Genomic DNA, 67,473 nt, shown 5'->3' on the forward strand with positions numbered 1-67,473 from the left:
TCTTGTTAGTTGCCAGTGTTGTAAATCTCCTTACTTTTCCCCGATATCTCATTTTTAGAAGGCAACTGAGATGAGATGTCAATCTTCCGAGATTAGTCAACAGGGTCAAATTTGGTCAAAACCACGATTTCTCGAATTCTCTTGCTCATTTCTCAGATTTTCTCGTAAAATCTCATAATTTCTCGTAATTTCTCACTCATTTTTCCGATTTTTCTATAAAATATCGTAATAATGTATATAAATATACATATATTGTATTTTTATTTTTATATCTAAATTTATACTAAAAGCACTAAAATGTCAACGTCCGATATCTCCCCGAGATTATTCCGAGATGCCGAGATGTCCCAAAAAATGTCTAAACGAGATCTCGAGATTCAAGTTCTCCAACCTTGTTAGTTGCATATACTATGTGTTTTAGATTACAGATTGGTTATAATGAAAAAATAAAAATGAGGGGAGCCAATGTGCTCGTTCATAGGAGCAGTGGTGGATTTAGGATTGATACTCACTGGTGTCACCGGTTAAAAAAAAAAAAAAAAAAAAAACTTCTACTCGATGGCTTATTTCAATGGTGTCACACAAAAAAATTTACACTATCCACTAGTATCACTAGTTAAAAACCCCCAAAATTTTCCACTATATCGTGTATTTGAGTGGTGTCCCGTGCAACCACTCCGAATAAAGTACATCCGCCCCTGCATAGAGGGGTTTCCTTGCTTACAAAAGAAAAATGAAAATGAATTATTATTATTATTATTATTATTATTATTATTATTATCTAACAGACAAAAATGGTGAATAGTAACTAGGGCATTTTCGTCCTTTCACCTTTTTTAGTTCTAATTCTAAGTAAATTTCGCTACACCAACAAAGACCCCCACACTTTTTTCAAATATTCAAATCGACCCCCAAACAGGGGGTAAAGTGTCAAATAACCGTTTTCATAAAAAATCTTAAATAAACTCCACCCAAATATTCAACGGGTCATATCTTCTCGCTCGCAACGAGATAAATTTTTCTGACACCATCGTTAAACTCGAAATAATTTTAGGAACACAATGTCACTAACTATACGCAAAACGGACGTTTTTAAAAAAACGCTAAATATTTGGGTTACTTTTCATACACGTTGATTTTGCGTTAAATTTTTAAAAGTTGATAATTACATAGCTAAACGCGGAGATGGACATATATTGTTAATTTAAAATAACATTTAAATCTTTCACGGGTTATACCTTTTAGTTCGACTCGAGTTGCGCTTCAACGACATCATTCTTTAGCAACGAAATAATTTTACAAACCAAATGCAATAAAATACATTGAAAATCGAACCCCCGGCGAGAAGCGAGGGTTAAACAACTAGTTATATTATAAATTATAAACATATACTAAAAGGGGTGAAGGTATTTTTCCCATCTGACCCCTATGAACAATAGCAAGTCCATGTTTGTTTAGAGAGTTATTTTGATCATCATTTTGTATACTTAAAAATAAATAAATTTGTTTAATGTTTATTAACACCTATTTTCCTTTCCCTTTTTACTTACTGGGGCAGGTTCAAACGAGAACAACAAAAAAGGTGAGAACTGCCAGAACTTTTTAATTTCATAGTTTTTATGCATTTGAATGCAACAAATTAAATGCAAATGTTATTTAATGCGCATATCATGAACAAACATATGTTCATTACCACAAATTACATGCTATATATTTGATTATATACGGAATATATACGTTTTTTCAAACTGTTTTATGTTCCTTCTTACTCTCCATCAACATTTAAGGTTGATTTCAATCTACTCGCATGTTAAAATCGTTGTAAATTAAAAGTTCTCGCAGTTCTCGCAGTTTTCGCCTTTTTTGTGGTTCTCGTTTGAACTTTTGACCTTACTTCATATCTTCTTTTTTCATTTATTTATTTTTAAACGTCCAATTACCCTATTGTTAATCGTTTTTGATATCGTTCAATTAACCGACTAATCGACTGTTAACCAATCAAAACTACCTCGCAGCGAAGCGCGAATTTTATATTATCTTCTTGTATCAATAGGCCCTTTGTAATTTGTATAATATATGCATGTCGGATTCGGCTCAATACTTTAACTAAAAGTTTGGGCCGAGTTGTATTAAAATATAATTCAACACCATCATTTTACCCTTTTTTGCTAATATAAAAGGCGAAGATCCGTGAATAAACATGGATTTAAGTTTTAACAATGTACTCTGGTTCCACATACAAGACCAACATAGTATTTGATAACTATTAACCTAATTGCACACTAAGACCCTCTTTACAGATAATGTTCCAGTTCCAAAACCTTTGTCACCTGATAAGAATAATACTTATATGTTATCATTTGTTTATAACAAGATTAAGAGGCACGCGCTTCGCTGCTAAGAATTGTCTACGATTGTTTTGATGGCTATTCATTATACACTCAGTTAAATGACAAAGTATTCTATGGTCAAAAAGGTACCATCATTTACTGCATCTACTCCGCGTTTTGGTTATTTGTGTCCGTATTTGTGTTTACAGTGTGCAACATGCAAAAGATACGATATGATCAAACAGTGATCATACAGATACTTATATACAATACAATAATGATCATACATTGCTCCTGAAGCGTTCATTGTGTCATCATAGGGTTACTACAAAAAATGTGATACTAAGTTGTTAAACTGCAAGCCAAAAAGGCTCTTAGTTTTTGATTGATTTTTCATACAAAAGTGATGAATATTCTTCTGGTGGAGACTGTCGTTGCTTCAAAACATATTATGTACAGAGCGGATTATCTTCATTTGATAGTCTTTTTCTCTTTTTGGTTGGGCTTCCTGTGTGTCACCTTTGTCTGTAATGTTTGTTAGTTTCTGTTGGTTTAACAATAAATTAAAAATGTCAGTTAGAGTGAAAGTAGGTAAGTCAAAAAGTAACAGTTATAGAAACTGAAAAGTATAAAACAGAAGGAATATTGATACCTTATCATAGAAAGCACTTAAGCAGCAGCAAAGTATCCTGATAATATGAACAATCAAATTAGAATATTAGCAAAGCACAATGCATAGAGCGCATGTGATTTCGGTACATACATATCTACCAACTGCATTGAAGCTAAATAGCGATCTAAGAACGCGAAACGTAAGTAGAAACAGGAGTTTCCGTGAAGACAAACTCGGAAACACGGTACTGACACCATAAACAACAGAAGAATCTCCGGGCCTAGTACCACTACGGTTGCCTATCCTCTGTTTCTTTCTACACGACATGACGATAGACAAAGCTAACTTTGCACAACACAATACATTAACCACCAAAATCAAAGATGCAACACAATACATTAACCACCAAAATCAAAGATGAAATCATAATCATACAATTCACAAAAGCAACAATTATAAAAACACTAACATAAGGCTGCAAATATTTGCAAATCATAATCATAATCATACAATTCACAAAAGCAACAATTACAATTCCGTTTAGTGGCTGCCATTTCAAAGACATCATCATTATGAGTACAATATTTTCGCATCAGAAGCGTGTAATCAGTCACCATGGCTGCAAATAATACGGAGGTGACCGGAAGCATACATATTTAACCATCACATCTTCAGTAAGCTGTGAAAATGCAACAACACAAAAAAATATCAGCATCTTTACACATACACCAACTTCAGAATGAAAGATTTTCAAGCATATACTCCAATGTTTACAGTATATTAATTTTGTTATTTCGAAGAACATATTACAGAATCTGTCATTTATGTGTTTGATTAATGTATAATGAAAGGGTAAATCTGAGTTTTTACATACACATCCTTTACTACTTTTAGTCTGGCATTTTATTACATTCAGCTGTTGAGGTAAGCTACAAAGTATATATACTAAAGGAAGTTACATGTTCGATATTAAGTCAGTTGGCATATATCAGAATAGCAATAGCAGTTAATGGCACTATCAGTTAAACAATTACAATCAAGATTATAAAAAGGAATCACCTTCCAAATCAGTAGATAAGCGTTCATGGCCACCTCCAGGAGCAAAGCTGCGAAGGAAGACAGAAATCGTGAGACAATCAAGACAATGATGACGAACCCTAATTTTTTTTGTGGGAGAAGGTTTGACGAACCCAAAGTTTGAGCGAAGAATTTTGGAAATATGAATTAAACCAGTGAAAACCCAAAGTTCATTAGGTTAAACCACTCACAGACTTGTCCGATTTTCTTAAGTGAGCCTGTAGAAAATGATAGCAAACAGAAGTAATTACTTATATTTGACCAATACTTTATGGCTCGCTACCACAGCTAGCTAACTGTTTACGATCTAAATATATTTGCCTTAGACTCGGGTGATTACTTTTGAAAAACAACTGCCTTATCAAACCAAATCCCTCTTTACAAAAGAATTTAAAAAACGAAGGCAATGAAGATTTATTTAGATAGAAAACAAAATGAGAAATGAGGTTCAAATCCTATATTGTCCTTTTTACAAAAGAAATCAAACAATATATATAGAGATAGAGATATGTGAATCTGTAAAGGGATGAAGGTTGTTTAATCTTGCAATCATGGCCTTTAGTAAAAAGGGGCAACCACCCTCTGTAACATCCCTATTTTATACAAACACACTTGCTATTAACAATAACAATTGTCATTGATACCAGTGCTGGTAAGTAGCAGTTGTTATTGATACAAATACACTAACTAGTAACAATATCAAAAGAAATGCAAACTTTATGAGGCTCAGATTAGTTAATAATCGATCAAAGCAAAGAGGATACAACCGCCATGGCTGCAAATATTGCCCCGCCAAGTTACGGGTAATCTCAAACTTTGCTGATTTACTCATACAACCCACCAGCAAAATTTCATCATCACCGCCTCCAATTATTACTATTACGGAGTACTATTATCATTATTAATTATTATTATTATCGTCTTTATTGCATCATTCGTCAACTCAAAAGTTGATTTTTAAAAAAGGGTTGTTGATTTTTAGGGGCAAACGGAGGACGGCAACCGCCCTTAAAAACCTCCCCTCCGATGCCTCATTTCTTGGTTGTATGAGTTTCTTTTACTTTGCCCCCAAACACTAGCTCAGTTAGTGTTTTGTGGAAGCCCTTCTACGTTCACTATCTGCTAACTGAGAGGCAAAGGGTGATTTAGTAATTCAATACATTTTACCATTTATTTAATTACTTATTAATTAATATTTTATTTTTATATAATAGACAGTATGGCCATGAGTTACATACTTTAAATTTAAATTTAAAAATAATAATGATATTCACTTAGAATATGAGTTGGATTATATAGTTCTTTAGGGTGTGTTTGAACGAAAGTAGCTGGAGCTAGAGCTTATAGCAGGAGCTGTAGCTGGAGCTTATTTTTTAAGGTGGTAGCTGGAGCTTATTATTTTTTATAAATATTTAGTAAACTAGCTGGAGCTTATTTTTCAGTTCATAAGCTCTACTTTTTTTCATAAGCTACTACAAGTAGCTTATTTTTTCAGAGCTTATGATTTTCATAAGCTCTACTTTTTTTGTCTACCAAACGAAGCTTATGACTTGGGGCTTATTAAAATCATAAGCTCAAGCTCTCATAAGCTTCCATAAGCTCCAATAAGCTACACGCCAAACACACCCTTAGGGTGTGTTTGGATAAAACTAGCTGGAGCTTATAGCTGGAGCTGGAGCTGGAGCTTATGGACTAGAGCTGGAGCTGAAGCTTATTTTTTTAGTTGGTAGCTGGAGCTTATTATTTTTTATAAGTGTTTGGTAAACTAGCTGGAGCTTATTTTCTAGTTCATAAGCTCTACTTTTTTTCATAAGCTATTAAAAGTAGCTTATTTTTCTAGAGCTTATGATTTTCATAAGCTATTACTTGAAACTTATTAAAATCATAAGCTCAAGCTCCTATAAGCTCTCATAAGCTCCCATAAACTTCTCTACCAAACACACCCTTAGTCATAGTTACAAATTTTAAAATTTCAATACAAAATTACACAATATTATCCATTTTACTATTAAAACATGTTATACGGAGTACCATCTTTCTAAGAATTTAAAGCTAATAAAAATTCAAAAAGTTCGTTAATAAACTCGCAATCTTGTTTAGTTGCTTTTTCTAAATTGTTTTCATAATATCAAGTAAAGATTTTCTTAAATTTAGTAGTTTATAGTTTATACTCGTAGTAAAGTTAGTATTAAATAAGATTTTATATTGTTGAATTAATCTAATGAAACTTTCTTCGAAACACTTTAAAGTAACATGAATTAATAGAAGCGTCAAAATTCAATAATTTGACATAAATTGAATCAACTCTATGTTATCAAAAAAAGGTACATGGCGACAAACATATACTACTATACTCCGTATGTCACTCCGTATTACCCTTGCATAGCACGAATTCCCTAACCATTTGATGGATAAAAGCCAAATGTTTGATCTTTTCCATAGCTATCAACATATGACTATATGAGCAAGTGGAAGCACAATGGATAGCACGAATTCTCTAACCATTATATCGACTCTGTCATTATGAACTATACATTCCAAAGTTCAAATACAATCTCACATGCCTCAATAACTAACCAAATCAAACAGAGACAATGGTTCAGTTCACTAAATACGTATTGTTTTCTCACCAGAGAGCAAAAACAAATCAGAAAAGTGAGGCAACAAATCAAATTTGACAGAACAAATCGATTATTTAGCGTTTGATCTGAAAGACTCGAGTACCGTCAACAGTGAGGTTGAGAAAATCAATTCAATCTAATAATTTGTAAGGTTAAGATTAAAACTAAATATAATAAATCATAAGTAAAATTTCTCTAATTTGTGTTCAAAAAATCAATCATGTATCAATGCATATAGAAACAGCAATGATAATGAACAGGCTCAGGTCTACAGAAGTATCAAAACAAAGGAATTAACTGCAATGGCTGCAAATTCTCGGCTGAATTAGTGTCGGAAAAAGACAAACAAATCGAATTCAACACAAGACAGCCAGAGAATCGCCCCCAAGATACAGTAGATCACTTTGCTCAATCTTCTCATAGATATTATAAACTGGTCATCACAGCCTCATTTATAAGGTGACAATTTTAAACCACATACTCAGAATGCATATATTATGTACACATGTTTAACACAAACTCGAATTTTCATACCACTAGACCAAATTACCTTCTTCAACACTTTAACTAGATTTTACTTAATTTGGGAAGATTAATCATAAGCAATTGCAAAAATGCAATCCCAAACACAGCCTAATATCGATAAAAAAGAATCTTATAGGTAAAAATGAATGAGGCTCAGATCTGTAAAAACAATCAGTCCAAATAGGATAGAACCGCCATGGCTGCAGAAATCACGGCGGCATCGAATGTATCGAGCCACCGGAAAGTTGCCCCGCCAAGATACGGTCATATCTCAAACGTTGACCAATTAACTCAGACAATTAGAAATAGAAATTCATCATCACAGCCTCCATATTATAGTTTAGTTGCATTTATTGCAAAATCGCTACCCTTCTGATAAAAGAAAAAGAAAAAATTACGCCGATAGTCCCTGTAGCTGTAGTTGTTGGTGGTGGTGGTGATGGTTGCTATGGTTGATCATATAAGCCTGTAAAGTTGAGAAGTATATGATCTATCGATCGCATACTAGATATAGATAGATAGATAAAGATATAAATATATACTCCGTATATATTATATATCTAGAGAAAAAAAGGGTTGTTAATGATTGGGGCAAAATGGAAAATCATAAGCTAGGGAGGGGGTCAACAACCCTCGAAAAACATCCATACCCTCCACTGCTTCATTTCTCTTAATTTGTCTGAGTTTTGTTTATTTGCCACAAACCCTAATTTGAAGAAGATGAACTGCTTTCATACCCGTATTCTCTAAATTTCCGGTATCATCCCTCGCGAAATTTTTAATGTGTCTGGTCAACTGGTCAAGGGAACAGAACCATGGATGTTCCGGTCTTTTTGGTTCCGTTTTTTTTTATATATTTAGACCATTTGTAGTTGGTAGTTCGTTTTGTGGGTTCGTGTTGTGCACTTTTTGTATTTTTTTGATAACTAGGACGTGTTGTATTGTTGAGTGGAGTAGTGGTAGTGTAGTGAGCTTGTGTTGTGTTAGTGGAATACTGATATGACATTTAATTTTGTATTTTATTTATTTATTTGTTTTATTTTATTTTTATTATTAATTATTAATATGATTATATTTATTATATTTATATTTTAAAAAAATTATTTAAATACAACGGCTATATTTTCAACCGTTTGATTTTTTTTTCCCAAACGACTATATTTTTTCTTATATAAACACCCACCCATCACAAACTATAGCACACACTTTATTTCTCCTAAAAATCTATATAATTTCTCTCAAATTTCAAAATGAGTCCGTTGAATGTTTACGTAAAAGTTCATTACGGAGGTGAATTTGATCGAGATTTGATGAATTATACACCTCACGAAACACGTGATTATTATATTAATGTACGTGAGTATCGTTATTTTTATAGTTTGCTTGAAGTTCTCCATCGAGAAATACCATACCCAGTCAGACAAGTATGGTATTTCAAAAAACCCGGAGTTCCCGCCACGGTACTTGAAGATGACCACGATTATTATGATTTGATTGGAAAAGCTTTGGTACGTAGGCAAGCAATTACGATTTATACCGAATTTAGGGATGAAAGCTACGCTCTTTCTGAATCGCCAAAAGAAGTTGCTTCATCTTTGAGTAGCGATGGCGGATTTCAGCAACATGATATCCGCGATTACTTAGATTGATGAAGGTGCTTGTTGAATATAGCCGTTAAGGAAATAATGAAATCATTTTAGGAACTAAGTTGTTTTTCAATTTTTAGGAAAATAATGTAATCGTATGTTTACGAATGAATGAAATAAACGGCTACTTTTTATTAATGAAAATTAAGTACATTAATTCCTAAAACAATACATCAATTTAAAATTCCTAAACGAAAAAATAAAATACATAACAGAATATTAATTATCAATATTAATATTAGCGCTACGAAAATAAGGTGATAAGTTCCAAACGTGCTCGGTTAAATCTGACTCCAACCGATTGTGAACTTGTTTATCTCTGATTTCCTTAATCCTGGGTAATACCCTCTCTCGTAGTGATGACCGTTTACATTAAACGGTGAAGGTGGAGCAGTGACCTCTTTTATAGTGTTAAACAACGGTAAATAATTTAAAACGTTAATGTCGTTGTTTGCACCAGCCATACCAAAGAATGCATGTCATATCCACAAATCTTGAGAAGCCACCGCTTCAAGCATAATAGATGGGCCTTTTTGATCACCTCGAGTATATTGTCCTTGCCAAGCAATTGGACAATTCTTTCATTGCCAATGCATACAATCAATACTACCGAGCATACCCGGTAGACCATGTTTTTGTTCGTGAAAATTATAAAGTCGGGCAATATCATCGGCGGTTGGTTTTCTCAAATACACGGGAGCAAACAAATGAAATACGCATCTACAAAAATTATCTAGACATAAAGCAGCCGTTTTCTCACCAATCTTTATGTATTCGTCAAACATATCTACTGTAGTTCCATACGCTATTTGACGTATGGTCGCGGTGTACTTTTGTAAGATCGTCAAACTTTGACAACCAACTGCATCTAGACGTTCCCTAAAATACAAAAAAATAATCGGAAATATTTGTACTATTAAAGTTAGATATACTGTGACGCCCCGTACAAAACCATCGTGTACGGATCATCGACAACAGGATCATTACAAGGTCAAACACTATATGCTGTTTGAAAACCAGTTTGCATTCGTAAAAAGATAGCGTTTTACAAAAGATGACTAGAAAACATTAACATGAGTACATGGTACAAAGGTCATTACAAAGCTATTGTTTTAAAATAACGTAAGTCACGAATGCAAAATAAAAGTTCCATGCTTGAGACATCTCTAAGTAATGCAGCGGAAAATCTAATACAGCAGGTCCATAACAGCAAGTCTATAACGGCAAGTCTAACAGCAAGTCTAACAGCGGAAACAACAACGTCTAAGCACCTGAGAAATACATGCTTAAAAAGTCAACACGAATGTTGGTGAGCTATAGTTTGTTTGTAATCAGTAATGTAATGTAGGCCACGAGATTTCAGTGCTTCAATCAAGCGTTTCAAATCAGTAATTCAAATCAGTATGATAAAGTATATGTATAACCGTGGGCACCCGCTAACTAGACTTAACGTTTATAACCCCTTGAAAGTACACTTGACGAGTGCGTATGTTCACGAAGTATTAAACACTCGTTAAATGCTAGCGCGACTAGCCCGAGTGGGGATGTCAAACCCTATGGATCCATATCTAAGATTCGCGTTCACCGGTTCAAAGACCAATGACTAAACGTTACCGTGCTAAAGGGAATGTTTATGCCGTTATATAACCCACACACATATAAAGTTTAAGTACTCGTGCCTAACACGTAAAACGTAAAAAGCGCATGTATTCTCAGTCCCAAAAATAGTAAAAGTGGTAAAAATGGATGCTATAACTCACAGTGATAAAAGCGGTAAAGTCGGTAATGAAAGTACGCAAGTAGTAAGTCGGTCCGAAAGGTCGTCAACCTAAATCAAATGTTACTAGGTCAGTAGGTTGTCTTTATAAATTCTAATAGTGCATAAAATAAGTGTAAGTGTCATCATCATCATCATTCATCATCATAAAAGCTAAGTAAGTTTGACGAGAATAGAGATCGAAACAATAGGCGGACTTCCGTCAGCTGCTACGACCTCTACGTAAATTGAAAAGACGCATAGTCAGTGGCTATGGATCTGTATGTGAGTCCCCTAACAGCTGACCAATTTTCAGAACCTAACTCGTCTTCGTTTGACCGTGGCGACGGTTTAAGTGCGAGTAGGTCAGAAATTTCAGCACAACGTTAATAGGGTGTAGTGACTCTCGGAGGGCCATAAATCCTAAACCGTAACTCGGATTAAGACGAGGCCTAAACAAAAAATCATCTACTCGAACCAAACTAACTGAAAATAAACTTTCCAGTATCCTAGGTGGCCTGATCAGATACAAAAATAGCAGGTAAGTGCTCCGGTGGGGTTCTTGGTGCTTGATGCTCATCACGGTTCTCATCCTTGATGCTTGTAGCTTCAAGTGTACAACTCGTTGATGGTTTAGCATCAATTTTGACCAAGATTCACCATCAATACACAATATGTTAAGACCAAGTAAGAACACAACTCATTCATGAGTCTTAGATGGATGATGAACCAAGGTTACATCATATCCTTGGTCTTAACACAATTTCAATTCACAATAACAACTAAAGTTACAAACTTTAAATTAATTCAACAAGTATAAGCACAATCCAAGTCAAAAGAGGTGATGGAACCCTAAGCTAGAGAGCTTGGATCCATTTCACACAAGTTACAAGGTTGCAAAGCTAGAAAGCTTGAACCTTTGATGTTCTTGAAGATCTTGAAGCATAAAGCTTGGATCTTTAAGATATATAAAGATAACAAACACAAGTTTGAATCTTTTTAACAAAATAACAAGATCAAAGCAAAAAGAACTTAGATCTAACAAAAAGATATGAAGATTCAAGCTAGAAAGCTTGCATCTTGTTTGTTCATGAAGATCTTGAAGCATAAAGCTTGGATCTTGAAGATGCATGAAGATTACAAATAAAAGTTTGAATCTTTATTACAAAATAGAAAGATTAAAGTATAAAAGAAGTAGATCTACAAAAGATATGAAGATTCAAGCTAGAAAGCTTGAATCTTTGTTGTTCTTGAAAGATTCATGCTTGAATCAACAAGATATAAGTAAGATCAAGCTAAAAGGAACTTGATCTCCATAGATAAATGATGATGATACACGAAAATATTGAAGGAAAAGAGGAAGAAAAAGAAATCTTACAAGTATGGAAAGAAAGAAAGAACAAGTGTGTGGAAAATCAAAATGATCAAGTGTTGGAATGAGAGACTAAAGGCTAGTATTTATAAGCATTAGAGATTCACATGGATTGATGAGGTGGCCATGAGGCCTCCTTGGTGGACGAAATTTTGAGGGAGGGGAGGGGGAGACAAAACTTTACTTTTTGGCTAATGGTGTCTAAAGTGTGTCCTTTTGCTAGAATCTCATGTGACAATTAGATAAACCTTATCCATTATGCTAGTATGACTCACTAATTAATTAATTTATTATTTATTTATTATTATGGGCCACTAGTAATTATGCTTGGGCTAATTAATTGGGTCACTAGCTAGAGTAGGGTGGGCTTGAGCCCAACAAGGTAGAAAGTCCAACAAGACTAACTATTGGGCTTTAGCAATTAAATAAATAAAATTAAGCATCCAAAGGCCCAAGTAATTATTATTATAAAATAATAATTAATATTTCGCAGTCCAAAAGTTCCGGTTCCGACAAAAGTCAAACGTGCGCGCAGTCCGCGGTTTATTCGTAACGGCAAGTAACGCTAACGGTTATAAAGCATCCGGTGGACAAGTTAAGCATTCTACATACACCAAGGCACGTTTTAAAGTATATATGAATATAAAACACGTATGCCAAGGTTCCGGAATAATAAAGTAACACAGTACGCACAAATACGCAGTTTCGCAAAAATACAAAGCATAAAAGCTAGTCGAAAAAGTCGGGTCGTTACATTACCCACCTGTTAATGGAAATTTCATCCCGAAATTTAAGGAGTGACTACAAATGGTACCATATTTAAATAAGAAGTAGCGTATCAAGGTTCCGTGAGACTCGTGGGCTCAGAAGTGAGTTATTTACCTCGAAAGGTACTTGGGCATATAAAAGTAAGAATAGGTATATGCCATTAAGTGAGTCTCTTGTCCTAAGAGATCAACAAGTTAATTTCGTTTCTTGCTAATATCTCATCCGAATATATATACCCCCAAAAGGAAATTTGATGTTTTTAGCCTTACAGACATTTTCAGTAAGCTGGATGCATGAAATGCATCATGAATGTTACCAAACTCATTTAAAACATCGAGCGTTTATGTCGCAATATAAAGTTGACAGGTGAAATGAAAAACATGGTGATCACAACTATGTGATTTGATGTATAGATAGTGTTGGCCGCGGATTTCACTAACCCCTAAATTTCGGAGGGAGACCATAGGCATAAAGAACCCGATATTTAAGAACGTTTCATTTGACTAAATGAATTGAAATTTTTAGCTGAAAGTGACTAATCGGACTTATTTGAAATGCAAGCCATAATTATCTATAGTGTCTTCAGGACGGTCTGAACGAACAATGAAGTATATCACCTTAGTTTACCATACTACAGGTGAACAGTTCCATAATGTAACTTTTTCCTTTCAGTTACATGTTGGGGTTAGGGTTAACATTAACTAGAACAACATATAGTTGCAACCGGCGAAGGAAGGAATGTGTGGAGTAACCATATCTGTGTTACAGACGTTTTAAGCAGTCCCTTCCAAGATGATAACAAGATTCATAGATTCTTAAGGTATCTTATGTTATATTTCCGAAAGAAAATCGCACGAAAGGTGTGGTCCTTGAACGAGAGTGAATTCTCTGAACAGTTCGTTCTGAATTTATCCTTATACTTAACGAGATGCGCGGATGAGAAGATACGTGAACTCCTGGTCATAAAGAATGATTTACTCCAAGTTAAGAGAATCTCCAACAATGATTTCTTGTACCTCAACATAATGAATCCTAGAGATGACGTTTACGAGGGTGTTTCGATTAGCCGTGAAATATTGAGAGTAGAAACCTAACTAGTTCCTTTCCTACAATCTGGTAAACACTGAGTGTACATCAGAAGACTGATTTATCGGCTCGCGTTTTTGCCAAGTCTAACTTTAAGAGGAACATTTCATGAGCGCAAAGACTTCTTAAAATTTTTTTATTTATTTATTTTTTTTTTTTTTTAAATCTGCCACCCAAAGTGGCTCAAGTGTTTTTAACAAGGATTTCAATAGTAAGCTTCATCCCTAACGGAGGGCGAGAAGAAGTGTGATCCATACATGGTGTAGCTTAATACGAAAACCTTTAAAATCAACCAAGGAAGTTTTGAAAAACCTTTAAACGTTTGATGTGACAACATAAACGGAACGAAGTTCTTAGTAAATTTAGAAATATGTATAACGTTTATCATTTTGCATAAAACTATTTGACTTAAGTTAAACAACTCATTAAAGGAGCGATTGTTAAATAATTTGAAGGTATAACTTAGTAGGTATTAACCAAAATAAGTAAGGGTAAATTTATTAACTTAATTATATATATACATATATGATTTTATAAATCGCGTAAGTGACCAAAAAATTTTATTACTTTCATTTGTCCATAATCTCGTGCGGACCTCACAAATAAGCAACACGTAAAATCAAAATATTTTGATAAATATAGTTTTTCGTATTTCAGAGGTTATGAGTTGAAAAAGGTCGAGTGAAAAATCTTTGAATCATCGGTTGACATGTTACTAGGTAATGAAAACTAATGACTTAAATGTAGTTTTGAAAATTATCAGGACCTAAGTCTTTGGCCCAAAAATGTTCACGTGCGAAGCCGTTGCTAAAAAGTGAGGTATGAAGGATAGAGCATGAGGATGAGAAGTTAATTGTTTCTTGACTTTGCAAAAATGCCAAACAGGTTATGGCCAATATTAAAGTCGGAGTACTGATGATGTTAATATCGCTAGATGAGAATCCCTTGGAATAAGTCAGGACTTTGAGTTGTGTAAGATAGAGCATCACTCGAACAGGTGTGAAGGATAAGATCCCTAGGGTAACGCAGTAATTTTGAATGGTTTAATGTTGATGAATGCCCGAAGGCTCTGCATGACGTGGTAGTAAGTGCCTTCATCACATACACACCCATGAATCTCTCGGTTTCGATGGTTGTAAAGTCTCCATGAAGACTTGGATACGAATAAGCAACGAAAAATTTTATATTGACAAGCAACGAAAATTTTATAAAAATCGTTTAAGGTGACAATGTAAGAAAATAAACGAAGTTCTTAGCAAACTAGGGTTATGTGCAACACGTACCATTTAAGGTAAAATATCTTTTGAATAAAAGCTTTGATTTGTAAAAGTGAAAGTAAAATTTCATGTGTACTAGTCAAAATAAGTAATTATTTAACATATACGGTTTCTAAAATTTGTACGAATGGCAATAAAATAAATTTTTATAAAACTTTGAGAGGATCGCACAGTAAAATAGTGTGTGTAAAATTTTGGCAAACAAATTTTCATATTTCGGAGATTACAAGTTGGGAAAAGATCGAGTAAAAGATTTTTGAAAATTTCGGGTGACATTTGAGGTAATAAAAACTATTGAATTTAAATGTGGTTGATGACTTTTAGTAGGACATAAGTCCTTTGACCAAAAATGCTTAAGTGTGAAGTTGTTGCTTATAAGTAAGATACGAGTGGTAGAGTATGAGGATGGGAATTAACTACCCATTGATTTTAGAAATTTCGAACTGGTACGACTAATATTGACGTAAGAAGGATGATGGTACGATTATCATCAAATAAGAAATCTCTCGGAGTAAGTTAGGATTTAGAGTCGCATAAGAATGAGTATCAAATAAGATTCCTGGCCAGTCCTTATGATAGAATTTGAATTGCCAAAGTGACGGGATACATTTTCCTTTATGTATCGTTGTGCAGATTTGTCCATTGTATCGGTTCCTTTCATGGCTAGAAAGTGAGCAGATTTGGTGAGGCGGTCAACGATAACCCAGATGGTGTCATAACTGCCTATTGTTTTTGGTAGTCTTCAGGATGAAATCCATCGTCATCCCTTCCCATTTCCATTGTGGGATCTCGGGTTGTTGAAGTAACCCAGATGGCTTCTGGCTCACCATTCTAGCGAGGTATACGAATAATATTCTTACGATAAATAACTTACGCTTTCATCCTTGAAAGCCAATCTATTCCAACTATTTCATCAAAGCTTCCTAACTTGATGAGTATTAGGTTAATCCTAGAGTCCATTCCAACTAAATCTTATTATACTATCGCGAAAAATTCCATCAACCTTCTCAAATAACATCTGCTTGTGCGTAGGTAACTAATCCTTTCCAACTACTACTATAAAACTTCCAAGTTTCGTCGGCATTGGGTCATCTCCAAATGACCCACCTGTTAATTATAAGATACTACCTTAAATCATTCCTCTATCTCTGCCAGATTACCATTACTTTGTCCTATAGAATACTTAACTCTTATGGTTGTTAATGGCTTACTAGTCATAACGCTAAAGTTCTTAGATGTAAAGTTTCTATCACTCTAGTATTAACATCTCAGAGACAATAAACGTTGTGAAGAAATGCACCCTAACTAAAATCAGGATCCATGCGAGTCTCCATAACTGAGATAACGATTGCTCTACCACAAGTAAGTCCAAAGTTGTTCCTATTTGAGAACTTTTTACTTAAGTGCCCAGGGTGTGTATATCTATAACAAATTTTCGGGTTATCAATTCTGCAATCCAGGCCCTTCTCTTACAGTACCTAGGCTAAGTGGTTATTCCTACCTTTATCTGACCATAATGCGTATACTCAAGTGGTTCCTACCAAAATTTCCTTTGAATCACTTCATATTCCTTATATAGTAATATTGGGATTTCTGCATGATTTACGTCAATATAATCACGCTGGCCTGGCGTCATTATATTGTACTAAATCGTACGTTCATTCCAATATCACTCCATATGGTCAATGTAACGTGTTCACTTCAAGTTCTACTCAATTCCACCTAACAGTGCCTTATCTATGCTATCTCAAAACAAAATCTACATAATTAATCTCACAGTTTCTCGGTGTGGGTGCGTAGATTCCGTAGGTCATGCATCTAAATGTCTCGAAACTTCTTCAAAATGTTCGGGTTCCGATAATGTCGTTAGGTTCCTTTCTAGAAATTCAATATGGGTCTCGTGTCGAGTTGTACGTGTAGCAAGTAGTAATACGATATGTTTCGAGGCGACTCCCAAGTCCTTGGGTATGGCTGAGCATCAGTAGAAGACACTATGACCTTGTGAAAGGAGATGCCTTCCCGACTTCTCCAATTCCTAAGAGTGTTGGGGACCTATGTCCAGAAGTGTCATTAGATCGTCGAGCAGTAGGGAAGAATGAAGGAGATAAGTGACGATCATGAAATCGTACGGGATACAGGTCATCTTGCGGGAAGTGAACAACCTTCTAATGTTCATACGTTGTACGTGGCTAATTTGAGTGAGCTCGGGGTGTGGTTATTCCGACAAGTCCTCACATATCTCCTCCTCCGAGGATCAACTTTAGTGGGCGTGTAATCTGAGGGGTACTCCTACTAGATTGCATGAAGTAATGTTTCGATCTCCGAAACGGTGGAACGGTATTAACAGGCGGATTACAATACTAATCCTTAGGGCTAGACGAGTGGGGAAAAGGGTTCAGAAAAACATCTGAACTAGGAAAGGTAAGTTTTCCAAGTCGGTATAGCGAATGGCAGACATGAAGCAAGCATGTAATCAGGCACTACAATAACCTAGGTTGTCTAAAACAGTACACAGCATGGCAATAATATCAACAGCGCTAAACAGAAGTAACATGTGAAAGCAGATAGTAATCATGCAATAGCGGAAATAAGCCTACAGCAAGTTCGCATGGCGGTAAAGATAAGCAATAGCATGCAGTAAGATCATACAACAATAAAAGTAAGCAGTAGCATGCAGTAGTAATAAGCAGTAACATGCAGTATTATAACACAGTAGTATGCAGAAGGTCCCGCAGAAACAAGTAAACAAGCAAGTTGTAGATTAGTCCTATTAGTGAATCCTACTTGGTCCGGTCTAGACTCACTAATGCAACCTAATTCCCTACAACCAATGCTCTGATACCAACTGTGACGCCCCGTACAAAACCATCGTGTACGGATCATCGACAACAGGATCATTACAAGGTCAAACACTATATGCTGTTTGAAAACCAGTTTGCATTCGTAAAAAGATAGCGTTTTACAAAAGATGACTAGAAAACATTAACATGAGTACATGGTACAAAGGTCATTACAAAGCTATTGTTTTAAAATAACGTAAGTCACGAATGCAAAATAAAAGTTCCATGCTTGAGACATCTCTAAGTAATGCAGCGGAAAATCTAATACAGCAGGTCCATAACAGCAAGTCTATAACGGCAAGTCTAACAGCAAGTCTAACAGCGGAAGCAACAACGTCTAAGCACCTGAGAAATACATGCTTAAAAAGTCAACACGAATGTTGGTGAGCTATAGTTTGTTTGTAATCAGTAATGTAATGTAGGCCACGAGATTTCAGTGCTTCAATCAAGCATTTCAAATCAGTATGATAAAGTATATGTATAACCGTGGGCATCCGGTAACTAGACTTAACGTTTATAACCTCCTAAAAGTACACTTGGCGAGTGCGTATGTTCACGAAGTATTAAACACCCGTTAAATGCTAGCGCGACTAGCCCCAGTGGGGATGTCAAACCCTATGGATCCATATCTAAGATTCGCGTTCACCGGTACAAAGACCAATGACTAAACGTTACCGTGCTAAAGGGAATGTTTATGTCGTTATATAACCCACACACATATAAAGTTTAAGTACTCGTGCCTAACACGTAAAATGTAAAAAGCGCATGTATTCTCAGTCCCAAAAATAGTAAAAGTGGTAAAAAGGGATGCTATAACTCACAGTGATAAAAGCGGTAAAGTCGATAATGAAAGTACGCAAGTAGTAAGTCGGTCAGAAAGGTCGTCAACCTAAATCAAATGTTACTAGGTCAGTAGGTTGTCTTTATAAATTCTAATAGTGCATAAAATAAGTTTAAGTGTTAATGTCATACTAGGTGTATATAAAATAGCTTTATATTTTACAAGGAAATACTATTAAATACGATACAATTTTACACAAGATATTTATTTATTTAGAGAATGGATATACTTAAACCTTGCTACAACACTTATAGGCAGTGTACCTATTCGTACAGTAGTGTAGTTTTTAGTAAGTCCGGTTCGTTCCACAGGGAAAATCTTTAAACAAAGCTTAACGCTATATTAGTTTACTTTTATAAAAATACAAATATATATATAAGTAATATTATTATTATAAAGGGGGGGTTTTACCGTTTAATGACCGGTTTGTCGATTTTAAAACTTTAGTCGCAGTTGAAACCAAATATAAAATAATAAATAAATACAAGACTTAATTTAAAGCGTAAAGTAAATAACGATAATGAAATTGCGAATAATAAAAGTGCGATAAAATAAACTTGTGATAATTAAAAAGTACGATAATTAAAAGTGCAATTAAATACAATAACAATAAAAATGCGATAATTAGAAGTGCAATTAAATATAAAATAAAGGAAATTAAATATTAAATAAAAGAATTATGCTTATTTAAACTTCCGTAACCATGATGTTTGACGTGTTGATTTTAGTTTTATGCCCATGGGTTAATTGTCCTTTGTCCTGGATTATTTAATATATCCATCTGGTTTTTATCCATAACAGTCCATCAGTCATAAATATAAAGTGCGAGTGTCCTCATCAAATTATCGTTATACCCGAAGTTAAATATTCCAACTAATTGGGGACTTAAACTGTAACAAGATTTTAATACTTTGTTTAATAATTACACCAGGATGTCGACTGAGTGTAACCCAAGGTTTTAATATTTTGTTATCAATTATACCAAGTGTCCTTGTACATAATTTCACCCATGTTTTAATTATTCTAGTGGCTATTAATCCATTCCCGTGTCCGGTTAAATGAACGATTATTCGTACATATAAATACCCCGCCCATCGTGTCCGATCGAGTGTATATGGTAATTTATAGGGATGCCCAATTGTAAATCTTTATATTAACATTAACAAACTATCATTTAGTTAAACAAATATAAAGCCCATTAATAGTCCATAGTCTAATTTCCACAAGTGTCGTTCTTTTGTCCAAACCCCAATTATGGTACAAAGCCCAATTACCCAATTTTAGTAATTAGCCCAACATCATGATTACTTCGGATTAAATAAGCATAATAATAACTTAGCTACGAGACATTAAATTAAAAAGGTTGAACATAACTTACAATGATTAAAAATAGCGTAGCGTTACACGGACAGAATTTCGACTTACACCCTTACAACATTCGCTAACATACCCTTATTATTAGGATTAAAATTAAAATTAAAATATAAATTATAAATATAAATTATAAATATAAATATTACGTATATAGATAGAGAGATTGATGAATATTGGATGATTTTTGCGATCAGAATTCGTTTGCTTTTATAGGGAGTTTTAGTTTTTGGGGCTCTGCGACTCGCGGCCCTTTTCTTCTTCAAACTCCGCGAGTCGCGGAGATCGTTTTCACAGCTCACCCACATTTGGCTCTTTGTTTGCCGACGATTTATTTTATAAATATAATATATATATAATTAATATAATTAATTATATATTATATTATATTTATATACATAGTTAACTTGTAATTTTTAGTCCGTTGCGTCGAGCGTTGAGAGTTGACTCTGGTCCCGGTTCCGGATTTTCGAACGTCCTTGCGTACAATTTAATATCTTGTACTTTGCGTTTTGAATCTTGTACTCTTGTAATTTCGAGACGTTTCTTATCAATAATTGAAACCTCTTTGATTGTATTTTGTACTTTTGAGCTTTTTGGTCGTTTGCGTCTTCACTTCGTCGAATCTGTCTTTTGTCTTCACCTTTTATTATTTAAACGAATATCACTTGTAAATAGAACAATTGCAACTAAAAGCTTGTCTTTCTTGAGGAATAATGCTATGAAATATATGTTCGTTTTTAGTATTATCAAATATTCCCACACTTGAGCGTTGCTTGTCCTCAAGCAATATCGTCTTGAAATACTAGAATCACTTCTTTATTCTTCACACTTTGTACATCAGTGATTTCTATACGGCGGTATAAACAATGGTAGTAACGATATGGTTTACAGTCCCACATGACTATAAAAATTTAGATCCATTAAGGAAATTGGATCTTAATGAAAACATTTGATCTTTTAAAAATTAAATCTAGTTTTTACCCTAGATAAGTTTTCCGGAATAACCCTTCACCGGTGTTTGCAAAATATTTTTGTGAGTTTGGTGGGTTTCAGATTTGAAAATTTTAGCTCAAAACTTATGGTTTTGTGTCACCCACTTGCTAACCTTGTATTTGGAAAGCAACACGTCCAGTTTACTTGTATCGTATATTACCTTTCGGTAAACTACCGTCCGGTTGTAAAGGAAAGCGTTGAACAAGCAACTGTTAAGGCAATGTCCCCTGACATGCTTTTAATTATGGTCTATAACGTGTCGGACGCAATTACTATCCTTGGTAGGAGCAATAGTAAAGCTCACCCTTATGATTTTTCGGTCTGGCACAAGGTCCTGTCTTTTAACCATGCTATGCAACCACCGTTCTTACGGTTGACACCCGATTTGGTTCAGATGACCTAATGAATTTCAGGTGAATTCCTAGGATTTTACGTTCAATGGTAATGAACGCATTGAAAATGGGTTTTTAGAAAACAAATCGGTTTGTAATTTTGATCAAAATATTTTCTCGTTCAGGCTCGAGTTTAGATATCATTGAATTCCATGAGTTTGTAATTGTCAATCTTTAAGGTCAATCTCAAGGATTGAGTAATATCAGGCTTAAAAGCTGATTTTTGATCTTTTAAGGAGATTATCCTTTCTGGGGATCTGATTTATTAGTCTTATCCAGCTAATTTGCATGGTGCCCCCCATTTTACGAGATAAATCCTTCTCATGGTTAGGATAAATCTGACCACTTGGTGACCCTGTTTAATGCTGAGGTCCGTGGATTTCCTGCTGATTTTAGAAATGACTTTTCTAGATTTTTCGTCAACCTACAGCTGGTCTGGACGACAACTTCTTGACCTAAATCAAGAAGCGCGTGTCTTTTTCGGAAGACTTTACTTCCTTTTAATGATGGAATTGATTCATCGTGTAGATCCATATTTCTTACAGTAAATCAGGTAAAAAAAATTTTAGTTTAGTCCAAAGCAAAAGTATTTTCAGTTATTTGTATAAAAATATGTGACATATGTTTTGAATAACTTGGAGAATTTTCCCACACTTGGCTTTTATTTTCCTTTTTATTGTCCTCTATTCCATTTTAAATGAATTTTAACATTTTGGTTTGTTTCTCAATTTATGTCCTTTTCGAGGTAACAATAATTTCGGTGTTAAAATCTAGTTTTATCGTTCATAAATATGTATAAACATGATTTTGAGTTCATTTAATTAAAAATTTTGAAAAATTTTACTAGAATTGGGTAGTCAGTATATAAGACTAGGGCTGTTCTTTATTATCAGAGAGCACTAGATTCTAATACAACTACTACTTTACTAGTATTTCTGATGGTAACCAAGTGTATAAAGTAAAAATTTTAAAATCCGAAAGAATTTAACCCCTTCCCACACTTAAGATCTTGCAATGTCCTCATTTGCAAGAAATCAGTAACAATTTAAATTATTGAGGGTGATTTGTGTGAAAATGATTAAATTTTACCAAAGTTTCCAAACATATTTGTGTTTGTTTGCTGAATGATAAATGGTGCACATCATTTGTTCATTCCGTCTTGTTGTTATTTCACATATATTTTGCATATTGTCGTCAAAATTAGTTGCTTTTGCTGAACTTAATGCCAGTCTTTGAAAATGCATTATTTTACCCTGTTGTGTACATAAGATAAACTGCATACATATATACATATTTTTGAAGTTTGGTATATTACCCCACATTCAAAAATTATTAAAATCTAAGAATAAAAGTTAGAAAATTATAAAAACTATTACAATATTAAATAAGTATTAAACGTATCAACATTACAAATTACAAAATAAATAAAACTAAGTAGACTAGGGATGATACTGATACCAGTAGGGGTTCCATGCATAACCATAGGTGCTATAAAATGCTTCGGATGGGTTATACGTAGGATACGGTGGTTGAATCTCTATAGACCAGGGAGGGAATATGGGCTTTGTAGTAGGAATATAGTTTCTACCTATATGTTGGCAATAAGCTATGATTTGGTTTTGATGAACTTGTCAATCTTCAAATGCTCTATGTCTAGCATTTTCGTACTCCTGTGAAGCTATAAACCTTTGCATTTCTTGCATTTCATTTCCCCCTCCTACATTACCTTGCTGTTGGTTTCTCTCAACCTGTGGATGTCTACCATGGTATTGTACTGCGGCGTTATTTCGCCTCTTCAAAACTTTCGCACCATGGTATACATTTAAACCTATTGTATCGCGGGGTTCTGGTTCTTCGACTAATAATCCCCCCCGACTTATATCCACACCGAGATATTCAGCAATCAAAGTAATAAATATACCACCTCCTATTATGCTATGCGGTCTCATCCCCCTAACCATAGCTGATAAATAATAACCCACACAATAAGGTATACTTACAGCGCTTTGTGGGTCTCGAATACACATATGGTAAAACAAATCCTGTTCATTTACCTTTTCCTTATTCTTACCTCTTTGTGTAATCGAATTAGCTAAAAACCTATGAATTACTCTTAATTCAGCTCTATCTATATCCAAATAAGAGTAATTTCCCCCTTTGAATCGGTGATGGCTAGTCATTTGACTCCATACGCCATGCGTATCAAAATTTTCGTCTATCTTCCTACCGTTCAATATCAACCCTCTACAATCGGCAGATGCTAACTCCTCAGGCGTATATATACGTAAAGCCTGAGCCATGTCTAGTAAAGACATGTGGCGCATCGAACCTCCTAACAAAAATCTAATAAAAGATCAATCGGTTAAACTAGCTACCCGATCATTTAATTCTATACTACACAACAATTCTTCACACCATACTTTATATATAGGTCTACGCATGGTGAATAAACGTACCCAGTCGTTAAAAGTAGAATTACCATACCTCTGTGCAAGTAATTCCCTAATTGGCCCGGCCAATTCTACAGCTTTTAATGGTCCTCATTCTATGACCCTAGGTACCTCAACAACTTTAGAATGAAGAGTATGCAAACCCCTTTGGTATTTTGGATAATCTATCCAAAGTCTGTCAAATCTCAGGTTCGGGTGCAAATCTTCCAAGTGCATATCAGAAAATGTCATGACTGGATGAGGTATATCTTGTTTGTAGTAGTTATCCACCTTGTGACGATCGCTCCAAATCCATATGGACGAACACGTCATTCATTGATTTCATTGCGAGGTATTTGACCTCTATGTGATACGTTTTGTAACATTGCATTCGTTTGAAAAGGTATTTCATAAATGAATATATAAATTCCAGGTTTTTAACATCTGATGATTTCTACGTATAGACAATCACCATTTAAATGGTTTACAATAATACATCTGTTGACAATACAGTCAAAATAAGATACATGGTAATGGATTGGTGAATGCAAGTTTCTTGTATATATCATGTATGACTCCAAGCACATATCTTGTATCACGTATAAGCAAACAGCGGAAGACTTCTAGAATCCTGAGAATAAACATGCTAACAAGTGTCAACACAAAGGTTGGTGAGTTCATAGTTTTAATATTACACATAATCCGTATATCAATGTGGATTACAAAAGTTCAGTTGTTTTATTTAAAACGTTTATCAATAGGTTTTACATAAAAGGTAGATCACAAGATTTCAGTTGTTTCATCCGAAACGTTTATCAATCGGTTCTACAAAATTGAGCACCCTGGTAACTAAACTTTAATGCTTATATAATTTGTACCCTTTGTATAATCATCTTAATAATACACGCAAACCAACGTGTACGCTTCTCAAATAGCATACGTCCGTTAAAAGGCTAGCGCTCTAGCTCGGACGGGGATATCAAGCCCTATGGATCCATATACTACTACTCGCGCCCACCAGTTCTTATAACTGGCAGTTAACAGTTACCAAAGCTAAGGGATTTTCGGTTCAAACTCAGTGTAGAATTTAGTATGTACTTGTATCCATTGCGTTTAAAATAAAGTGCATGTATTCTCAGCCCAAAAATATATTGAGTAAAAGGGATCATATGAAACTCACACAAAATCAGTTTTAGTATTTGTATCCATTTAGTAAAACAGTTTATAAAACTGCGCATGTATTCTCAGCCCAAAAATATATGTAAAAAGGGATCAAATGAACTCACTGTTTAATATTGATATAAAATATTGTAGGAAAGCATGTAGACGCATCGGAGATAATAAACACGAGGTTTGATTCACAAAAATACCCCCGAACATTACCCATAACCTCCTTGGCAATAACCCATATTTTCCTTAGCTCTAGCTCGCTCGGAAACTCGTTTTGAAAATTACTTGGACAGTACTCCGTCGTAATATTTTATGTACATTATTATTTTTGTATCGCAAAAATAATAATACTAATAATAAGATTAATAATAATCTTAATAATAATAATAATAATAATAATAATAATAATAATAATAATAATAATAATAATAATAATAATAATAAATATTATACGGAGTAATATATATTTGTGTATGTGTGTTTGATTTTTCATTCGAGCGAAACACCTGAATTTATAGTACCTGGCCTGGAATCTGGAGTCATGCGACTCGCATGGAAATGGCCTTCTGGCCATGCGACTCGCATGAGGACCAGGGACAGCTCACATTGTTTTGGCTCCTAGCTTGTCGACATAATATAAAATAAATATAAATATAATATATATAATTTAAATTAATTAATTATATATTATATTAAATTCACGTGCATAGTTGACTTGTAATTTTTATTCCGATAAGTCGTACGTTGTCACTCGACTTATGTCCCGGTTCCGGTTTTTCGAACGCCCTTTCGTACGCTGAGAAAACTTGTACTTTATGTTTCGTGAATCGTACCTTTGTCAAAATATAGTCTTAAATCATCCATAAAATATACCACTGTAGCAAAGTTACTGTAGTAATTCACTGTAGCAAAGTCAATTTTTATCTTAAATCATCAATTTTTACTGTAGCAAAGTTATCTTAAATCATCAATTTTTACTGTAGCAATTCACTGTAGCAAAGTCAATTTCACTGTAGCAAATAGTGATTTTCAAAAACACTGTAGCATTTTGGGTACCGTAGCAATTTGAAATGTTACTATCGTTTACTAAATAACTTGAAATTATATATATGTATATATCTTTTTAATATATATAAATCAGTTTTTTTTTAAATACACATTGGAAGTTATTTATAAATAAATTTTAATAATAAGTATTTCAACTTATCATGTATATTCAAATAGATATTTAAACCAATAAGTTTAATGTACGGTATCAAACAATTAATACATTGTTAACTTTTCAAGTTATAGTATATATGTATCTATTTACATATAATTGTTCGCGAATCGTCGAAAACAACCGAAGGGTATTTAAATATATAAAAGTAGTTCAAAAATTTTGAGATTCAGTTTTACAGACTTTGCTTATCGTGTCGGAAATGTTAATCATACAAAAATTAAGTTTAAATTTGGTCAGAAATTTCCGGGTCATCACACACCTCCTGTTGTTCCGCATTCTCAGCAGGAGCATTGCGAGCTTGGGATGAAGATTCACCCCTTTCAGTCTGCAAAACACATCAAACACAATTTTTGTGCATCCAAATATGCATTAGTGTCAGCAAAATCATCAATCAAAATAATTACAATGACATGATCAATTTATATCAAACTTAAGCTCATTTTCATATTTTCATCAAATCTACACTTTTTCAAATAAGCATATACGAAAATGTTCGTCAAGTTCATAAGCATTCAACTCAAATAACATGTCAAAATAATCATTACTAGCAATTAAACAAGTTTCAAATGGCATTATCTCTCAAAAATCAAGTTCATGAATTTTAGACTTGAAAAAGTCCACTTTAATTCTCAAAATCATGTTTAGGCTCAAAGTTTGGATCATTTAACTACCTAAACATGTTACACTACTTAATTTAGCAACAATTCATGACAAAAATTGGCCATAACCTGTTTATATCAAAAAGCCCCAAATTGCTCAAGAACACAAACCCTAGATTACTCAAAATTTGAAGTTTAAGGCTTCTAATCATGTTAAATATCATCAATCTAGGTTATACAAGCATAATACATAAGCAATTTAAGCATAATTACACTAAAAAGCATCAAAATCGAATTGGGTATAAAATTGCTCAAGAACACTAATTTTCGGATTAAATGGTGTTTAGGTGTAGAAATTTACCGTTTTTCTTGAGTAATTCCTTGATAGCATCCTTCTCAACATGATTTTAGTAAAAGATTTGATGATTAATGGTGAAAAAATTCGATTTTTGTGTGATATTTTCAGATTTTTTCGCAGTATGTTTTGTGGGTGTTGTGTGGACTGAGCTGTTCCAGCTCCTTTATTTTTTTCTGTAATTCGGTCCCTCCGCGAGTCGCGGTGTTTGAACCTTCAAACTCCGCGAGTCGCGGAGTTTGTATATTTTTTTTTTTTAACATCTTATACTAATTAAAACAATTAAGTAATTAATTTTAAAATTTTGTTTCCCTTGTTATTTAGGACGAGGTTATTTCGGATCGATGTCCTAGTCCGTCCTTCGACAAAATTTTAAAATTTGTCTTTTTGTAGCGATTGTTTTAAAAGCTAAGATTTTTGGGGTTTTTCTTAATGTTTTTGGCATACTTTAATTCAATAAGATTAAAAATAATGATAATAAAAGTTCTCGTCCCTCCCTTGGGTAAAGCAATTTCGGTTCAACGACCTAGTCTTCAACTTACGACGAATTTTAAAAATCATATTTTTAACTTAATGAGATAAAGTAAATTTTTGTTTTTAAATTCACACAACTTAAATATAAAATTCAAAATTAATATTAAAAAGTTCACACCAAATTTAAAATTTGAAATGCATAAAATTAAAAATTCATATTATAAAAATTAAAAATTCACACCAAACGTAATTTAAAAATTCATATTATAAATTCACACCAAACTTATATTAATTTTTCAAATATTTACAATTTTAAATATATTGATTTTACAAAGTTTACAATATTAATTTAAGATTTATATATTAATTTTAAAAACATGGTAAAAATAAAATTAAAAATCTTTTTGGTTTTTTATCCCACTTTAATCAATCAAATATTATCAAAAATATGCGCCCCTCTTTTCGGTAAAGTAATTTCGGTTCCAAGACCTAATTTAACTCATGACGAATTTTTGAAATATTTTGGGTTGACTGATTAAAGATATTTATACCTTAAGAATAAACGTTAAATTTCGCAGTGATGTAATAAATTTTTGAATGATATCAATAATTTCGGTCGCCAAACCTAATTTTATTCAATACCAATTTAATACTTTATAGCGAACAAATTAGCGTTTATTATCAAAAGGTTAAAAAAAAAATTGTACAAACATACCTGTGAAATAGATTTCTTAGTTATATGATCTATCCCATTCATAAGATAGTCGGTTTAATTGGTTTTCCATGGCTACATAGGCGTAACCTCGAGCATTCAGTGTTTTTCCTTCTAAACATATGAACGGTCCGTCTCTGCATAAAGTAACAAATTCGGTGTTTGAATAGGTTTGATTATTTGAACATTTACCTCCATGTGACCATTTTCTGCATTTGTGACATCTTTCTAGGTGTCGTGCTCTTCTTTTCGCTGCGGATTTTGATTTTCCTTTACCAAATTGTAACTTATTATCTTCGCATCTGGATTCTTTTCTAACTCCGTCCAATCTTTCTCTGATTACTGATACTATTTCACTCGGAAGTGTGTCATTATTACGTTTAGTGATCAAAGTGTGTAGCATTAGACCATGGTTTAGTTCACAGGCAGTCTTCATTTCCTAAAAAAAAATAAAAATTCAGAATGGGGGGAGAAGACTAGTTCTTTAGGGTCTGCTCGGGAAAGACCATTCGAGTTCCATTTTCGAGAACTACACGAAAACAGACAATCTAACTCTAACATAAATACATAAACCCCCTATACTTAGTTAGCTGTGGTATCGAAATTGTGATTAACTTCATTGTCTTCTTCCATCGGACCATGTGTGTAATGTTTAACTCTGTGACCATTAACTTTAAATTCAATCCCATTTGAATTCATTAATTCTATCGTTCTGTATGGGAAAACTCTTTTGACTATGAATGGTCCAGACCATCTTGATTTCAATTTTCCAGGAAATAACTTGAATCGTGAATTAAAAAGAAGAACTCTGTCTCCTTCTTTAAATTCTTTTGAACTTCTGATTCTTTTATCATGCCATTTCTTCGTTCTTTCTTTATAGATTAACGAATTTTCGTATGCTTCATGTCTTAATTCTTCTAATTCGTTTAGTTGACTTAATCGTAGACGTCCGGCTTCATGTAAATCAAGATTACATGTCTTCAAAGCCCAAAATGCTTTGTGTTCAATTTCTACTGGAAGATGACATGCTTTTCCATAAACAAGTCTAAAAGGTGTGGTTCCAATTGGATTTTTGTAGGCTATTCTAAAAGCCCAGAGTGCATCCTCCAATTTAATGGACCATTCCTACGGATTTGATCCTACCGTTTTCTCTAGAATACATTTTAAAGCTCGGTTGGTATTTTCAACTTGTCCACTTGTTTGTGGATGATATGCGGTGGAGATTTTATGAGTTACTCCATATCTTTTAAGAACTTTCTCAAGTTGATTATTACAGAAATGAGTACCCCGATCACTTATTAAAGCTTTCGGTGTTCCAAACCTTGCAAAAAGACGTTTTAAAAAGTTGACTACAACTCGTGCATCGTTAGTTGGGAGAGCTTGTGCTTCCGCCATTTAGATACATAATCAATGGCTACGAGTATATATAGATTATTATGAGATTTTGTAAATGGACCCATAAAGTCAATACCCCAAATGTCAAATACTTCACATACTTGTATGACATTTTGTGGCATTTCATCACGTTGACTTATTTTTCCGGCCCTTTGACAAGCATCACAGGATTTGCAAAGAAGGTGTGAGTCTTTGTAAATTGTAGGCCAATAGAATCCAGCATCATAAACTTTTCTTGCTGTTAGTTGAGGCCCATAATGCCCTCCTGTTGGTCCTGTGTGACAATGGTTTAAAATTTTACTAGCTTCATCTCCAAATACACATCGGCGTATTATTCTATCGGGACAACTTTTAAACAGATGTGGATCTTCCCAAAAATAGTGTTTTATATCACTGAAGAATTTCTTTCGTTTTTGGTACGATAATCCTTTTTCAAGGAATCCACAAACTAAGTAGTTTGCATAGTATGCAAACCATGGAATTTCTTTATAATCTATCTTCAATAGATATTCATCAGGAAAGTTGTCTTGTATGGCCGATTCATTTAGAACTTCTAATTCGGGATTTTCAAGACGAGAAAGATGATCAGCGGCGAGATTTTCTGCTCCTCTTTTATCTCGAATTTCAATATCAAACTCTTGTAAGAGTAAGATCCAACGGATTAATCTTGGTTTAGCATCTTGTTTTGAAAATAGGTATCTAAGAGCAGAATGGTCGGTATAGACCACCGTTTTTGCTAGAACGAGATATGATCGAAATTTGTCAAAAGCAAAGACAATAGCAAGGAGTTCTTTTTCAGTAGTTGTATAGTTCGTTTGTGCTCCTTGTAACGTCTTACTAGCATAATATATAGGTTGAAATCGTTTTTCAATCCTTTGTCCTAAAACGGCTCCCATTGCAAAATCACTTGCATCGCACATTAGTTCAAATGGTAGATTCCAATTTGGTGTTATCATGATCGGCGCATTAGTGAGTTTCTCTTTAAGAATATTAAAAGATTTGATACACTCATCTGAAAAGATGAATGGAGCATCCTTTTCTAGGAGTTTATTCATAGGAGTGGCAATTTTAGAAAAATCTTTTATGAAACGTCGGTAAAAACCGGCATGCCCTAGAAAACTCCTAACTCCTCTAACATTGGTGAGATGTGGAAGTTTAGCAATTACATCTACTTTAGCTCTATCCACTTCAATTCCTTCTTTTGAAATTTTATGTCCAAGAACAATGCCCTCTTTAACCATGAAATGGCATTTCTCCCAATTAAGTACTAGATTTGATTGTTCGCATCTAATAAGCATTCGTTCAAGATTAGCTAGACATGTTTCAAATGTATCACCGAAGACTGAAAAGTCATCCATGAAAACTTCCATGCATTCTTCTATCATGTCATGAAAAATCGCCATCATACACCTTTGAAAGGTTGCAGGGGCGTTGCAAAGTCCAGATGGCATGCGTTTATAAGCAAAAGTACCATAAGGGCACGTGAATGTGGTTTTCTCTTGATCTTCGGGTGCTATTGGAATTTGAAAATATCCGGAAAATCCATCTAGAAAACAATAGTAACTATTTCCGGCTAATCTTTCCAACATTTGATCAATGAAAGGTAAGGGAAAGTGATCTTTTCTGGTGGCGTCATTTAATTTTCTATAATCAATACATACACGCCATCCTGTTACAGTCCTAGTAGGAATAAGCTCATTTTTCTCATTTGTAATGACAGTCATGCCACCCTTCTTAGGTACGCATTGAACTGGGCTTACCCATGGACTATCAGAAATTGGATATATCAAACCTGCATCTAGCAGTTTAATAATCTCTTTCTTAACTACATCTTGCATATTAGGATTTAGTCTTCGTTGGCGTTGCACATACGTTTTATGACCTTCTTCCATAAGGATTTTATGTGTGCAATACGAAGGACTTATTCCTTTAATATCACGAATCTTCCATGCGATGGCTGGTTTATGAGCTTTCAACACAGAAATGAGTTGTGATTTCTCATTTTCAGTAAGAGAAGATGATATTATTACAGGTAATTCAGATTCACCATGTAAATAAGCGCATTCCAAATGGTTTGGAAGTGGCTTTAACTCTAATTTCGGTGGTTCTTCTATCGATGATTTATATCGATATCTGTCTTCTTCTTTTAGCATTTGAATTTCTTCTGTTGTTGGTTCATATCCATTAGCTATAAGTGTAGCTAACATTTCAACTTCATCAATTGGTTCATTACCTTCTCCTAAAGAACATTCTCCTGTTCCTTGTAATTCTGGAAATTCTTCTAATAATTCTGCATTTGCATCTATAGTTTGAATATAATAACATGTATCATCTGCAGATTGTGGTTGTTGCATTGCTCTATCAACTGAAAAGGTAACACTCACATCCTCTATACTTAGGGTCAATTTCTTACCGAACACGTCTATCATTGCTTTAGCCGTGTTTAAGAATGGTCTTCCTAATATGAGAGGAACTTGAGAATCTTCTTCCATGTCCAGAACAACAAAATCTACTGAAAATACTAAAGTACCAACTTTAACTAGCATGTTCTCCAATATCCCTCTAGGATATTTTATTGATCTATCGGCTAGTTGTATGCTTATTCTGGTTGGTTTCAATTCTCCAAGGTCTAGTTTAGCGTATAGTGAATATGGCATTAGATTTATACTAGCACCTAAGTCTGCCAATGCTTCTATTGAACTAAGACTACCCAGAAAACATGGAATTGTGAAACTTCCTGGATCAGATAGTTTTTCTGGTATCTTATTCAATAGCACTGCTGAACAATTAGCATTCATGGTAACAGCCGAGAGTTCTTCCATTTTCTTTCTATTTGAGATTAGATCTTTCAAGAATTTAGTATATCTAGGCATTCCTGAAATCACATCAATGAAAGGAAGATTTACATTTATCTGTTTAAACATATCCAAGAATTTGGATTGCTCGGCTTCAAGTTTCTCTTTCTTCATTTTACTCGGGTATGGAAGTGGTGGTTGGTATGGTTTAACATAAGGTTTATCCTTAATTGTGTTATCTTCATTAACCTTTTCAACTACCGGTTCTTTTTCCTTATCTTTATTAGGTTGTGGTTCTTGTGGAGTAGGAATAGCTTCATCAGAAGTTACAAGTATTTCAGGTGGTTTAAGTGATGTACCACTTCTTGTGGTAATGGCTTTAGCTGTTTCATTCCGGGGGTTAGCATTTGTATCACTATGTAGACTTCCTGGTTTTCTTTCACCTATTAACCTTGCTAGGTTACTTACTTCTTGTTCCAGATTTTGAATAGAAGCTTGTTGATTTCTAAATGCTTGAGCATTTTGTTCATTAGTTTGTTTCTGAGATGTGAAAAACTGCGTTTGAGTTTCAACTAGCTTCGTCATCATATCTTCTAAATTCGGCTTTTTATCATCGGTTTGTTGTGGTGGTTTGTTTTGAAAATTAGGCCTTTGCTGATTGCAATTATTATTGGATACTTGTTGATTGCTAGGACCTTGTTGGTTGTTGTATGGAATATTTCGGTTATAATTCTGGTTTTGATTGTAAATAGGTCTTGGCGGTTGATAATTATTCTGATAATTATTTCCAGGCCTTTGGTTTATGCATGAAATATTCTCTCTTTGTTCCATTGTTAATTCAATACTGAGACAATCTTTTGTCAAATGTGGTCCTCCACACTGCTCACAACTAATTCGTATTGAGTGAATATCTTTAGTCATCTTTTCCATTCGTCTCTCAACAGCATCTATCTTTGCGGAAATGGAATCTAAGTCATGGCTAGAATCGGCTCTAGCTGCTTTAGATGATCTAACGATATCTTTTTCTTGGTGCCACTCATGTGAGTGGGAAGCAGTGTTATCAATAATTTTGTAAGCATCAGTTTCGGTTTTCTTCATAATAGAACCACCAGCTGCTATATCTATGTCTTTCCTTGTAGTGATGTCGCATCCTTGGTAGAATATTTGTACTATTTGACAGGTGTCTAAACCATGTTGCGGACATCCTCTTAACAACTTTCCAAATCGAGTCCACGCCTCATATAGAGTTTCATTCGGCTTCTGTGTGAATGTAAAAATTTCTCCTTGAAGTCTTACGGCTTTAGATGCAGAAAGAATTGTTTAAGAAATTTTTCAACTAAAACGTCCCATGTATCAATCGCCCCTTCAGGTAACGATTCCAACCAATCTTTGGCTTCTCCCTTTAAAGTCCAGGGAAATAACATGAGATATATCTGTTCATCCTCCACTTCTCGGATTTTAAATAGTGTGCAGATCCTATTAAAGATACGTAGATGTTCATTTGGATCTTCCTTCGGCGCACCACTAAATTGGCATTGATTAGTCACCATGTGTAGAATTTGTCCTTTGATTTCATAATCTAGCGCATTAATGTCTGGATGAGTAATTGCGTGACCTTGGCCAGTGCGTTTGGCTCTCATTCGGTCTTCCATACTTAAAGGTTCCAGATTCTCCATAATTGAATTTGTTGAATCGGAATCACTAGAGGATTCTGATTTAATGGTTCGTTCCTCAACAATCTCTGTTTGAATGATTGGTGGTTTCAAAGGAAAATTTAGTGGTTCAGGATCTATGAATCGTCCCTGAATATTCTCCGGATTCTCAATTGTGAGGTCGGGTTCAAAAAATGGATTATCGGAAATTTGAACTGGAGTACTTGGTCGACTGGATGACGATTCTAAAGAAAAATCAACGGCGGTAATATTTGCTAAATGTCTTGATCTAGTTACAGGTGGTGAACGTACAAAAGGTGGTGAACGTCTTGCTCGGTGCATTCACTATATATCCTATTAGTTTTTAAAAGGAAAGAAAAATTATAATAAGTTATCCAATCAATAGACTTTTCTGATTTTGCCCACGTTTCGAATAGCCAAAAGATGCAGCAGAGGGGCAGGATTCGTTTGGTCTCAATATAATTGAGGACTGTTTGGCTCCAATAACCAGGTCCACGTACAAATCCAACTATTACTACGAACCAGAAAATTTTGATGTCTATCAATTTAACCACTTAAAATAAATTTTCGTAATTTTAAGAAATTTAGATAAGAAGTAGAATAAAAATCTATGTCCTAAAAACTAGAATAGCGAGAAATAAGAAAGAAAAAAAGTTCGTTGAAAAAGGTCGAAAAAGAAAAATGGTTGAAAAATAAAAGGTGACGGAAAAATAAAAGAAACTTATAACACTTAAAAACACTTGACTAACCTAACCTTATTACTACAACTAACTTAAAATTATAATCGCAAATTGAGATTACTAATTGGAATGATAATTGATACATAGGTAAAAGTCGTCTAAAAATATTAAAGCTTACAGGAAAAACTAAATCCCAAATGAAAATAACTTAAAAAGAAACTAAAAAAGGCGTCGCAAAATTCTAAAGTACCTAAATCTTAGTCTAAAAAAAAAACACTTAAGGAATTCTACGGCAAAGCCTAAAAATCTAGAAGTAAAAATAACTATGGCAAAAATTAAGTTTAAAACTAAATATGAGCTAAAAATACAAACATTACGCTAAAACGATTAAAAAGGGACAAAATATAAAAATAAACTAAAAGTTGTAAAAAGTACAATTTTTATAAAAATATTATTTTTATATTATTTATTTTATAAAACTATTAATTTATATATTTTATTAAACTAATTAAAACAAAATAAACTAATAAAAACGAAATATTATAATAAATATGCCCTAATTAGGGTTTAGTTTAAATATAATTAATAAAAACCCGTAATTAATGCTGCTACGGCTTCTGTGTACCCGTGTCAGACTGTCTCCGCGAGTTGCGGTATTCGAGGCTGCAAACTTCGCGAGTCGCGGGGTTCCAATTTTCAACTCAGGTACAGTTTAAAATTCGACGCGTTTTTTTTTTCTGTTTTATATTTTCTGTTTAAATCAAAATATTTATATAATAAAAACTTATATTTAAAAACTAAAATAAAAATAGAACTACTTTATAATTTTAAAAATATCTTAAAAATAGATTTATATATATATTAATTTTTTTTTCGGTTTTTTTTTTATATATGTTCTAAATAAACACAAAATATTTAAATAAAACTTATATTTTTATAAAATAAAAATAAAGAAACTTTATAAAACTTAAATATTTGACAAAATCTAAAAAAATATATATATAAATTTTTGTTTTCTTTTTATATTTTTGAATAATAAAAAAAACGTATTTTTATAAAAGTGAATTTTAATAAAAGTAAACTAAAAATAAAAATCTTTTTTTTTTATATATTTATTAGCGTTGCGCTTCCGGCTTTTAAGCTAGATTGGTCCCCGGCAGCGGCGCCAAAAATACTTGATGTTTGAGCCGAGGGGTATAAAATACTATTAAATTTTACAAGGAAATACTATTAAATACGATACAATTTTACACAAGATATTTATTTATTTAGAGAATGGATATACTTAAATCTTGCTACAACACTTATAGGCAGTGTACCTAATCGTACAGTAGTGTAGTTTTTAGTAAGTCCGGTTCGTTCCACAGAGAAAATCTTTAAACAAAGCTTAACGCTATATTAGTTTACTTTTATAAAAATACAAATATATATATATATATATATATATATAAGTAATATTATTATTGTAAAGAGGGGTTTTTACCGTTTAATGACCGGTTTGTTGATTTTAAAACTTTAGTCGCAGTTAAAACTAAATGTAAAATAATAAATAAATACAAGACTTAATTTAAAGTGTAAAGTAAATAACGATAATGAAATTGCGAATAATAAAAGTGCGATAAAATAAACTTGCGATAATTAAAAAGTACGATAATTAAAAGTGCAATTAAATACAATAACAATAAAAATGCGATAATTAGAAGTGCAATTAAATATAAAATAAAGGAAATTAAATATGAAATAAAAGAATTATGCTTATTTAAACTTCCGTAACCATGATGTTTGACGTGTTGATTTTAGTTTTATGCCCATGGGTTAATTGTCCTTTGTCCTAGATTATTTAATATGTCCGTCTGGTTTTTGTCCATAACAGTCCATCAGTCATAAATATAAAGTGCGAGTGTCCTCATCAAATTATCCTTATACCCGAAGTTAAATATTTCAACTAATTGAGGACTTAAACTGTAACAAGATTTTAATACTTTATTTAATAATTACACCAGGATGTCGACTGAGTGTAACCCAAGGTTTTAATATTTTGTTATCAATTATACCAAGTGTCCTTGTACATAATTTCACCCCTGTTTTAATTATTCTAGTGGCTATTAATCCATTCCCGTGTCCGGTTAAATGAACGATTATTCGTACATATAAATACCCCTCCCATCGTGTCCGATCGAGTGTATATGGTAATTTATAGGGACGCCCAATTGTAAATCTTTATATTAACATTAACAAACTATCATTTAGTTAAACAAATATAAAGCCCATTAATAGCCCATAGTCTAATTTCCACAAGTGTCGTTCTTTTGTCCAAACCCCAATTATGGTACAAAGCACAATTACCTAATTTTAGTAATTAGCCCAACATCATGATTACTTCAGATTAAATAAGCATAATAATAACTTAGCTACGAGACATTAAATTAAAAAGGTTGAACATAACTTACAATGATTAAAAATAGCGTAGCGTTACACGGACAGAATTTCGACTTACACCCTTACAACATTCGCTAACATACCCTTATTATTAGGATTAAAATTAAAATTAAAATATAAATATTACGTATATAGATAGAGAGATTGATGGATATTGGATGATTTTTGCGATCAGAATTCGTTTGCTTTTATAGGGAGTTTCAGTTTTTGGGGCTCCGCGACTCGCGGCCCTTTTCTTCTTCAAACTCCGCGAGTCACGGAGATCGTTTTCACAGCTCACCCACATTTGGCTCTTTGTTTGCCGACGATTTATTTTATAAATATAATATATATATAATTAATATAATTAATTATATATTATATTATATTTATATACATAGTTAACTTGTAATTTTTAGTCCGTTGCGTCGAGCGTTGAGAGTTGACTCTGGTCCCGGTTCCGGATTTTCGAACGTCCTTGCGTACAATTTAATATCTTGTACTTTGCGTTTTGAATCTTGTACTCTTGTAATTTTGAGACGTTTCTTATCAATAATTGGAACCTCTTTGATTGTATTTTGTACTTTTGAGCTTTTTGGTCGTTTGCGTCTTCACTTCGTCGAATCTGTCTTTTGTCTTCACCTTTTATTATTTAAACGAATATCACTTGTAAATAGAACAATTGCAACTAAAAGCTTGTCTTTCTTGAGGAATAATGCTATGAAATATATGTTCGTTTTTAGCATTATCAAGTGTCATCATCATCATCATTCATCATCATAAAAGCTAAGTAAGTTTGACGAGAATAGATATCGAAACAATGGGCTGACTTCGGTCAGCTTCTACGACCTCTACGTAAATTGAAAAGATGCATAGTCAGTGGATATGGATCCGTATGTGAGTCCCCTAACATCTGACCAATTTTCAGAACCTAACTCGTCTTCGTTTGACCGTGGCGACGGTTTAAGTGCGAGTAGGTCAGAAATTTCAGCACAACGTTAATAGGGTGTAGTGACTCTCGGAGGGCCATAAATCCTAAACCGTAACTCGGATTAAGACGAGGCCTAAACGGAAAATCATCTACTCGAACCGAACTAACTGAAAATCCACTTTAAAGTAGCCCAGGTGGCCTGATCAGATACGAAAAATAGCAGGTAAGTGCTCCGGTGGGGTTCTTGGTGCTTGATGCTCATCACGGTTCTCATCCTTGATGCTTGTAGCTTCAAGTGTACAACTCGTTGATGGTTTAGCATCACACCAAGTAAGAACACAACTCATTCATGAGTCTTAGATGGATGATGAACCAAGGTTACATCATATCCTTAGTCTTAACACAATTTCAATTCACAATAACAACTAAAGTTACAAACTTTACATTAATTCAACAAGTATAAGCACAATCCAAGTCAAAAGAGGTGATGGAACCCTAAGCTAGAGAGCTTGGATCCATTTCACACAAGTTACAAGGTTGCAAAGCTAGAAAGCTTGAACCTTTGATGTTCTTGAAGATCTTGAAGCATAAAGCTTGGATCTTTAAAATATATGAAGATAACAAACACAAGTTTGAATCTTTTTAACAAAATAACAAGATCAAAGCAAAAAGAACTTAGATCTAACAAAAAGGTATGAAGATTCAAGCTAGAAAGCTTGCATCTTGTTTGTTCTTGAAGATCTTGAAGCATAAAGCTTGAATCTTGAAGATGCATGAAGATTACAAACAAAAGTTTGAATCTTTATTACAAAATAGAAAGATTAAAGTATAAAAGAAGTAGATCTACAAAAGATATGAAGATTCAAGGTAGAAAGCTTGAATCTTTGTTGTTCTTGAAAGATTCATGCTTGAATCAACAAGATATAAGTAAGATCAAGCTAAAAGGAACTTGATCTCCATAGATGAATGATGATGATACACGAAAATATTGAAGGAAAAGAGGAAGAAAAAGAAAACTTACAAGTATGGAAAGAAAGAAAGAACAAGTGTGTGAAAAATCAAAATGATCAAGTGTTGGAATGAGAGACTAAAGGCTAGTATTTATAAGCATTAGAGATTCACATAGATTGATGAGGTGGCCATGAGGCCTCCTTGGTGGCCGAAATTTTGAGGGAGGGGAGGGGGAGACAAAACTTTACTTTTTGGCTAATGGTGTCTAAAGTGTGTCCTTTTGCTAGAATCTCATGTGACAATTAGATAAACCTTATCCATTATGCTAGTATGACTCACTAATTAATTTATTTATTATATATTTATTATTATGGGTCACTAGTAATTATGCTTGGGCTAATTAATTGGGTCACTAGCTAGAGTAGGGTGGGCTTGAGCCCAACAAGGTAGAAAGTCCAACAAGACTAATTATTAGGCTTTAGCAATTAAATAAATAAAATTAAGCATCCAAAGGCCCAAGTAATTATTATTATAAAATAATAATTAATATTTCGCAGTCCAAAAGTTCCGGTTCCAACAAAAGTCAAACGTGCGCGCAGTCCGCTGTTTATTCGTAACGGCAAGTAACGCTAGCGGTTATAAAGCATCCGGTGGACAAGGTAAGCATTCTACATACACCAAGGCACGTTTTAAAGTATATATGAATATAAAACATGTATGCCAAGGTTTCGGAGTAATAAAGTAACACAGTACGCACAAATACGCAGTTTCGCAAAAATACAAAGCATAAAAGCTAGTCGAAAAAGTCGGGTCGTTACATCCTTCGATGATTCGAAGAAATAATTCACGACTCATTCGAAAACGTCGTTTGAATTTTTTTCCGGATACACGGGTGTTTTCGAAAAGTAATCATTGTATAACCTTACAGCCACATCTTCACGATCCCTTGCAATATAAACCCGTGTTCGAGGGACTCGTGAACTACTCGCTTCTCCCTCCACTTCTTCTTCCGTTAAACTCTTAACAAAATTAACCACCTTTTCATCATCGGAATCATCAATGATAAAATCGAACATTTTGTATGTATTTTCCATTGTATGTGTTTTTTTTAAATAATAATAGAAATAGAGAAAGAATGATATTTGTTGTGTGTGTAAAAATGAAATATAGATTAGGTATATATATAGACAAATAAATAAAAATTATATTCGTATATTTATTAACGGCTAGTAAAAATCAACCCAATCACTCGCGAACACGTGGCCAAAACGGTCGTTGAGCTTCACGTTGGACTAGTCCCAATGCCGGCAAAACGCCGGCCGGAAACGCGGCGATACGGCTGTCGTATGGCGTTTTGGTGGTGCCACATGGGATCCAACGGGGTTGGATGGGTGCCGATACAACTGGTCTTATATTTTTTTGGTGAATACAACGGATTTTTTTTTAAATCAACTTACACACTCAATACTTAATTAATTGAGTAATATGACCACGATATGATTTGAACCATCAACCACTTTGGTTGAAATGCACATGGCATGGCGCTTGCCTCTAAGCCTTTTGATTAGCCAATGAACAAAATAGCAAACAAAAGAAATACAATACACCAAATACAACAACAACAATAACCAACTTGTCGACCTCACGATGGAATATCGACTAACGCCAAGCTTTTCCGTCGCGATAGAAACTTTCCTGCTCTTAGTTCCCGGCTTGAGTAGCATCACTTCGACTTGTTCAAAATGAATCGCTTTACCAGTTCTTGACATGAAGTAATAAGCTTTAGGAGAAACATGTTAAGTGGTTATAAAGGAGCCCGCTTCATCACTGGCATAAGACATAATTGAAAAGTCTCACCAAAGTCTAGATCGTCATCAAGATCTTGTAAATCGAAAGACCCAACTTCCCTTGCTACTTTCTTCTTAGTCCTCTTCTTTGACTTGACCTCCGCCCCTTTATTAAAATGATCAGTAGAACCCGCCGCCAAGGCTTTAAGCTTTGGATATTATCCCACACAGTCCGACAAACAACTTCACAATGTTTCCCAAATCATTTTACCCATTTCTCATCCTTAATACAGTAGAAACACTATAAAATAATACACGTGGGACTACCAAAATTTATTAATTAAAAGAGTTATTAATTAATCGATAAATTAATAATTATTAATTTATATATTAATTAATATTTTATTAATTTATAGTAGAGTACTTAGTTTACAAACACCTTTCAACCTTCCACTTAATTATTGTATACAATGCATGTATATCAAATGAACGGCCCAATTTGAAAGCGTTATTGGAATTAATAAAGATGATATCGATGAAGAAGATGATGAAAGTTCTACAATGGAGCCCCATTCGCGAAACAAAGCTATTGTAACATCCCGTATTTTTTCGTTAAATTTATTTTTAACACCGTCTTTTTTTTAGGTAATATCTTTTGTTATCTAAATTCATATCTTTTGTTAACTAACATTCTTAAATAATTCCGTTATTCGATTATAACATCTCCCGCTTACTCTCGCGTATTTAAAATATTCGTTCGGTTAATTCACGTACCCACTTTCAAACTTGAGGGACCAAAGTTGCAAAGGGGCCAAACTAGTTGACTAGGTCAACTAATCAAACCCCACCACCACCACTCATTCACTTCTTCTTCTACTTCTCTCTCTTCTCTCTAGTCACCAAGAACCTATTTTTAACATCTTCAAAGATTCATCATCTATTTCAATTCAAGCAAGCAAACAACGAAACAAATTACATATTCGTGATCCTCTCATCATCCTCTACATTTTGGTACCAATTTCATCTCATTTGGGTAACATTTCTAAAACTCTAGATTTCATGTTCTTAGTGTTTTTGACTTGAAATGGTGTTAATTAGTGTCTATGGCTCAAGTCTAACATGAATATGTGTTGGGTTTGCTCGATTTGTTGTTTGAGTAACTAGCTTGAATATGAAAAATGGGTGTGCTTAATCTTGAATATTGGATGATTAAATGTTGTTTAAATGTTAAAGTTCATATATTAAATGTGTTACTAGCATCATTAGCTTCGTTTTGGTGTGTTGGTTGATTTAGAAAAGCTTCATTTGCAAAATGGTTGAATTCATGATTTTGGTTAGGGTTTGATGAACTTTAAAACGAACTTTTGACGCATTGAATGCTATTACATGTTGTTAGTAAGCGTTTAGTTGCAATGTATGTTTAATTACTTTAAAACGGCGTGTCATATGCGTAAATTGGATTCCCGAATCACCGTCTGCATTTTTGAGCTTGAAACATTAAATAATGATCATTTATTGAGGTTTTCATTGTTGTTAATTATGGATTTGATTGATGAAATGTATTTAGTTGTATTCCTCGTCAAATTACCTTTCCAACGATATAAGATACGTGTTTTGAATGTTTACGGTTCATAAGTTATGGTTGTTTGAAGTTGGATTCGTGATTGAGTGTTCAAAAACTGCCAGACTTGCTGAACAGACATACTGAGCGCCGCTCAGGGTCTTGGAGCGCCGCTCCGGGCCCCGGTTGTCCAAAAATGCCCGTTTTCGTTTAATTTTAACTATGCTACGCACCCCCGATCAACATGAAACTTGGCTAACATGCTTATATATGATTAAAAACCTCAGAAAAAATATTCGGATACCCGACCCCGTTGACTTTTTCGTTGACTTTGACCAACTTTGACTTTTAGTCAAACTTAACAAAACACTTATGCAATCGTTCTAATCTTATTTTATACTTGATTCTTGCATGAAACTTGACAACGTGATTCACATGCTATATAATCGAGTCGTAACGAGCCATAGGACTAATTGAGCACATTTCGTCCGACCTTGTGTCGTGACCGGTTAATTGATACAACTTACTTGTTTAGGTCAAGACTAAATAACTTTCATGCACACATTTACTTTGTGAAGTACTTATATACTCGTGCACCCGAGGTGAGATCATAATCCCACCTTTTCAATAACTTTTATACCTTTAAATCGTGGGCTGAGAAACATATACTTTGTATACATTTTATACGGTTTATACTCTTATACTTTGAACACAAATACGAAAGCAAAGATACGTACGAGTTAGAACAAAAATCCTCAACTCCAATTATCATTAGTTACACTTGTAAGGTGTAAGCGAGAACTTATGTTGTGTGGCCATACGGGTTTGACGAACCCTCATTCAGATGAATGAAACGTATTTTCGGGATATAGTGTAGGTTCTAACACTATTATGCAGAGGTAAGATTTAGTTAAGCTTTGGTAATTGGGTGCTCGTGATACAAACAACATCTTTCGAGATGTATACGCTTTGATACTAAATCTTGTGGTTCAAAAACATACTTTTATAAATACACCTATGATTTCACCAACGTTTTTCGTTGACAGTTTTCTATATGTTTCTCAGGTTCATACTTGGCTACTTGATACATGCTTCCGCACATTTTGATTACTTGCTTGGAGTCAAGCATACATGCATACGCTAGTGATAGCACTTTTGGATTCAAACTTAAAGCATACATACTTACGCTATTTATAGCAACCGTGATTTTAAACTGATTATGTCGCAAGTTATTTCATTTATACTTTACAACTTTTGTAAACTTAAACTAGTTGTCGAACCGTTTGGTAAACTAAACTATGTAAGTCTTATACATTTCAAATGAATGCGACATAATTTTGGTCAAACGCGTCTCATTTAGTGACTATGACCACGTAACGGGACCTAAGTTAAAGGCGCCGTCAATGACGATTTTGTCGGGTCGTTACAGCTATTAAAGCGGCAGTCACATTGAATAATTTCTTGTTGAACTGTGAGAAAACAACACCAGAAGTTCTTACCATACTAGGGAAAATTAGAGACGAGATTCAAGGGGAAATTGATTTCAACAAAAAACAAAAGACAATTGAGACATTTTTCAAGAAACCTTCATAAATCATTCATGTACTGTAATATGTTATATACTGTATAAGGAATTATTAATTTATATTTCATATGGGGTCTAAAGAAATTATCAAAATTGTATTATCTTATAATTTTAGCGAATTATTTATTTAGCACCCTATGCCCGAGTCGGAACCGGAAAAAAATATTATCTTAGAGAGTTTATTAAATAATCGATTATTAATTTATCGAGTTTCTACTGTAGTTGCTCATCCGAATGAGTAACGAGCTCAATAGTCATCGGCTTCATCAAACTACCTTTCAAACCGAAACTATCGTTCAAATCCTGCTCCTGCCCCTAACATGCTTCCACCGCAACTCGAGCCCCTTCCTTTTCGCATTGAACCACCCCGCATCTTTCAATTCAGCTTGGATATTTTGAAGTTAAATTGAGTAAACCACCCATACTGGGAGATCAACAATCGGGCAATCGTTAACTTACTGAATTAACCTCGACTCTGTCGTTGTGATTAAAACCATTCAAAATAACATGTTTGAAGAAGTAATAAGATCTGAAGAAATACCATCGGAGAGCACTCGATCTAAACTCAACAAGTCGTTAAGCTCATTAATCCGCAATGCAGCAAACTGGAATAGAAAATTATATAAATGTGTTTCACCGAATTTCAATGAAAGCAATTGGTAAACTGGAATATCTTTCATGTTAGAAATTTTTTTTGAGCTCGATTAATAATTTTTGACAAATCATAATGACTGTTCGCACAATTTTGGCTAAATCTCAATATTAGTTGTCTTTTTAGGTTCGCCTTATCGAATCAAGATTGAGTAGTTGTTCCATGCACTAGTACTTGGGGAGATGAAATGAGAGATCTTTGAAACCGTATTCTTATATCTTAATTTGCTATCATTAGTGGTTGATCGAACCTAAAACTGATTTTGAAAATAGATTTAGGTTAGAGTGTTTGATTCGAGGAAAAAAAATGATTGATATATTGTTTTAGCTCCGACATCGTGCAAACTCGATCAGAATCTGAAAATTCACGAGGGTGTAAAACAATCGGTCGGATTAACCTATTCAATTAGATTGAAAGTTAATATTTAAGGTGATTGAACCTCCGGTGATGACCGGAATCTAATTGATTTGAGTGTATTTGTGATATCACAGTGTGATTTTGGCAGAGTAACGTTAAGGTGATTACCCTATGTGTTATGAATGACTCATGGGGTTTATTTATAGGCGCCAGAAGTTTGTTAGAGAGAATGATGACGTGACACATGACTCTTTCATGAGCGTAACAAACGAATCCTAACAAACTTTCCTGATTTTTACGGGTTGACGTGGCATACACGCTTCACTCGTGTGTTTTGTCTTATGCAGTTATCGATGAGCAGGCTAGCGGGTAGACAACATACTTTGAACCGGGTGGAATGGGCTTACGCGTGGCCTGAAATCTTCTCAAGTATTTCGTCTCGGTCAGTTGTACCCGGACAACCTTCTGGATAGTTTACGTATCCGGGAGCAGTTTGTCGGGTAGACATAATACTCACCGGGTGAAAAGGGCTTACATGTAAACATGGCCTAGGGTCTGCAAGTGTTTCTTTATGGAAATTTATATTTGGGTAACATTCTGAACGACTTACGCGCCCGGGAGCAAATTACAGAGTAGGCAGCGTTGTTATCTGTCTGGTTGTCTTTTGTCCGATTACGTACCGTTTATCTTTTCAGATGGATTCCCCGGAGAAGGTTATCCGGTGAGTTTGTGATTTTGTCGATAGTCCATATATTCTTGTCCCGGACCTCGGTGCTGGTCTTCGTTCGAGGGCTTTATTTGATACTTTGTTAGCAAGTCATATTAAGAAATATGATTTATTTGGTACAGATTTATATGTGTATCATCAATGGTGATTTTAGGATTAAAGTTCAAATGGGTTTATAAGTGGACAAATTATTCTAGTGGTAATTTACTAATAAACGTCATAAGTTTTAAGAATGTACAATGCCTTATCATTAAATTAAATTTAACTTTATTTCTATATATACTAAAAATGTAACCATGATTTTGATCGTTTTATATACTTTAGCATGTAGTTTTTATCAATAAAGAAAAATGTCTAATGACGCACACTTAAGGAGTACAAAATGAAAGTCTTTAGGGGTAAAAGATGATACGGGATAAAAGTTGTAACTTCGGCGACAAAAATGTAACTTTGGAATTTAATACGATATCCAATAAATAAAACCCACCCATTTTTTATGAGATTTATCTTTGTTTTTCAGCCGCGATTTAGATTTATTCGTTATCACCGTTCAATTCAAAATAATTTTACAAACAAAATGCATCTAATTATATTCGAAACAAAGCTTTTTTTTAAAAGAAAATGAAACATATATATAATAAATAAACTCAACTTATTATAACAAGTGGATAATTAGAGCAAGTGGTAAGTTAATTAGTTGGTATGGAAAAAGACATGATTTGAGTCCTTCTGACCCCATTTTTTATACGTTCGCAATTTTTTTTCTCAGTTCTTGCTCGAAATTAGTTTTATGAACATTTTAGAGTGTTCTGCCGCAACGTGCATTCCAAAAAATTTCTAGTTATATAACAAATTTAAGTGATATTTTGGGAAAAGTCAAAAATGATATTACAAGACACACCACTCACTCTTGATAGATCCACTATTATTTTATGTTATCTTTTAAAAATATCTTCGAATAAATAACATAGTATATGTGATTATTTAAGAGTATTTTAGAAAAAATTTAGTAGATCTTTTAAAAATTATAGTTGAAAATATCAATTAGCATCTACATATATTGCCTTACAGCATGATGCAAATTTCGAGTAATGAGTTGGAACTTTGAGTGCTTTGACGCCTCGTGAATCAGAGTTTACGCATGCATGGTCGGGCTATATATATTATACCTTGGAAAGTAACAAAACAACGAATAAACAATATCAAAAAATATTATTAAGAGAAAGATTAAAAACGAATAAACATTTTCCCGATACTAAGATTACCGGTTTATGTTTTGGAATCGAAAGATCAAAAACATTAACATTTTCCCTGTATTAAGATTACTGATGATACGCATAATGATTCGTATCGATAAAACGCATATTTTCATAACTTGACAAAAGTCCCGTCTTGAATTCAACCAGCATATATAGCAGTCCAAGAGGGAGTGCATTCTCTCTGACATACTCAAGCAAATCGACCAGAAGACCATTTCAAGTGCACATCCGAGAAGAAATTGTTGGAAAAATTATGTTGAAAAGTGTGTTTTCACCAATATTTGGACACAATTTAATATATGATAGAGTGATATATATTAATGACTAGTTAGTGAGTTTTGTAGCCTCCAACGAGAGCTTTAAAACAAGTCAAAGTGTGTCCAAAACGGATTAAAGTTGAATGAGATATCGAATCTCAAAGTTTGTAGTTTAGTGCAAAATCTAGAAAGTTTTGCATTTGTCCCACATCGGAAGTGGGAGCAAACCTAAGGTCTTGATTTCCACTATAAATAAGGCCTATGGGGTTTGTAGAAAAACACTCCAAAAATCGTATAAGCATTCTTATATGATTAGAGTTTCTCTCAGCCGCAACAAGGCCTCCCCGTTCCGGTTTCCTTTCAGGAAAGTGGTCAAGTCCGGCAGTACGTTGCTTCGGACCGGTGTATCAGGGGAACAGACATCGAATCCGTTTAAGGGAATTGTGTCAAACACAAGCCCGGTTCATTCTTTCATCGTTTATTCGGTTAGATCACACTTATTTTTTAGTTCTTATTATGAGTTTTTATTATACATATTTTCTATCTGATTATTATGTTTGTGATAATATGTATAATTGTTTCAGTTTCGTATACAAATTTTCTACAGAAATGTCTCGAATAAAAGCTGGTCGTCACTCTACATAAGCCCATCCTATCCTGAAAAGTTAGTCAGACACTGGCACCACTCTCATGGGTACGCATGTGTCGGAGAAGTCACAAACTATGTTGCCACATCAAGATTTACTCACCCAAACACACTAGTTATCTGAAAATCTCCAACAAAAGGAAACTACGGATAAATATATGAACTGATAGCAACCATACCCGATCAGGAGAACACCACGAAAACATTTATCCGTTACATCGTAGTCGGATCCGTCACACCATTTCGGAACAACTATATCACATCAAGACTATCACATAGTCTCAGAGTGGAGCATAGTCTCGGAATGGAGCATAGTCTCAGAAACAAGCACTTGATCCTGGAACAAGCACTTAGTCCCAGAACAGACACACAAACGGGCTATGTGCCACGTCAGCCTGCGTATCTAGGAAAGTTTGTTAGGATCTGTTTGTTGTGCCAGTGAAAAAGACATGTGTCACGTCAGCTCACAAATCTGTTAAAGTTTGTTATGACCATGAAAGGGACATATGTCACGTCATCATTCCCTCAAAACACCTATAAATACACTCGATGGTCATTCGATTACCCAACACTGGATACACACTGTTATTCTGCCAAAATCTTACTGTAACATTATCCAGCTGCAAATGCAACTCCGATTGAGATTCCGGTCGATATCGAAGTTCATATACATCTAAGATATTAACTCATTCGATCTCATCGAGTGAGGTTAATCTCATCGTTTGTTTTACGCCCTTGGAATCCATATTTCAAACGGAATTTGCACAGTTATTGAAGTTAAAACATTCGATCAATCTTTTTTTTCAAATCAAGCACTCAAGCCTAAATCCAAAACTTACCAATTTAGATTTAGGCGTGATCAATTACCAATTTATGTTTTGGAATCGATATATCAAAAACGAATAAACAATATCAAAAAAGGTCAAGTCTAGATTAAGAGAAATCGATGTTTTTAGTTTACTAAAAGTCCACTCCTTTTATTTGTAACCGTGTACCCATGTTTCGTATTTCAAAGACAACTTTCCATGTTTATACCACATGACGTGTTAATGCGAAAAAAAAAAATGATAGAGTACTAAAGAAGATCCTTGAGAGAATGAAATCCACGAGTTCAATTACATTGACGCAAAAATCGTTACGAAACTTCAGATCCTTACTACTATAAGTTAATGTTGGAGATTGGAGACTATACGGTTTGAGCAACAGAGGTATTCGATGATCAACCACTCAGGCTGTTTGGTGACGGAATTTAATACACCATCATGTTTCTGATTCATTCGTTTTTCTAGTTTTTTTTTTTTTTTTCAAGTTCAGAATAACTTGAGATGCTGAGTTTTTTTTTTTTTTTTTTTTTTTTTTTTTTTAAATTGGGCCCTCTTCAACATTACATGTGTATAGTGTAGCCCGCTACAAGTTGGCTTTATTGTACTCCGTATTAACTTTTTTGGAAAAAACTCAAACTTACATATATGAGGGAACTATCGTCAAGGATGAAAGGAACCAAAACAAGAGCTACAAAACAACAAACCTCGCAGTTAGAAAGCGAATAAACTAAAACCAAAGCAAACTATCTAGGAGCAAGCCACGACGTAAGCAACCACAAACACGCCAAATAAACACGCACACAAGATAATATGAAACGAAACCAGCAACAAGCCTAAGCTCAACTAGGAACAAACCTAAAACGCACAAACCAAACCGAACGAGTGCTGTTAAACACCGCCAAAGTTGGCTTTGTAAATGGGAAAATAATTTGAACATTCAACAAAATCTCAAAAAAGAGGGGATGAACTTTTTATATACAAGAAATTTAAGGTAAATAATGTATGAGAAAATGATTCAGCTATAGACTAGTCACTACTCAGCTCTATAGGATATGTTGTTGACCCACATACACACATGATATTCTCGATTGGTATGTATGATAAGCTATAATAGTAACAAGTAAAATGTGCCCGTGTTTCGCTGCGGGGTATTTTTTAGCTTATGTTTACGGCATTTTATAAAGTTATGCTTGAAGGTTCTGATTCATGATGCTATTTACATAGTTTTTGCAAAGATGGTTGAAAGTCGAGATACATAGTGCTAGTTACATAATGCTAGTTGCATAATGTTTTTGTTAGCTAACTACTAGTTACAACAAAAGGATAGTGCTAGTTGCATAGTGCTAGTAGCTACTATGTTTTTTTTTTTTTTTTACATAGAGTTGCATTAAAAGAGTAGTTGTTCAAAAGAGTGGTGCAGATGTTTCTAGTTCCTTAGTCGCACTTCTTCTTTGCTTCTTCTTTGCTTCTTCTTTGCTTCCGTTTCCTGCTAATCTGCTTTGACATGGAGTTATTATGTAAACAAATCAGTCCTTACAGCTTATAAGTCTCACTTGTCATCCCAACATAAGTAACCAAAGGAACATATTTTACAGCAAGTTTTGAACAAATTAGCGCAACACAACCCATATGTCTGAATTTATGTTGTACTAAGTGCAAAGCACATAAATAAAAGAACATAATATTACTACCTTCAAAAATTCATCATACGAATAGACACTCTATTACTAAAATATGTAGAGTAACAATATCGAAAAGTAAATGAAGTAATTACTGTATATTACTATTATTGGGTATTATATATGACAACTTTGTGTGGACAGCACGGTGATGTTTACCTTCTGTTACGAATAGTGCCCTTCTTTCTAGATGTAGTAGCTCCGTATTTTCTGACCAGGCATGATGTCACGGCAATCAGCACTGGTTTTTCCATTTGATTCGTACATGTCGACTTCGAAGTTTTCAGCGCGATCATTCCAGAGGGTTAATTCCGCGACGCTATCACTGTAAAGAAAAAGAACTGTCTAGTTTTTGTAAAAGAACTGTTTAGAAAAAAGTAGAACTGTCAATGTGTTTGAATTAGTATTGCTCTTTGCCAGTTTTGAGGGCGTTCGCAAATATATACTACTATGCTGTAAGTGTGGCCCAATTTGAACACTTGGTTGAAAGTGATCAAGGTCGTTGAAATTTTTGTGGCCCTCTATGGCGTTTCCCTGGTTGTACATTTTGAATTATTAGTGTTTTCAAGAATAGGAAAACTTGTATATACACTTAAGGGTTAACCCTTTGCACTGATGTAAGAACAAAATAGTTACCGCTATCTACTAACACTCATTGTATACACAATGCATTTCAAGTTTATTTTTTCATATAACATTTTTGTTATAAAATAGCTATTGCTACCTATTTACACACATCATGTGCACACTATATATGAACTGTAACTCATCATAACACAGCAGACGTACCAGTACTAATATTAAGTGAATAGAAAAAGAAAAAAAGAAAAAAACATGAATTAAAAGGCTATGCAACATATAGGTACGCAGACTGATACTGTGCAGAATGAAGAAAGTTGTTAGTTTTGTATACTTGCAAACTTGTCTAGTAGAATGTAATAGTAACCAAGTGAAAATACGACTTTACTTCATTTGGTTTGAATCTCTGCTTAGGCTTTAGCTCAGTCAAAGGAACTGTTTAAACATAGGTATGCAGTTAAGTGTAACCAACGATACAAAGTGGAAAGACGTCTAAATCACAAGTAAAAAAAAAAAACTATAACAAACATAATAGTAAAAAAAAAAACCGTTATTCATAGCATTCAAACTGGAAAAACACATAAATCATAACAACCAAAAAACTATAATAAAGACAGGTATGCAGATAAGCGTAACCAACGTATAATGGAAAAACAGACAACCTTTCGAAATAACTACTACAGATTTTGACACACTTGACTAAACGACATAATGGCAGATACATTTGCACAACATTTGAGTACTTCCGATGAATTAAAAAACAAAATAATCACTGCAATTAAAACAAGACAGCGTCAACAACATAGAAACCAACCAGTGTGTTCCACGCTAGAGAAAGTGTGCTGAACCGCACCCTAAGAAAAGACCATTACTGGCTCAACTGATAACAAACCAATGTATGATAAATGAATGTCATAATTGTCAAACACATTACACATGTACTCGTAATAAACATAAGCAAATAACAAAGATAATATACCTTCACTTAGCCCGTTGAACGCAACGGCATCAACACTATAGCACCAGGTACAACGGACTCGAAAATAACATTAGTTAAACCACCATGAAGAAACTGACTTAAATGATTACGATCTCTCAAATAGTTATGCTTGTTAGCCTGTCTTTGTGACACAAAACCGAATACGCACTCACCGGAAACACCGGTACGTTTCACCGGAGTAGAACTTGGTCTAAATAGATAACCCATAACGTAATAACCAATGCCAACGAAAACAATACAGAGTATTCGATGCTTAAAAACACGCAAAGCTGAAAAACATAAAGGATAAACTACTTAATAGATAATTAAAAAGAAACATTTACCAGAACTGAAAACGATCTTCAAACAAAAGTGTTTACAACCTGTAACAAAAAATAAAGGAACAAAAAAGCTAAAAACAACTATGTCAACACTATGAACAAAAAAACAACCATGCACTTGAAGGTCCAAATGCATAGGACAACAATTTATACAAAATTAGGTTAACAATAAAGAAAACGATGAGCATCCATAAACCATTAAGCACCGACAGTGAAATCCTCAAACAAAAAAAAACAATGAAAGGCGGAATGAGCGATCAGAAGTTGAGAAAGAAAGAAATTTACCAGTCGCAAAGTCGGAATCGAATGTTCAGATGTCGCAGCTGGAAAAGTACTCTTTTGACTCAATATATCAAACACATACAAAGAGAACAATGAATAAAAAACTGCCAACCTTTAACACAAATGGAAGGCATGATATATTAGATCGTAAAAACTACACTCCAGATTTCAAACATCCTTGAACTTTATACCATAACCCACAACGCCATTTACTACATAAACACTCCAAGGGGATGGGACACCAATTGAGCGAGAGACAACAACAAAAACAACAACAACAAAACCCAAAACCACACGTGTGGTGTATGGGGAGGTGAGATATAGACAATCCTTCCCCTAACTTTGAATAAAGAGAAGTCGTTTCTCCATCCAGAGTGATACACTCCAAGAAGTAGAGAAAGTCCTCCCTCTCTCGACGGATAAAGAGATTGCTTCCGAATGGACCTCCGGCCAATAAGTAGGAAAAAAAAATTTATAAAAAAAATAAAATAAAACATGAGACGCCATGAAAATGGTAGGATCAAATTTCCATGAATTTTAAATCCTGCACATTCAATTTAGGCTCTAAGCGGCGGTCAAGTCGCCAATAAATCGACGCTTGCTGTTGACTCAAATAATAGAGCCAAGGAATTGAGCAAGTTGCACTACAGGTTTAGCCATAACTTCAATATGGTTCATTCCGGTTAACATACAAGAAGTAACCCAAGACCCGTATGATGGACTTCATACGCTTCTTTGCAACACCCAATGATGTGATCCACAATTTCAATTAGGTTGATACTAAGTTGAACAAATCATGTGTAAAAGCATCATATCTTAAAGGAACTTAATACAGATAACAAGCCATCACTCTTCTAACAACCATTACACCTCAACAAACTTGTCTAAATGCTCCCAAACCCGAATTTAGTTCACCCATGTAATATTTATTTACTCTACAACAACAACAACAACAAAACCCAATACCACCTGAGTGGTGTATGGGGGAGGTTGGATGTAGACAATCCTTCCCCTACCCGAGAATAAAAACAAGTCCTTTTTCCACCAAAGAGTGATCTCAAAAGTGGAGAAAGTCATCCCTCTATTCGGCGGATAAAGAGATTGCTTCCGAGTGGACCTCCGACTAAAAAAAGGAATTTTTTTTTTTTTTTTTTCCTAGTTGTAGAAGGATCACCTGAATCTGAAAGTTTAAAAACATCAAACTTTATAGGAACTCAATACCAAATGGGCCATCACTATTCTAATAGCCATTACACCTCAACAAAGCTTGTCTAAATGCCCCAAAGCCTGTATTAATTTCACCCATATAATATTAACCCCCTAAGGCTGTAATTTATCCTGTACAATCCTTCTAACACAAATATACAAACAATCCAATCTTACGAGAATAAATAGCACATTAAGCTTATATAAATTTAACAATTTTCAGCTTTACAAACTTCTAATTGCAAAGCAGAAGCAGAAGCAGTAGCGTTGAAATAAACAGCCATCAGAGTGTTTCATATAACTATAAGTATCTATCCACATTCCATTAAGCAACAAATTAGAAGAAGTTCTATTAGAAGAAGTTCTATTATAAGATCCTGACTTGTCTGTCCTAGATTAAGTGAAAAGTGAGTTAATTTCAAAAAAAAACAATGCTTTAAGAAGTACTCAAATAGTTTATGAGGGAGGCTCAGATCTATTTAAGAACAGGGCAAGAGGATTAGTCCGCCATGGTTGCAATAACAAAAGGTTGCAAAATGTGTAGAATGATATCACAATTCACCATCCTCTGAAATTGCCCAGCCAAGCTACGAACCATCTCTTGAACTTGCCCTATTAACAACTTGGATCAGAAAATAAGATAAATATTTTTTTATTTTTTTTTGGCTAAAAACTGGAACTTTATTAACCACGAGATCTTCATCAAAAAAATGAAGACTCGGAACACGGATACAAAACAAAGGCACCAAGGCCTAAACAACTCAAAAGCAACTAAAACGCCCTACAAAAGAAACCAAACACAATCGAACCACGGAAATACAAATAACAAAACGAAAGCTAACAAACCAAAAAATGAATAAACTTATCCATCAACAATATTCTTACGATCCACCTTCCCTTTACCTTTGTTTGCCCGAGCCCTCGAACCCTCTTTTTGCTTCGGAAGCGTCTTCGACCCGATCAATTTGCCCTCCACCCTAACCAACCCTTCAAGCCCCTTAACCACCTCTTCAAAAAAACCAAATCCTTTACCCAAAGATCCGCCCTCACCTAAACCAACAACCGAACCAGACCCTATCTCAGGCCCAACCCCAGGCCCATGACAGACCCCTGACCCACCCGACCTGTTATCATTCAAACCATCCCCACGACCCGTCTGCAACACATCCGTTTTATAACCCAAATCGACCCTGACCACCTCATCAACAACCGTCCGAACCTCCTGACCACCCGAACCACCCTCAACCAACCCCAATTCCTCCACACATACCGAACCCCCCCAACCCTTTACCCTTCTCAGAACCCAACGACCCATCCCCAGAGCTAAAAGCCCGAGCCCGCTTACGTTTACGAAAACCATGAGAATCAAGAGCGGTTTGTACCTTATCTAACGAGAAAGTCACCGAGGGAGACCTAACAAAATTTACACCAACATTAACCACATGATTGTCGTTGCCTCCATTCATCGGACCCGCTGCTATTGGAGAAGAAAAACCAACTTCAGCCGCATCATCTCTCACCCCACCATCGTCTTGACCCAAACCCTCTCGACCACCAAAAACAAAGAGAACATTCGATCTATCCACCTCAGCCTGACCACCACCAGCAGGTCCCACATTCGAAACTGTATCATTCACAACCTGCACAAAGTTAGCTGAAAACGACGCAGCCTGAATTCTCTCCAAAACCGACACGTCTGAAATCTCGTTGACCCAAATATGTCCCTTAGTAATAGTATCAGAAACCAACATCACCGGAATAAGTTCGTGTATATGCTTGACAGATGAGGTTTCAACGAACACCAAAACCGAACCAAGGTTAACACCCCCATTTTTAGGTTGAGCCACCTTCACCACAGTTCCCACCCTACCCGCAATTGACCTAATGTTCTCATCGGAGACGAAATTGGCCGAAAAACCTCTCACTTCGACCCAAACATACCTGACAAAAACATCCGCCTTAGAAGAACAGGGGATCACCATGTCAAAACCAGACCCCAAACCCTTTTCTAAAATTCTGGAATACGAAGCCCAATCTCTGCAGCAATCACCCCGGCGAAGGATCCCATCTTCATGAAATTGGAAATAGAAGCCTTACACAAAAATAGGAAGTCCATAACCTTGCACTCCTTCAAAGGAGCTGAATCGACAATGAAAACACTCAGATTCATAAAATCAGCAACCGAGCGTTTAGGGACAATCAATACCGGCGAAACTGACTTACCGCCACTACCGAACTGACCACCATCCCGTTTACAGGGTCGTCCAACAAAAATCGGCTTACCAAAGACCTGGGAGTTTGAGCTTATGATTTTCATAAGCTTCACTTTTTATGTCTACCAAACAAAGCTTATGACTTGGAACTTATTAAAACCATAAACTCAAACTCCAATAAGCTCTCATAAGCTCTAAGAAGCTGTGTGCCAAACACACCATAAAAGGAAAAAGGGTCCATGTACTCGAAAACTGACACATGTCAAACCTTTAGGTTTTAGGGGCATTGTATTCTCACTGGTGTTTGCATCAGGGGCGGACCTATATACAAGTGAGTGGTAGCACGGGACACCACTGAAATACGCGATGTAGTGAAATTTTTTTGGGGTTTTTAACTAGTGACACCAGTGGACAGTGTAAATTTTTTTGTGTGACACCACTAAAATAAGTCATCTAGTAGAAAAAAATTTGGGTCTTTAACCAGTGACACCACTAACTACCATTCCTAAATCCGCCACTACTTTGCATTAGTCACTTTCAACCCACTTGACCAATGAAAATTTACATCTTTAGCCACGTGGTAAAATTTGATTTATCTATTGGTGTTTACTATAAACTAACATAACCAATAACCAATGAATAATGTCATGGTATTCGTTTAGCCATAAACCAATGAATAATGCCATTTCAATTGAATTCCCTTTAGTTTTTCCATTATAAATTCTAAATAATAATAATGCAAGATCATCAGTACACATATGTAGATGACACACCCTCATCAAAAGCAAACCAACGCATACAGAGATCTATTCAGGAAACAACAATACAATCAATTTGCCACATAGTTTTAGCATGTAAGAGTAGCTATAATTACACATATGGCACTAACATTTATCAAGCAAAATTTAATATTAAAATGAAGCGAATCATGTATGCTAATGAACAGATTTAATACAGAAAGTAAGAAGGGTGCGTTTATCATGATTTTAATTGAGTTGAATTATGAGTCAAATCTATCTGATAACAAATAGGTGAACCACATAGTTTACTAAAAGACAAACCCTGCATATGAAATAAATGTTCATTACTTAAAAATGTTCAAAACAATCAAGCATTTAAAAAAAGAGGTATCAACGGTATATATAATTCAAGATATGAGTCTCGAGCCAAAACATGTACTGGTTTTGAACCGGGTTGAATCCTTGTACATAATGCCTTGTAAATAAAAAGGATTCAAGAAAAAGATAATTTAGAAGATAAAAACTCCTAGATTAGTGCCAACCACAGAAGCGTCTTTAAGTATCACAAGAAAAACAGGAATATAAACTTTGTGTTATATGATTTTATAAGGCGTCTTCAGATACATTAACTTCGTGATATATGATTTTATAGGTAGGTTTTCCAAATTTTTTGCACCTGCACTACTTTCCCTTTCCCAACCAGCTTACTATGCTACCTGTAACCATTACGTAAAATTAAGATCAACTTACCTATAAAAACATCAATGAAGTACAAAATCTCTAAATCAACCTTCTTCGATCGTCTTCATCCGTAACCTATAAAAATCACACAAGAACAATATTATGTTGATAATAAATTTTGATTAATGAAGTTAAATTCATACTCACAAAGCTACAGTTATCAATTTAGATATTAACACACTGGTATACATTCCTCTAATGAATGAAAACAATAGCAACTTAGAAACTTCAATAGGGTTTGAGTCAAAATGCAATAAGCAATTAAAGAATGGAAAGACATAACTACCTTTAACTATTTATCCAGAGCACGAATGACGTCAAATATTTCATTCCCCTGAACATCTACTGTAAAAGAAGCAAGCTTTGACAGTTTAACACCAACAACAAACAAAAATTCTCATCAAACAGGCAGATTATGTAACATGGATAAAGAAGCTTTCATAATATATCGAGTAAGTATCATTATTTACCTACAATAGCAATGTTACATGGGAGCTCAGAAGTCTAATACACGGATAGCAATTAAATCTACAATAACATTAACAGTAACAATTGAAGCCACAAAAGCAGTAACTACTCCCATAGTCCCATGGCCTACCCAAAGCTGCAATAACGCAAGTTCAATTACGAATTTGTAGAACTAAGTTTGCGAAAAAGAAAATGCAAGAAGTTATAAAAAAAGATCATACATTCGCGGGCCTCGTCTCTAATTCAAACCGGATTAAGCGTCTAATCTAAAAAGATCATAAAATGAAGAGCACTAAACAAGAAATGGATTTCTAACGACCCATTGGTGATGTCACGGTCAAGATTCGAGGTATTAATTAATGTGTAGCTTTTTAACGACGACTTTGATAAGCTTTGACCTGAATTTTCTCGCCATGTATCCTTGCACAGGGAAAGTTGAACCCAGTTTGTCAAAAGTCAAGGTACATTATTGAATTAATGTATACTAAACATTCTTGGGTCAAAACTATCCATATTGCTACCTCTAGTTATAGTATATGCTCGTATATAGTATACATAGCAACATGAAACTTACAACTAGATCAAGAAAAAGGATTACTTCCATGATATTGAGTGTAGATTTTACTCTAATTGCAGCGGAAAAACCAACTGATACAATAAAATAAGAATTCAGTATAAGTTAACGTGTGATCAAGAGAAGGATTGATTGCATCATGGCATAACCATAAATCTCAACATATAAAAGTCATTGTCTGTTGTAGCATTTGAAGGTACACTATAATCCCACCTCATAAACGTTGTTAACATGAAGAAGTTGGTAGCATGGAGATCATTTCCACTTGATTAAGACCTCGGTTTAGATATGGATCACGCGAAAGAAAACTCGTTCATTGATCGTCTTGAGAGGATTAAATTTAAAACATATGAACGGTCTGCTGTAGATGGATACTTGAAGAAAGCTGCTTGTGAGGGAACTAGTGTGACTTAATTTATTCTGATAAAATTGTTATGATTATATATGCGTATAATTGAAATTTTACTTCAAGAATTGTAACATATTAATGAGTCAACGTTCAGATAAAGACCTCGATTTAGATATGGAGCACGCGAAAGAATTAAAGTCTGTCAGTGATTTTCTTGAGAGGACGAAATTTGGAAAATAAGAACAATCTGCAGATAGATACTTGAAGAAGGCTGCTTTTGAGAGAACTAATGTGACTTTATTAATTCTGATAAAATGTTGTGATATATGCGTATATTGTTGTTATTGATAATTTTATTTCAAGGATTGTAACATATATGACAGTCATAGTTCGTAACTACCAGATAAAGACCTCGGTTCATATATGGAACATGCGAAAGAATTAAAGTCTTTCAATCATCGTCTTCATGAGAGGATGAGATTTGGAACATATGAACGGTCTGCAAGAGAAATGAAAAGTTACGGGTTTTTTTGCAACAATAATCCAATGGCGAATTTTGATCATTTCAACAAAAATTCTCTTCTTTTAAATGCCAACCTTTCTAGGCTGCTTCGAGTACTTCTTATGATGATACCAGAGTGAACGAGGTTTTTACGAACATGCAGTAGGTTCAAATCAGAGTGTAAGATCTATATATAATAACCGACCCGTTTCCAAGTTGTTTGTATATATGTGGCTTCAATATTCTACTATTGATTACTTAGATTTGATTACCTAGATGTAACTAAATCGTTGTATTTTGTTTTGGCTAATTGATCAAAACAAATCATTTTTTTTAAATCATTTGACACGATGAGGAGAAACAAATGCCACCACAGTTATCTAACGATTTAAAAAACAAAAAATCATGTTGTTTTGATCAATTAGCCAAAACAAAAGATATTACAAGACCAAATTACATCTAATTAATCAATAGTACTCTATTGAAGCCAAGGTTGTAAAACTCGTGACTCGGGGAGAACTCGGCAAGAGGATATTGAGGAGTTCTCGGCGACTCGATGGAGAACTCGGATGTTGACTTTCGTTGACTTTTTAGTTTTTTAGTATATTTTATATATATTTAAGTTTATAATATTATTTATTAACTTATAGAGCTCATATATGTTATTCTCATCCCATTTATTTATATTTTTAACTCTTTCTTCCTTAACTATTTGTTACTTAACTCAAATTCCGGAAAATAACATCCGATTTCAGCCATCAAAGTACATTTTCTAGCCCCAAGAATATGAAAAGGTGAGTAACAAAAAAAAAATTGAAAATTTTGCAGGTTTGACCGGCGTTGACCGAGTTGACCAAGGTTGACCGAGTTTGTGGCCGATTTCTCGTTTCCTCCAATCTGTTGATTTCTCCCCGAGTACTCGGCCGAGTCGGCCGAGTTTTGCAACACTAATTGAAGCCACAAATATATATACAAACAACTTGCTAACGGGTCAATTAGTATATATCGATAATACATATTAAATCTTCATGTATTCTTAACAATTACGACGAGTTTATTACCTGATATGAACCTGCCACATGTTCGGAAGACACATCGTTCACTATGATATCATCATAAGTACTAGAAGTTGCGTCCTGAAAAGGTTGTCATTCAAATAAGAAAAAAATTTGGTCAAAATTCATCATTAGATTTTATTGTTACCAAAAAAAAATTGTAACTTTTCATTTTTCTTTCAAATCGTTCCTATGTTCCAAATTTCACTCTCTCTAAGAAGACAATCATTGACAAACTTTAATTATTCCGCGTGTTTTATATTTAAACCAAAAACTTTATCCAGTAGTAACGAATGATGGTCGTCATTAATATCGTACAATCCTTGAAGAAAATTATCAATAACAATATACGCATATATAATCATAACAATTTATGATTTATGATAATTGATAGTCACACTAGTTCCCTAACCAACAACCTTCTTCAAGTATCATTCTACAATAGATCGTTCATATGTTCCAAATTTCATCATCTCAATAAGACGATCATTGACACACTTTAATTCTTTCGCGTGTTCCATATCTAAACCGAGGTCTCTATCTAGTAGTAACGAACGATGACCGTTATTAATAGTTACAATTCTTGAAGTAAAATTACCAATAACATAAGATAGATAGGTTGGAAGACCACATACAACACTTAATACGCTTCTTTGCAACACCCAATAAGATAGATGTGATCCGCAATTTCAACTTGGTTGACACATGAACATTAAACACGAAAAAATCCACACCACAATGAGTCTCAAGTTGAACAAGCCAGGATGTTACTACGTAGTACCTTACATATAATATAAAAGATTTTATTTGGTATGAACATTTTCCTCCTAATTGCTGCATCTCAAAATTCAAAAACTTCATTTTTCAAATAAACTTAATACGAAACGAGCTATGACTCTTCTATCCAAAACCTGAATGAAGTTCAGGTGTGTAATATTTAGCACTTAAAGCTGTAACATATCCTGTTCGAATCCCTGTACATGGATAAGAGATTAAGCCCATGAAACAAAAGCAATTTTCAGCAGTACAAACTTCAAATTAAGAAGCATAAGCAGTGACGTTGACTGAAGCTACAAATTTGGTTTAATCTGGTAAAAAATTTCAGATATAATTTATAAAACTGTTAGCTATAATAATTTTATATATATATATATATATATATATATATATATATATATATATAAGGGTAGGATCAAGAGGGAAGTAACCAATCGGGGGAAGCAAAAAGTTTTTTTTTTCCGTTTTTTGAAAAAACTTTGTTCACGAACATTATAGATGAGATGAAAATATGAACATTTAGTAGAGACACTTTGTGATAAATGTTTTTATTATGGCGGGAAAACGCTCGAAGAAGTAATATATAACAATTATCGTGTTTTTCGAGCGTATTTTGAGGTTTTAGCTATTGGGGTTTAGATATTAGGGTTTATAGGGTTTAGATATTAGGGTTTAGAAATTTAGGGTTTAGGGTTTAGATTTAGGGTTTAAATTTAGGATTTAGATCGAGTTTTTAACACGAACGGTTTAGAGTTTAGGGTTTGATGTTTTGGATTTATGGAATAAACCCAAAACACCAAACCCTAAACGCTAAACCCTAAACCCTAAACTCTAAATCGGGCTAAATTTTACTTCACAAAACATGGAAAAAAAATGTTCATATTCTTCACGAACAATATTTTCTTGAATATTATTTTTGTCGATCGTTTTCCCGCCTAAATAATAACATTCATCACGAAGTGTATCTTCTAAATGTTCATATTTTCGTGTGATCTTGATGCCGGAAAAAAAAAATTCAAAAAAAACGAAAAAAAAAAAAATTTGCTTCACCCGCTTCCCCCGATTGGTTACTTCTCCATTGATCCTGCCCATATATATATATATATATATATATATATATATATATATATATATATATATATATATATATATATATATATTATTCATTGGGTGGATCAGAAAAAGAGATAATACAACCCATATCATTGAGGTGCATCCTCACAAAGGGTACTTCAGATGCAATACTGGTTTGATTGCAGCAACCAGTGTCCTCATATGACTAAAAACATCTACACAAATTCCTTTAAGCACCAAACTAAAAGGAATTTTTATATAAGAGCCTAAGTTATTAACAAACAACAATGCTTTAAGAACAATGCATTATGTGATCATTCTATAGCAATTTTCAAATAACAATCCAAATTTTTTTCGCCAAATAACAAGCACACAATTTGAACATAAAAAAATACTCAAACTTTATTAAAATAACTCTATAAAGGAGGCTCAGATCTGTTTACGAACAGAGCAAGAGGATTAACCCTCCATGGCTGCAATAACAAAAGGTTGCGAAATGTGAACAATGACATCACAATTTGGATCAGAACATAGATAAATTTCATCACTGCCTCTTATATGATTAAATTGGGAACGAAAGGAGTAATAAAAGGGAAGTAGAAGAAGAAGAATACGAATGTGAAGCTAAATATAACAAAACACAACCTTTTTCTATTCCATTCTATTCATATCCACAAGTAATTCACTCGATAAAAACGGTGCTGGTATTCAGAATCAGAAAGCAGAAAAAATGGATCCGTATATCTTTATATATCTATCCATCTATCTATCTCTCTAACTCTCTCTTTATATATATATACATATACATACAAATACATTGTATGAATGATCGAGGGTTGTTGATTTAGAGTACGTATAAGAAATCATCGGCCGTGAGAAGGGCAACCACCCTCAGAAACCTTTTTATTCTTCTCGCCGGCCTCATTCTTCACCGATCCTTGTTGTTTGTGTAAACGTAACCCTAATTTTGCCCCTAATTCGCTCATTATATAGTCCCTGTTTTTTTCCTTTCATTTTTTCACTTTCCATCCTTCTAGTATCTTCTAATTGTCCATTTTGATTTGATACCGTATAATTTTGTAAACGAACAATGAATATTTAGATGTTATACAATGCATTTCTTAAACCATCACCTTTCGTAGAGGAGAATGCTTCATCAATAACTTATTTTTTAGGATGATGATATGTACAATATTCATTTTTTGCCCCTAATTCGCTCCGTAAATGGTCCGCACAAACGCACTTTTTCTTTTATTTCTTTCTAACATTTTCCTTTTCTTTACAATAAAAAAAATAAAATAATGAATAGTTGTATAGAAACAAAGAAACTTAAAAAAAAAAACGACTTCAACCGAAAAATACAAAAGGAACCATAATGAAAACGAATCTTCATCCAAAAGATGAAACCACCAAAAATACAAACAAGCACGAATTACAAGCTCAACTAAAACATGAAACTATACGAGAACGCACTACAACGACTACAATAAATAAAGACAATACAGATAAACGAAGAAATTCAACTAAACCGAAAGAGGGTAACCACTTTATACGATAAAATAAAGATTTGAACCATCCAGGCGTGTCAAACAAAGACCAAAAGCAACCAATTCAACACGTGATCGCATATCTTTGATGAATTCCTATAACTTTTACATTCCGACCCCTTTAACTCGCCTTCTCTTTTTTGATTATTTTTTTTGAATTAACCGGCATCTTGGGAGGGTTATTCGAATTGATAAGAATACTCAGAACCTTCTCCCTCGCCATTTTATCATCATTTCATTTAAAGCATATAAAGATTATTCACGCCCGACAAATAATTATTCAGCCTCATACAGCCTTAAGGGTCGGAACAATATCTTCCTCAATTTCATCGAGGATGTCTATCCAGTCAAACTCGACAATAATAGGCATTTGATCAACTTCAACCAGATTCACAAAATCACCAAAAAATTTATAAATACATGTTTAATTATTATTATCGATATTTTTTTATAGTACTAATTTCTATATTATCATTATTATTACCATGGGTGTATTCAAAAGTTATAAATAATTTATGATTCTTGTATAAATAATTTTACTGAAATTATATATGTTAAAAGGTTGTAAGTTTTTATAATGGTTCCGTTGATTATGTACATATCCGTATAATGTTTTTTGTAAATGTGATATTTTTACAAACAATTGAAAATAATAAAAATTATGATTATTGTATTGATTAGTAACTAACTTGAGTCTATTAAAAGGTTATCGAGCATTATGAATCTAGTTTATATAATTTTATAGGTTAATTTTGCAATTTCAATTATTCAAACATTCAAACTATTGATATATAAACAGACAATAATTATTTATTTGTCTATCATATTCTTCATATGTATTTTATATAAATTCTAACAACATAATTTGATAAGAGAAAAAAATAAAAGAGCCCTTAGTATTCTTAATTCCATTTGCTTTTGTAAAGGAATAGTTAATTAAAAACTTATTTGTGATCTTATTTTTATCATCCTTTATTTCTATCCTTTATTTCTTGGTGTGTAAATTTGTAGATCAAACATATTTGAAGGCTCTTTCAAACCGCTAATAAAGTTTTTCTTATGTGACAATTATTCAATACGAAGATGAAGAAAGATATGAGCGCAACATATCATATCAACGAGTTCAACAATCTTATATCGAGGCTAGCATCGGTTGAAATTGTGTTTGATGATAAACTAAATGCGCCAATCTTGCTTTCATCATTACTGAAAAGTTGGTCAGGTACAGTCACCGCGGTTAGTAGCTCCATTGGTACTACTAAGCTAGCGTTTGAAGGAATAAGGGATTTAAATTTCGGTGAAGACACTCGTAGGAGAAACTCGAGATAATTGTCATCCGGTTCTTTGTTAAGTACCGACAACCGTGGTAGGAAAATTGACCGTGAATAAAGAAAGGATAGGGGAAAGTCTAAGAAAAGGTATCCATCTAATGACCTATGTGAAGCTATTTGTTGGGGTTGTAATCAAAAAGGGCAATATAAGAATGCTCCGACTAAAGGCGTTAACTTGACCATGGAAGATACGCATGATGCACTCTTGTGTAGTGTTGAGAATTCGATTGGGTCATGGATTCCGGAGCTTCTTTTCACGCTTCTCCCATTATGAGCGTGATGAAGAATTTTTGGTCGTACTGAGGTAAGGTAAGATTGGCAAACAACAAAAGGCTTGAGATTGAGGGCATTGGAGATGTTATATCGAGTACTACGTACTCTTGGTCTAGTTGGACTTTGAAATAAGTGAGGTTCATTCCGAAGTTAAAAAGGAAGCTTATAATTTCCATTTCATCTTCTTCTAACTTTCATCCCCATTTCCAATTTCTTCTCACCAAATTACCACCACCGTAAAACCACCCTAATCCACCCAACATCCACCACCAAAGTGTAAAAATGGAGTGTGTGAGAGAGAGTGAGAGGGGAGAGAGTGAGAGGAGAGAGAGTCATGCACACAGGTTTAGTACGACGGGGCAGAGAGATCGCGGAGAGGGAAAGCCTAGGGTTCCGACGACAACAAAGTTTTTCGGGCATCGTTTGACATCATTTATGTTCTTTAATTTCGGTGATCATTGGGCTATTTCTGATCTTTGGCGGGTCTTCAAGCAATTTGGCGATCTTAGGGACATCTACTTGGCAGGCAAACGACTAAGAAATGGACTCAAGTTCGCTTTTGCTAGGTTCCATGGTGTTGGAGATGAAGCACAGTTTCTTCATCGACTAGAAAGCATAACGTTTGATTCAAGACCAATTAGGGTTTTTAGAGCCGTCAACCGTTCGCAAAACCCTGACTCAAATCGTTTCAATACCAGGCCTGTTTTTCAAGGCAACGGACCAAAAGGTAATACTGGTGGTGCTGTCTGGATACCAAAGGGGTCATCAAAGGTGGGCACTAGTCGTGGAGATGATTTTCCGGCTCTCAATGAGGTATTCGGTGAACCTAAATCTAGGTTATTCGGTGAACCTAAACCTCATGAGGATTTAAGAACACTGCTGATCAAATCTAGATCGAGAAAGGCCTGGAAATCGGAAGAAGCTGAAAGGTTTCGTACGGTGGAGGTTGAAGATAACTCTCCATTGGTGGGGATGGAAGATTGTATTATTGTTGGTGAACTGAAAAACATTGGTGCACTTAACCTTATTACCACGATAGGGCTGGCTAACGGATACGATGGTATACATATTAAGTACATTGGTGGCCTACATGTGTTATTGATATGTGCCAATAGTGTTACGGCCAAAAATATTGTATGTGATGCTAATTCGCCGGTGAAAAAGTGCTTTAATGAGTTAAAATTGTGGGATGGCCGTTCAGTCAATTCGGGTAGATTAACGTGGGTCGAGATCATAGGGGTTCCGTTTAAATATTGGTCTTGTAGTACCTTTAAATCAATTGCGGAGTGGTGGGGGCCAGCCCTGGATTTCAAGAATTGCAATATTATTCGTGGTAATCAAAATCTAATTTCGGGTAAAGTCTTGATTCATACTAAGAATGACGAACGCATCAATGGAATAGTAAAATTGGTCGCAGGCATCTGGTGCAAACATGTTGGTATTTCAGAATGTGATGATAAAATAGAACTTGATTTGGAAAATATTCCACAGTCGGATTGGGACAGCGCGGAAGATGAGGAAGAAATTCCGGATTCTTTGTCCGGTGATGACGCTTCCGATGAACTTGAAGATGGGGAGATTCGATCGGAAAAAGGTCAGGTGAATGGTGGCGGTCATGGCAGCTTACCATTGCAGGTGGAAGATGATGGGTCTTCCTGCATGGGAATTAAGCAACCTTTTGATAAAGATAATAATGATGATGCTTTTTTGTCCAATGTGCAAGAATCACCTATAGATGCAAATATCTCCAAGTCCAAGACTCTGGATACCAAGGTGAGGTCTGATGTCTCGAA

General features: G+C 34.3%; 1 long non-coding RNA gene and 1 other non-coding gene across 2 annotated transcripts; one reads left to right on the forward strand and one right to left on the reverse strand.

Moving 5' to 3' along the window:
• Positions 1-3,412: 3,412 nt before the first annotated feature.
• LOC139884670 (uncharacterized) lies at positions 3,413-4,268 on the reverse strand. Its single transcript, XR_011771929.1, has 3 exons — positions 4,134-4,268; positions 4,003-4,049; positions 3,413-3,622 (listed from the first exon to the last, which is right to left on the reverse strand). It is a non-coding gene; the product is annotated as an uncharacterized lncRNA (long non-coding RNA).
• Positions 4,269-33,848: 29,580 nt separating this feature from the next.
• On the forward strand, positions 33,849-33,955 carry LOC139887272 (small nucleolar RNA R71). The gene has a single exon (XR_011773110.1). It is a non-coding gene; the product is annotated as a small nucleolar RNA R71 (small nucleolar RNA).
• The last annotated feature ends 33,518 nt before the right edge of the window (positions 33,956-67,473 follow it).

Source organism: Rutidosis leptorrhynchoides, chromosome 1, assembly GCF_046630445.1.
Source record: "Rutidosis leptorrhynchoides isolate AG116_Rl617_1_P2 chromosome 1, CSIRO_AGI_Rlap_v1, whole genome shotgun sequence".
NCBI lineage: Eukaryota > Viridiplantae > Streptophyta > Magnoliopsida > Asterales > Asteraceae > Rutidosis > Rutidosis leptorrhynchoides.